This window comes from Apostichopus japonicus, chromosome 4, assembly GCF_037975245.1.
Source record: "Apostichopus japonicus isolate 1M-3 chromosome 4, ASM3797524v1, whole genome shotgun sequence".
Classification (NCBI taxonomy): domain Eukaryota; kingdom Metazoa; phylum Echinodermata; class Holothuroidea; order Aspidochirotida; family Stichopodidae; genus Apostichopus; species Apostichopus japonicus.
In genome coordinates, this window is record NC_092564.1 from 3,796,516 (window position 1) to 3,868,604 (window position 72,089).

At 38.5% G+C, this 72,089-nt stretch overlaps 2 protein-coding genes and 1 long non-coding RNA gene across 3 annotated transcripts in view; all 3 read left to right on the top strand.

The window, feature by feature from the left end:
- Positions 1–1,417: 1,417 nt before the first annotated feature.
- Positions 1,418–50,413, top strand: LOC139966181 (uncharacterized). The gene is made up of 24 exons (XM_071968959.1): positions 1,418–1,826; positions 3,199–3,318; positions 3,939–4,059; positions 5,075–5,146; positions 7,876–7,947; positions 11,397–11,468; positions 12,346–12,417; positions 12,963–13,034; positions 15,581–15,652; positions 19,332–19,403; positions 20,710–20,781; positions 21,549–21,620; positions 26,266–26,337; positions 27,121–27,189; positions 29,250–29,321; positions 30,233–30,382; positions 31,244–31,312; positions 33,081–33,149; positions 34,540–34,611; positions 37,053–37,109; positions 37,576–37,751; positions 38,271–39,934; positions 49,250–49,376; positions 50,057–50,413. The coding sequence occupies exons 1-24, from the start codon at positions 1,808–1,810 to the stop codon at positions 50,167–50,169; spliced, it is 3,618 nt and encodes a 1,205-aa protein (XP_071825060.1). The 5' UTR covers positions 1,418–1,807; the 3' UTR covers positions 50,170–50,413.
- Positions 50,414–59,008: 8,595 nt separating this feature from the next.
- Positions 59,009–70,718, top strand: LOC139967100 (chitinase domain-containing protein 1-like). Its single transcript, XM_071970820.1, has 13 exons — positions 59,009–59,195; positions 59,745–59,877; positions 61,400–61,552; positions 62,058–62,180; positions 63,516–63,567; positions 64,253–64,359; positions 65,045–65,106; positions 65,570–65,662; positions 66,748–66,842; positions 67,451–67,571; positions 67,826–67,978; positions 68,952–69,024; positions 69,668–70,718. Exons 1-12 carry the CDS (start codon positions 59,161–59,163, stop codon positions 68,977–68,979), a joined length of 1,155 nt encoding a protein of 384 aa, XP_071826921.1. The 5' UTR covers positions 59,009–59,160; the 3' UTR covers positions 68,980–69,024; positions 69,668–70,718.
- Positions 70,719–71,464: 746 nt separating this feature from the next.
- The window catches only part of LOC139966178 (uncharacterized), a 2,540-nt gene continuing 1,915 nt past the window's right edge, over positions 71,465–72,089 (top strand). Inside the window, exons 1-2 of the long non-coding RNA XR_011792499.1 lie at positions 71,465–71,815; positions 71,970–72,089. The exon at positions 71,970–72,089 is cut by the window's right edge and continues 1,915 nt beyond it. This is a non-coding gene — a long non-coding RNA (uncharacterized lncRNA). The remainder of the gene's footprint in view (positions 71,816–71,969) is intronic.

The window sequence follows — 72,089 nt, forward strand, 5'->3', positions numbered from 1 at the left end:
TCATAATGACAACGAGGTCGACATCTCTGCCTGAGAAGCTGTTGTTGTGATTAGTTTTAATTGGTCATGCATGTCAGTTAGGGGTTGAACATAACTATACAAACAAAATTAAGAACTCCAAGTCAACTCTTTGCCTTCATATTTCTTCTTGGGGGACGGGATCAATAGGTAACTGTGGGTTGCTTCGTTTGCATTCCTCGATTTTTCTTTTCTTCACTTACTATTGTTCTTCAGGGAATGTCATGCCAAACATGCCAAGGTTTTTCAGCGTACGTCCTCTTCATAACATTACAACTATTTTAATGTCTAAACTGCATGTTCTCTAATTTGTATTCCTGTTGCGAGAAAGCAATAACGAATGAATAAATGAAAATGCTGCATGAGTTAATACTTTGCATTATCTGTGTTTCAGGAGAAATCTTGGTTATAGCTATCCTCCATGTAAAGCTTGCTGGTCTGATCAAATATTGGTGCTGCTAGAAGATCAATGGATGGTGACGTATAAGACTGGAGACATCGGAAGAAATTGAGGACAATTAAAACTACTCCAACTTAATGTACCAAAGACGAAACGCTTTGAGATAACACAACATACTTTTTTATTGATGCCCATGTTCCAAAGGCTCTCTTGTATTTGTACAGTAGTACTAACAGGACTTGAAACCTTCTACATTGATCATCTTTTTTCTTTTCATATTTTCAAGGTGAAATGCTAACAGTGTTGAAACTGATACCCATGCCAACATTAAGTCAACAAGAGGGGCAATTAAAATTCTGAGTGGCTTTTCAACTCTGTAGAAGAAATAAACACAGCGTTTCCTGGTTTAAGATTATTGCAAAGTCTGTTATTGTAGACGCCCAATAATGTGCTGAACGGTGGTCAAGACACACGATGAAGTTCAGCGAAGGAAGATGAAAGAGCCGACTTGACTCTGCACACCTGAACAATTGTCGGAAATGGTAGGCGCACAAGTACCTCTATTTTGAAGGAAACAGATAAGGCTGAATTTCCAGAGCAGGAAGGTTTGACTTCCTTCCAACCAACTATAAAGTTATGATTACTCTCTAGGAACATATCAAAAATAACTGCCAATAATCTTATAACCGCATGTTGCTACCATTTCAGAGCCTTGAATAGATATTCACATTCTTCTGCTGAAGTCCAGTTAAGAATTGCAGATTTGAAAATTGTTGGTAAAAAATATCAAAATTAAACTTTCTTCACACAGCCAATTTAATTAAGTGCCAATCTTATTTCAAAATAATTCAGTTCAAAGATAATTGCCCGTATATATATAGTTCAAAACAATTACACGTTGTTCCAGCTCATAATCATCAGAAGTAACTTCCCTACAGCCATAGCTTTAACATTTCCCACTCAAGTTGAGGATTATAGTTCCTGTTTCCTGATCAAACAGTCGTTTTGAAATCGTCGTTTACAAAAATAATGCGTGCTATTTTTAAATATTCAGTTATCAATCTGACATTCGTTGGCTATATTAAAATTATTATTCATAGTTCAGACTTGGCCTTTTGACTTGGCGGAGGTCGATGTTCATAGCAGACTGCCGATCATTCCGTTATGATTGTATATTAAACCGTTAGACGATGTTTTTATATCAGACTTTCATATAGCTTCTACAGAAGCCTTGGAATTTTGTTTTTATCGTCACCTTCGATTAGAGAAAGACACATGCTATTTTGGAGCCGAAATTACACTGCGCCGTTGCAACAGATATAAAGTTAACGAATTATTTAAAATATTTACCGTTTACATCACAGCAACAGAGTTTCGAATACTGCAAATATGATGGTCCACTCACCTGGTATGTGCATAGTATTATTTTTTATTTAAGCTTAGGCCAAAATTTCTTCATTCTTGAGGCGGAGGAAGAGGGAAAGGTTGGGCTTGCGAGCAGGATCAGGAACAAGCCTCGAAGGGGCAGGATATTTCACTTCGATTTGAGAAAGCAAATCGCAAAATCACTCAAAGCTTCCCGATAACATGAGACCTCTGCGTTCTATATATCGTACCACAAGTTATAGTATTTTTAGTATTTTAACAACACGGTACCGTTCTTTTAGTTACCAGGCCTATATCGTTTAAATTTTTTTTACAGGCCACTTTCTAAATAGTATTGTTAATTTCCCCACAGACTTCTCTTTTAACTATACAAAGTGCACCGTTTCATTGTCAAATTGAAGAAGGGTACTTTTCAGTAACAAAGTGAGAAACAATTAATTTATTAAAAGGGCCACTTTTGAGGGTTTTTCCAAAACTGGAGGGCGGACTCGTTACAGAAACTGCCCCCCTCCACCCTGATAGTTTTATGCTATCCTCATATTTAATCATTTTGCCATCGGTAAATTGTATTATCACGTGCTGCAACGTTTTCTTCAATTCTCGATTTATATCAATATGTATTTTAAGGGATTAAATTAAACACACACTGACCGTAATCAATATATAAGGTAGCCACGAACGTGTATTATGTATGTGATCAACAGATGCTTGGTAGAAAAATGTCAAGAATTTTCAATATATTATCGTTGTCTGCGATGATTGTATAATAACTGTGCACGACGGTTGGTAAGCTTGAGAACAAACTTGCATTAGTTGAAATTATAAAGTTGACTTATTCCATCTCATCGTCATTTCTCTTTGGAATAAAGTTCTCCTAAATATGGGATCGAGTTAGGCTAACGGGCCCGGGGCACAATGCAAGTGCAAGTGAAGGCACTCGGTTTGTCCCTCAATATACTCACGATAAAATTCAAGTTACCTAGATCCTCAGTAGAGGCAAATTGATGAACATTATTGAAATAAAATGCAAAAGTGTCCCTTTCAGTATACATAATGAAGAAGAAACAGAAGTAAGAGGTTCCGTTTCTAAACTGTTGTCTATATCCATTAAAACAATATTGATATGAGATTCCGTCGATAGGCTTGATTAAAATACTCCTATGTGTGTGATCCATGTACTCCTATGTGTGATTCAAATACCTATGTGTGATTCATATACTCCTTGTGGATGCAACTGTCTACCAAATCAAAGATGAGTCGAGTTTACTTCGCTCCAATATCAACGGTCGTTTTTCGTAGTATTTCTTGTTTTCCTTCAATTGATTGTGCTTATATTGTTCTTGTTCTTTACTTTTGACAATAACCCCTGTTTTGCCCTTTTTGGCATTTTAAAGGTCGTTTGCTGGTCCGATCACTTAGAATGACGTTCTTGGCAGTCGTCATGGTTTCTGGTATTTGTGTGATATGTTCATCAACTAAGATCAGTCTTAATACTGATACGACTAATAGGAAAGGTAATTATCATAATACTAGGTTAGCTGTGTCTATGTAGATAAATGGATAAAATGACTGACCTGTCTTTTCGAAACAATGTATAGTAAATGTTCACCATATAATACAACAATACAAGATAACCTTTAAAAACACCCGAACAGCTCTTGTTCAGTGAAACCAACTAGCGAAATTCCTGGTCTTGTTATGCTTAGTGCCCTAATACCGTTAGAAATGAACGATTGGGAGACACGGGTGACTCTCTAAATGTTCCCTTACTCCCAGGCCTACCTCATCAGCTAATTTGTGTCATAAAGGTGCATTAGCAGTATACGTTTCAAGGTTTATCTTTATTCCTTGCAAAAATGTTAGTCCGAACGAGTATGGTTACCGATATCTTACCTCACAGAGAAACATTAGGCTACTTGTATAATTTTACCTATTTAAGAAGTAGTCCAAGGGAGGAAGAGACAGAATTACAGAGAAAACATGATCTGTGAAATAGCTAGACATTACCAGCAAGCCATTGCTGATCTTTCAGTAAGATCAACAGTGCTTGTTATGAGTGGGTCAGTGAGGAAAATGTTGATGTGTTAAAAAAGATTCAAATGTTACACTTTATCGCCATATATTTACAATACAGAGGCATGTGGACCGACTGGTGTTTGTGACTGCTCATTCGTGGACATCTTTACTGATGTCTTTTGCAAGGATATTCAGCCTCATGAAGTGCCACGGGACATTCCTTCGAATGCCACGTTCTTGTGAGTCACTCTTTGTTAGTAATTGGGTCACTGAAATCGGCAGAACTGAGAAAGGGGGAATGGCAAGAGATGCATGGTGTTGGGAGCCCACGGCGGTGTAACGATAGAAGTCAATTCAAATTAATAATCACAAAGAGGTCCACTTCACGATCCTAGTTCCTAATATCTTATAGAGGATCTCAATAGAAACAGTTTTATAGCGCACATAAAGAAGTTCAAAAAATTACAACATTCTACTATCGATATAGTCGATGGGAACAACATTGTTGTTCCTTCTCGATCGGATTTGTTGGCTCATAGCTCAGTTTCTTTCACCTGAGAGCAACATTGATGACCTTCAACTTCCCCGTCGGTTCTCACTTCCTACAAATTGTTCTATATATATATATATATATATATATATATATATATATATATATATATACACTATGGTATAACTGTGGCGTAAAAATGCAAACCTCATTTCAGTTTCATTTCCTCCTCACTATTTCACATGTCTTGCCCAAGCCAGGTTATTTTTTTTTTCAATCATGAAGTATGCCTGTTGTTTGATTTTTGTTGACAACATATTCTGTATGTATTTATTGTGGCAAAGACAATAATATATAAAAGTAAGTTGGCCTGGCGTTTCGATCCTAGCGCATGATGCGTTTGAACTTTCAAGCACGTGAACTGATTGACACATCTACTTTGAAAGACATGAGAGGGGTGAGGGGGGGGGGGTAGGAGTATCCCGTTCACGTCCAACGAAAGTGGGTGGCGTATCCCTATTAAAAATAAACTTCATTTTTGCAAGAACATAACCAAGATACGGCTATAGGTTTTTAGCCGCATTACATTATATTCTCCGTTCGTCCAAGCACTCCAAAACTGCACTGCTATGCTATTAATGCATAACGTAATATTCTGCCACACCTTGTTTGTATAATACAAAAATGTTATACAGGGTTGTGAAGCTCTGAAGTTAGGTAAAGTGTATATGATAAAACTGCTTAATTTAACTTTTCTTTTATAGATATATCATAATGAGTGAGATCACAAGAGTACCAGTTGATGCCTTTTGGAATTTAACCCACCTAGAAGAGCTGTAAGTAGATTTGATGGCATGGACTGCATATAGATAATAGTTTGGTAAATAAAAAAAGTACTGTCACCGAAGCCACATGTATCAAGAGGCAGAGACGCTTCTACGTATACTTCTGGGCTTACCCACCCCCACCCCCTCGAAGAAATCAGGGGAATCATCCCCTCCCACTTGCAGACAGTTTATCACCAACATCATAGTGTACAGTTCATAAACATATTTAGTGTATGGCATAAATATTTGCTTAGACATTTTGTATAATACAAGGGAAAATAGATTCAATATGTATAGTACAATTTCTCATGTTGGGTGTTAAAAGCATTATTCTCTTCATTGTTGTTGTTATTTTTGTTAGTATTATTGTTATTATTATCATTATTATTATCATCATCATCATCATTACTATTATGATTATTATGATTATGATTATTATGATTATTATGATTATGATTATGATTATGATTATGATTATGATTATGATTATGATTATGATTATGATTATTATTATTATTATTATTATTATTATTATTATTATTATTATTATCATGTATGCCAATATGAAAAAGCGAAACATGTGTAATTTCTATATGCATAACCAGGCGCGTATCCAGGATTTTCTAACCCGGGGGGCGCGAATTACTATCTAAGCGGAGCGCCACCATCGGTTGGCGCGGAGCGTACAAGAAAATTTCTGGTTTTGATACCCCCAGATCACCGGAAATGGCACTTCTCGGGCTTGAAAATGAGCAACCAGATGTACACTTTTGCCTGAGAACCAAGTATTTCCCCAAAGTTTTTTCCATCCATAACCTTTTTGAAGATTGTCACCAGTCACACATCATGTTCGACCTGATTGCATGTCCTATGGATCATTGCTTTTGTAGGTTATTCTACGTCACGGCCCACAATATCCGAAAGCCCCACTTTTGAAGGTTTTAAGCCCATTACTTGTTGAGAATTTGAAAATTCACTTTTCTCGTGAATAAAATCACTTGAAAACATACCCATAATGTTGCACTAAATTCAATCTATAGACAACCAATATAGAAAAACCTCCTTGAACCCCTAACAGACAGGTCAAAATTGAACGAGTAGAGGAAAGTATGATGAAGAATGTTGGTGAGGAAATTTTCTAAAATTCCGACACAGTTAATTTATTGGTGTAGAAATATTGCAACCTCTTATAATGGCTTTTACAAAACTTGGTTGAAGGAACAGAAAAATAGCAGATATTTCCGATATGAGGTATATCGAAACCGAACACTTCACTCATAGGCGTAGGTCCCGTAGGAGGCGGGGCTGCAGCCCCCCCCCCAATTGTTTTCCCATTTTTTGGGCACCTACTGAAAGAAAAATAAATAGCAATGAATAGCTTAAAATGATCTCCTTGGTAATTGAAATAAAGTTGTAAGCTTGGCCGACATTACTACTGTAAAAGAGAGTTTTGACATAAATGGATCTGTATGCTTTTTCTCCATCTACATAAGACATTTGGTTGTTTACATTAGCATCCGGCGGTATACTGTGCAACTTTGACGGACCGTGCGGTAAACGATGCGATACAATGTAATGACCGATCTTGTCTATATGATATTGGCATCGACATGTTGAATGCGCGCTGTGCGCGAGAAAAATTTTGGCTTTTTTTTCGGGCAAGTCATTACAGCCCCCAAATCCAATCTGGCTGCTACGCCTTTGACTACACACATTGACAGTTTTTGAGGCTGTACATCGTGGAACATGCATTTCAATGCTCATTGATATGATGTTATATCTGCTCTTTGCTTTACAAATTCGAACAGGCGTGTAGCGAGTAATTGCCAAGGGAGGGCGAAGCCTGTAAGCAAACTATCTAAGCGAAGCGCCACCATGAGTTGGCGCGAAGCGTACAAGAAAAATTTTGGCCGAAAATGCCTCCCAGATCGCTGGAAATGACACTTCCCAGGCCTTGTAAGTTGCATCTAAGCATTGTCTATTTTGAAATTACTAGCGATGTCATAAAGAAAATTTTCTTCGGGGGGGGGGCGGTCGCCCCCTTCCCGAAATGCGTTATGTTCCCCGACGACTCGGTCGAGTTCAAGTACATTAGTGAGAGAGGAAAAACGGAAACGTCAATAATTGTCGGGGTAAGGGGTAGGGTGAGGCGCACACCCCCTCCGTAATCCTTGATCTGTCACTGGCTACCCTGTGTATATAATAGGGATTTTTCTCTTCCCGAGGTCTTGGCTATCTTCTACTCCCTCCTTTTCTCCTTTTTCTCTCTTTTTTCTTTTTTCTTTTCCCTTCCTTCCTCTCCTCCTTTTCTTTTTTCCCCTCCTTTTCCCTTTTTTCTTCTCTTTTTTTTTCTCTCCTCTTTTCCTTACCCGGGGGGCGCGCGCCCCCAACGCCCCCCTGGATACGCACCTGATAACCGTATTAAATATAATCCCTTAATTAAACGTCCAACGAGGTTACTACATAGAAAACAATTTGTGAATTTTAGGTTTGCTTTATTTATTCCTTTTTCGACCATTATTGATTTGTTTCAATATTTTCTTTACAATATATTAACTTTTCCAACCTAATTTTGAAATGTGTTTTGTTTAAGCGATGTGCTTGTCTATATTATGCGAATTTCAGTATGTACTTTTCAAAATGTGTTCACATATACAAATCTAACTTTATGGCAGATATGTACTAGAGCTATATCATTGGTTATGATTAAAAAGGAGAACTTTTCTTTCCTTGTACAGAAATCTGAACCAAAACCAAATCCAAGAAATTCCAAACCTGGCATTTTACAATTTAACCATGTTGAAAGTACTGTAAGTGTAGTTTAGTTAATTAAAAAAGGAAGCACGCCAGTGGCGTAGCCAGCGGGGGGGGGAGCCCCCCAGTTGAAATGCTTGCTCCCCACTTGCCCCCCCCCCCCCAAATGGAATTATTGAATGAGAAAAAAAACTTGAATGCACACTAAATATGTTGCTGGGCGTATTACCATGGTTTTTATGCAATTTTTATTCTTTACCTTTTACCTTATTCTCTGTCTGCGAAATTGGGTGGCCAAAATAAAAATCACTTCCATGGGAACATTGCCTTGAAAAAGAATTTGACCCAAGCAGCAGCGCAAAGAAACGCCACTGTCTCTGTATTGTCAAATGTGGAAACGGGTTGGCAATTTAATTAAACGGTCTCCGCGGCACTCACAAGCGGAGGCTACGTTTATGGTAGGCCATACGGGAAATAATTGCTGATTTAATGTCCGTACGAATTAAAATTATTACCGGTATTAATTCTATTTAATACCGGCATTAATTTTCAGCCAATCACCATGCAGCTTCATATGCCGGTATTAAATATAAGTAATACGGGTATTAAATAGAATTAATACGGGCATTAAATAGAATTAATACGGGCATTAAATAGAATTAATACGGGTATTAAATAGACCAATCACATCAGCGAATTTTTCTACCACGTAAATAGAATTAATACGGGCATTAAATAGAATTAATACGCGCATTAAATAGAATTAATACGCGCATTAAATAGAATTAATACGGGTATTAAATAGACCAATCACATCAGCGAATTTTGTTACCATGCTCAGTCTGAGTTAGTGTTAATCCCCCAGCGTGAGAGCAGTGTAGTTGTAGCTAGCAATCAAGGTACAACATACAACGCATGGCACGCATGACAGACAAAGAACAATTTTTGCATGATTTTCGTCGAGAAGCGAACGATACTTGTAGGCAATTGACAAATGTTGACCCTCAATCCCCCTGTCCGATGTTTTATCAGTTCGCAATGCTTTGAACCGTCTTGTTATTCTTCGAAGAATGTAAGTTGTAGGTTGGCGCGGCGATCAGATCAGATGACCAAGTGAGAATCCTGCTGATGTGATTGGTCTATTTACTGCCCGTATTAATTCTATTTAATGCGCGTATTAATTCTATTTAATACCCGTATTAATTCTATTTAATGCGCGTATTAATTTTATTAATGCCCGTATTAATTCTATTTAATGCCCGTATTAATTCTATTTAATGCCCGTATTAATTATATTTAATACCCGTATTAATTCTATTTAATGCCCGTATTAATTCTATTTAATGTCAGTATTAATTATATTTAATACCGGCATATGAAGCTGCATGGTGATTGGCTGAGAATTATTTCGTACGGACATTAAATCAGCAATTATTTCCCGTATGGCCTACCATATACGTTCAGTTTATGTTCACATGGTTATCCCTGATCCCTGGATTGTGTTCCGAAATGATTGGCACCGACCAAGTCGGCAAAGGCAATTGCCAGCACAGCTATGTGACAGCGTGGTAATAGAGCGGTTAATGGCAGAGGAGGATACGTCAACTACGAAGGAGAGCATCAAGATAAACGTGTTCTATCCGATCGTCGATACCATCACCGCGGAAATGCAGTGGCGTAGGAAGGTACTTTGCGTGTGGGGGGGGGGGCTGAAGACTGATGGCCGGCCTGGGGTAGGGGTCTAAGGAGAGGGGGTGTCCCCCTCCCCTTTGGAATTTTTTGCATTTCCAGGTAGCCTCAGATGCAATTTGGTGCAATATAGCACACTTCAACACCTACTCCATTTTGTAAACTTAATTTTGTATTTTCACCAGGCCTTAGATGCAATTTGGTGCTCCAAATGAGATATTTTTCTCATTTGGAAATGAAAAAGGGGTTTTCTGACTTGCGAAGCGGGGGGGGGGGGGGGGGGCGGAATGATACTTCCGCCCCTCCACATTTTTCACTGGGGGAGCTGGCGCCCCCCCCCAGCCCCCCGGTTCCTACGCCCTTGCGGAAATGAACAAGCGCTTCTCCACAGAAAACTGCCAGATCATGAGAGGGATCCAATCACTGAATCCAGAGAGTATATAAGGATTTCCTCTCGATGGAAAGCGTCGAACAGTTTGGCCAAGTTTTCGATGCGAGCTGGAAGACCTCAACCACGAGGTTCCGCAAGCACAGAGACTCCTCCAGCGCAAGTTCGCTAACACGGGAGAGACGCCACCACCCAACCTTCTGTCGCTGACATCGTTTCTGGAGCCATATAATGATGTCTTTGCAGAGCTGTTACGCCTTTGTAAAATTGCCATTGCGATTCCGGTATTGAGTGCTGGATGCGAGCGCAGCTTCTCAACATTGAAGCTCGTCAAAACCTATCTGCGGAACACAATGTCAGACAGTCGCCTTAGTGATCTCGGAGTTTTACATATCGAAATGGAACTGTCCGAGGGGATCAATTTGGACGAATTCGTCGATAAGTTCGCAGACAGTCATCAGAATAGGCGAATTAACCTTCGCTAAACTGTTTGAATGAGCCCTAGACAGTGCAAAAGAAGGGCCCGAAGGGGGAATGATAACATCTTTTGTTGATTGGGGAGGGGGGGGGGTGGTTACACTCCCAGGCCAGTCAGATATCATGCTGATCATCTTTGAATACTGACAGAAAGAGCATAGTCTATTCAGATTTTTAAAGAGAACTATCGATGACTTTTTCAGTGATCTGTTTTATCGTTAATAATACCTATGTGGAAATAACATAAAACGTCAGCTAACTAGAGTGACCATCTGTGCCCTACATTGCTGACACAATACCCGATTTGCCACAGTTTGTCATGCAAACTGTTTGGTATGTCTGTTGTACTAGCTTAGTCTGCCCCACCAATCAGACCCTTCGCCCCCCTCCCTTTGCCCCCCCCCCCAGATGAAAAAGTCTGGCTACGCCACTGAAGCACGCACAGCGTAAGTTAATTAATGATTATGTTAATTCATGAAAATACGATAAATTTTTCAATAGTGCAATCGTTAACTTGTCTGTGCTTGTTGATTAGTCACTATGGCTTATATACATTCTCGTTAAAGTTTGAAATACAATGCAGATACGGTCATAAGCAATGTATTTCATATATTTTCCGAACACATTTGACAGTTCATGAAATGTCATTAAAAGTTGCACATCGTGCAATTTTTAAACATTGTTATAGTTTTATCAACCTTTTTACACTTTCCTTATTTATCCAAGTGAACCAAAAACGGATACTGGCTATTAAATTTATTTATATTATATTAATATCATTATAATTGCTTTTATGAAGAACACTGATTTGTGTACCATTCCGCTCTGAGGAAATACAGACAATTTTCAGATACATTTCTTTAGAGTAATCATTTGCATGTTTATGTGTTTATGTTAGAAAGCAAGGCACATCCTGTTGTGAATTCATCTCATAGTTTACCTTTCTTGCAGTGAACTACAAACTAATAAGCTGCGTGTTCTTTCCCCTGATGTGTTTGCACGTTTACCTAACCTGGAAACTTTGTAAGTAATACGTATGTTAACAAACTAAATATACAAAAATACTTATAGGAACAGTGGAGTTAAAGAGGCCTATACGGGTCCACAAAATATACAGAGTTTGACTTGTAAATCAATCAGGATCTTCCTTTAGAGGCAAAGTGGTCAATGCAATTGCAGAGCTACATCAAACCAGTAACAAACCTAGACATGTCCTTCTGGAGCTTCATCAGCGGCTATACTTAGTTGTTGTTGTTTTTTCTTCTGATATTTCGTTTCTGTATAATCCCTAAACTATCTCCCTTGAATTGTCAAATATTTGGCTGCATTCCTTTAAAGCCGGATACAGCTTTGCAATTCTCACATATCTATTTATTATTACATATCATATATAAGGAAGTATTACTCATTTCCGTGACGTGGTTCAATTCGCAATCCCGTTGCTAGAAGCTAATGTTATTTTACTCAGTCGCAGAACGGTCCAACATACCAAAGCATAAAGTTACCTCAAACAAATTAATTCATTTTGTGCGTTCACACTGCGAAATCCTGTATTTGAATGTTTGTCAACAAAAGGTCACTCATAGATTTAAACATTTTTTTTTAACAACAATAATATTTAATTTGTCAACAAATGGAGTCTTTTTTACAATAAGGGTGCACTTTTGAGGGTCACGTGCTCCTTGTGCACCCCCTCCCCTCCTCGCTTCTACCGCCTCTGTATGTGTAAATGTGTCTTAACAAAACCGGTGGGTGTGTTAAGAACAACTCCTAGATCATATATAGAATGCCAAATCAAAGGTGCACAGTCAATCGCTCAAATGGAGTAATAACATGTTCGAGGTCGCTTTACGTTTGCATTACAGATATAAATGATTTGCTTTCTCTTTCTTTGTTGCAGGCGATTGGAAGACAACCAACTCCAGTCACTTTCTTCCAACATCTTCGAAAACTTAACAAACTTGAAATCCTTGTAAGTACATTCCATCAGCATAATATGTAGTTGATGTTACCATAGCTCTTGCATGGGCACATAAGTCTCTTCCTCACATATTTGATACAAATCTATAACTTCCGAAATCGTGGAGACAGAATACAGTATCACAAATGTTGTTATCTATGAAGCCATCTACATAAACGGCAATTCCCCCTTCCAGTGTGTGTAAACCATGGTTTACATGCACGTGCTTCCCTTACCCAAATAAGCAGTTATACCAGTTACATTCAACATCGGTTCAATGATATGTGCATGTTGTACCTTGGAATTTTAAGAAAATATTACTATGTGCATTCCATGCCTATATATTGAACTTAACAAGGTGACCCTTGATACCTTGATATTGCAATGTATCATGTCACAATACAGTCATGCTAACATGGATAGTTACTACGAAAGGCAGAGTATATAAGCGTCTATATAAAGGTACTCTTAATAAAGATTTTTTTACATATTTTAAACATATTTACATGGATATTAAACTCAGCCTCATACAGTTTATTAATACATTTACGTTTCAGATATCTACAACAAAATATAATATCTACGCTACCTGGAGACATTTTTAGGAATCTGGGTAAACTGAGCGAACTGTGAGTAACTTTAAAAAATGAAGGAACTGTTTACGTAACATGAAAACGAATAGATAAAGTAGTTGTTACTCAGAGTTTCACGTGTTGAGCGATCATCAGAGAACTGGAACCAATATGTATGTATATATATATATATATATATATATATATATATATATATATATAAATACATATATTATATATATATAAATATATATATATACATTTATATATACATATATATATATATATATATATATATATATCACATATATATATATATGTGTGTGTGTATATATATATGTGTGTGTGTGAGCGTGTGTTTGTGTGTGTGATTATATGATTCGTAACCAGTTGCTAAACGTACCTAATATTTTATGAATGAAACGAGAAAGTGGAAATATTGTAGTTTTGAATCTTTTATTACTTTGAATGTTTTAAAAGAATGTTTACTTTTAAACATCGAAATAACTATTGACGAAGAGGCTTTGGAATTACAAAGTTTAATAGTATGTGTAGGCACTGGCGGATCCAGAGCCTTTGTTTGGGAGGGGCCAAAGTGGCATTAGAGTGATATGGGGGAGGGGTCTAAGGGGAGGGGGTGGAAAATTTTCTATTGCTGAATGCCCTCAGATGCAATTTGGTGCGACAAAAGTGTACAATGGCGATGTTAATTTATTTCTAAAACAAATGTTTCCCAGGTGTAATTTTCTAAAATACTTATTAAACAAAGTTGGGATCATCTTTCTCAAGAAATTTTATTTCTCATAGGTTATAAATTTCTTACAACCAGCCTGTAACTGCAAAATGGTGTTAAACCTCATGCTCATACATTTACATAGCTCCCAACTCTTGAGAAGGCAAATGCTGGTCCATGCCACGAATCGCCGTCCTGGGGGAGGGGTATAAGGGGAGGGGTGCCCCCCTCCCCTTTTTAATTTTTTTGGAATCCTGGTGATGCCTACATGTAAAATGGTGACACTTAGAAAGGTTTTTGTCACCCAAAATTTTCTGAGAAATATGCATTTTTGTGTGTGTAACATCAATAAATTGAATAGTAGGTGATAATTCATTCTTTCCCGTGGCATGAAAATGTTCGCTGCTCGCCCCAATTCAAAGAATTATAGGCTAATTTGAGGTTCAAATGATGCTGTAAAGGAGGTTTTATACTCTATTATGCTAAATGCTAAAGAAATGATGGTTGCTAAGTCAAAATTTGATGCAAATTTTTTATGTATACTTGACAATTACAATGCGGGTTTTTCGGACGCTTGTGCGGGTCAGCGGGTTTGGGTGTTAGAATGCGGGTCTAATTCCCGCGAATTGCATTTAATTTTAATCCAGAAAACGAAAAGGTTTAGACTAGTCTACCACTGCTATTCCTCTCGATTTTTTTAATTTCCAATCATATGATTTAGCGGATGTTCGGAAACACTTTTTGGCTCACCTTTGGGGGGGGCCATGGCCCCCTTGGATCCCCCCTTGGATCCGCCAGTGTGTGTAGGTTTAATTGCCAGTCTCTAAGAATGGCGGAAATGATACCTTAACTGAAGGTAAAAGGGAAATTCTCCGCGATAACATAATATGTCATAAAAGTGATGCTGTTTCCATATTTTTTCCCTCTTCTTTAAGATTTTCTCTCTCGAAATTTGACCAGAAACATAAGGCCTTATTTGGGGAGAGGTGGACGTTTCCAAAACAAGTTTTGAGTCAGGGAGTTCCAATGTATATTTCGCTCCTTGCATATTTTGACGATGTATCAAAATTAACACTAGTTCAAGGAAAATGTAACAATATAGTTAGTAGCATATTATGCCTCAATTAAATATACTTATTTTGCTTTTGTTTATTGCGTATTATTTCTTTGATCAGACGATCTGTACCTGGTTGATAATGTCGTCCTCAGTGGCGGCGCTAAGGGGGGGGGGGGGGGGGGGGGCTTGGGGGGGGGGGGCTTTAGCCCCCCACTGAAGTAGTCAGCCCCCCATTAGCCCCCCCCCCCCCAACTGAAATAGGCACAACAACAAAAAAACCTCATTGAAACAATATAGCCTACCCAAATTTTGTCAGCCATAACGCAGTGCTACAATGGTCAATGGAAATTTTGATGAATTTTGTTCTCATACGGCAATGTCGTGTGCGTTTCACAAACAGCGTGTATACAGACTAAAACAGGAGTTGTGTCAGAGAGCGCGATATAATAATTGAGCAAAGGAATTGGATCTTTCACAGCAGGTAATATTTTAGTGATACGAAAACTGTGAATTGGTATCTTCCATTCTAATTTGACTAAAGTTACTCACAAAAAATGGATATTTTTGGAGAAATTTTCAGGTGACAAAAGCCTCGCTAAATGCCACCATTTTGCATGTAGGCCTTTCCAGGACGGCGATCACTCAATCTTGTAAGCCACCCAAAAAATTGGCTCAGCCCCCCCTTAGCCTCCCCAACTAAAAATTCCTGGCGCCGCAACTGGTCGTCCTTTTATATGCTTCTTAATATCTGTGATACATGAAATCTCCGATCCTTGCACCTATAGGACTCTCTTTTTCCTTATTTCGTAACAGTCGTTTATTTGACACCATGTTGAAGACGTTGCCAAGTGAAATATTTCAAAACTCAACAAGCCTGGTTGATATGTGAGTACATCGGAAAACTTTATGCTTGTAACCTTTACAATAGGTACGGTATATATAGAGCTATCGTATGTCGATATGAGTGAAATGAGAGTAACCAACATTAAAATATGCGGATGCAGGGGTGTACACCCACAACATAGGATTTGACGTATATGGCGAACGCTGTTTATTTGGCAAAAAGCTATTAAATGTTGGATCTAGTTATGAAAACCATAGTTAAAGGTGATCAATAACGAGGAAGCTATATTGCAATAAGCTAGTTCGCAGATATAATCTGCACTTGCGTTGTTCATGTATGTGTCGTTTCTGTACAGATTAGTCGGTAACCATTCACTGTTATGTTACACATTGCACAATAGCCTACTACCAGTACCGTGAGTCACGGGGGGGGGGGGTATTTTTCTTACCAAAGTTGTTTCTAGTTGGACACAAAAACCTCTCGGTATGTAGGTTTTGGGACGATTGTTTATACGATCCTCCTGAACTAGGCTTAGTATTGGGCCTACTAACAATTGTGTAGTTCGAATAAATTGCTGTCGATTGCGTGTGGTACGTAAGGTATGCAAGTAAGCCTACTGTGTGTTACGGAACTTGTACATAAAGCTAGGCCATGATAGTTTAAAATATCTGAATCGCCAATCTTTCACAGTCGAATATCATATATTAATAGTGCTTCATAACTTTTCAGTGAGTGGTCTGAGTGATAGTACGTGAAGTATCAGCTGATAATTACTCTCGATGTATCCAGGCATTGATAAATTGACAGTGGTATGTGTTCCCTAACACGTTAGTTTACATATATCACTGCATAGCAAACTCTGACTGGCCAGTCTCTCATAGTCTAACATCATCTATTGATAGTTCTTCCTTCATTAGTTTCCAATTCTGAGTGATCCGAGTGATAGTATGTGAAGTATCAACTGATAAGTACTCTCGATGTATCAACGGTGATAGATTTTACGAACCACGAAAGTTTATACACTGGAAAAAATGTCTGAAACAAAATGTGGCACTCAGAGCCGTATACAGAGATACGGCTCAAGCTGTAGGTGGCACCAACGTAACATTGCCACACTACTCCCAAATAGTTATCAGCACAAACGTTCGTAAAGTGACACTAACGATGGTGTTTTCACTTATAGAATGTATTTATTAGTCAAGTACTTGTACGGAAAAGTACAGGAGTATTTTGGTACGACTGCTTACGTGTAATTTAGAGGATACACGTTAACAATTTCGCACATGGGTACTAAAATATTTAGAGACGGAGCGACCCGGCTCACCAACATACCAATACACAGGCTCGCAATGTTGAGTCGGATATATAGACCAAAGACAGACTAATACAAAATTATAAAGATTGACTTTCCTAGACGTCTATAGGGTCTATAGCAGGGTTTCCTTAACTTTATTCCCCATGAACCCCCTGTGGATGTTAGAGTTGCCCACGAACCCCCAACTTTTCGAGACACGATCTGAGTCATTATTATACTGTAATACTCATAACAGTGCTTCGTAAAAGATCAAGTACGTAGTGTAATATTGTAATGAAAACAAAAACAAAGAGATGAACAAATATTTATATGGAAACTTTAAGATCAGTCCAGCTCTTTATCTTCACGACGTATACCTGTTATGCGTACACCAACTTCACCAAAGTCATGCAGCCTGTGTCTGTTTCATAATTAGTTATTTATAACATGCACGGTACAGAAGTAGTACTATGGCAACATATGCGTATGTAATGCGACAAAAAAAATTGTCGATGGGTACGACTTTTTTACATTACTAAATTATATGATATATAAGATATTAGTTCAAAAAAAGTGCTCTAGTTTTGACTTTCAGAAACGTCTCACGATCCCCCTGGAATGGACTCACGCACCCCAGGGGTTCATGCACCCCAGTTAGGGAACCCCTGGTCTATAGCATGTTAGGAGTGTGCCTCTGCCGTCTTTGTATGCTTCTAGTTGGAGGCATTAATTTCGAAATAAAGATTATATATTTATTTTAGGCCAACTATAACCAAAAAAAAATAGAAAAAAATAGAAATGATCCGTCATATTGTTTTCTTAATTTTATATAAATATATTTGTCATACCATACTTTGCTCTTAAGTGAAATATAATATATGGGCACTGTTGAGAAGTTGCAAATGAATTACTAATATTAAATGAGGTCAATTAGTTCAGTGTCTTGATAGTATCCAGTGTATCTGTGGAACATTTTGGGCAGGGGAAAAGAATTTCTGAGGATAGAATATATCAATGTGTCGGGGTCTTCGTGCAATCGCGGCACATTTTTATATAAATTATTTGGGTGTGGGTGCATGGGGCTGGTAAGGCACTGGCTAGTTTGAAAAGGAGAGCTCTGCGCTAGAACTTACGTTACGTTAAAGCAGCTGTCCAATGTATTTTTTTTTTGGTATGGTTTGTTTAAGCTTCAAATACCCAAATATTAATCAGCTGCATATACACAGACGTAGCTTTAACAGGAGTATTTGTACACAATTCCTTTCTTTCCATAGGAACCTTCTTTAGCCCTTGTATTACCCCCTCCCCCCTAAGTGCTATATCAATGCAGAAATTAGTTTGTGTTCGTGAGGATAGATGGAGGGGTGAAGTGGTTTCATGTAATCTGAGGTTAGCTTAGCATATAAGTAAAACACAATAAAATTAATGACTCACAGAACCCTTTCAAGCCTTTCACAATCACTGCAAATAGTATGATGATGTATATTGCTATAATAGTTTACGACTGTACATATATGTTATAATATTCTCATTTTACATAGGACTATATTTCACTTAAATGTATCTGTGCTATGGTACTGAAATGAATCCTCACCCTAGTACGTAATCTTAACTTTCAGAATTAGTCTTGTTACTGACATTTCTCAGAATTATATAAAATGATGCCATTTCAGAGATGGGGAAGGGAAGGGGCTCCTCCCCATTAGTGGACCCCATCAAGGTATTGACCACTTCGCCACCTGAACCCTTGGTGTATACAGGACACCCTCCTTGACACCCCCCCCCCCCCATCCTCCTCTTCCACCTGCCAAGGCCGCATCAACAATAATTTTCCTCCGTCCCTCTCAGGTTATATTAAGTGACCTATTAGATTTAGCATTGAATTTGTGTGTCATGCGACAGTAAGTCTAATGATATTTAGATAACATGTTGTATTTAACATACACATGCTGACAATAAGGCTTGCACAGTTAATTTCTCTAGGCAACCAATCTATCATGTAACGTACCAATTGTAAATATATACTAACCGATTTGCCTCGGACTAGCCAAGAACGTTACTAACAGTTGGGCAAAATTGTAACCACAGATCACACGAATCGTTGTTTTCCTGTTATACAAACGTACATGTTATTTCAACACTGTTAGTCATGTTCTTATTTTCTTATCATATCACATATAAATAAATCATTTAACAGTCATAAATTGCGATCGAAAGAGGCACCGAAAAACAACACCAAAGCAACAACAACTGAGAAGCAACTGTTGTAGCGTATGTTCTACGAACAATGCTAATAAACAAATTAAAGTTAGACGAATTATAACGTGACAGATTATGCTAAAGTTTCTACAAAAAATGTGGAAAAAAGTTTGTTATGTGTCATCATATATTTTTCACATTTTTCCTCCTTATTCTTTTACCTTCAGAGACTTAAGTTTCAACAATATTACAAGTCTTCCTGCCACATTATTTTCAAATCTAATCCATTTGAAATATTTGTAAGTATACATAATATTTGCAACCTTCCCTCAATAACAGCATCAAATCAACCATCGGCAATAGCGCCATTACCGGCAGCGTCACCACCCCATCAAACTTGACAGTTTCGTAATCGTCCAAAGACACAACGTTACCGTTACTGCTACTAACAACACTGCTGCAAGTACTGCAATTCGTTGAAGATCACCAGGGATCACCAATGAACTAACATTTTAGCATTGCCTTTCACAGTGCTTTCGTAAACTGATCTAACATTCCAATCTATATCTATGAATTGAGGAGGGCTTAATTGTGCTATGACATCATATCTTGATTTAGGCCTTTTAACTTTATACACTCTTGTCGAAATGTCAAGAACGTTGTCTCTAAATGTTATACCTACTAGATTATTGAAGATTCATTGCAATGCACGTACAGTCTTTGTGTTGCAACTTGTCCGACATTCCTTTAATTATTATACATGCATGGAATGTATGGCGGGCCATCAGTCTCAAATCGTAGGGAATTGATTTATATTTTTATTTACATATATAAATATAAATATACATAAACAAATATATATCTATATTCATTTGCCTTTGTCGTTTACCTCCATTGCATTAACATAAAGTCAGTTTAAAGTATGTCTTTCGAGGTCCGGCTTTAGGAATCACAAATGATTTCGAGTTGGTTAGCATCATGTTTGATCTCTAGAGTAAGGCAAAATATGTCGCCAAAAACAGAACTAGTATTGTTCGATACAGGTGACAAACGCCTTCAGTGGAATTACGACCTTCCAAACCGGTTTCGAACCTCTGGACATACAATCAGCGCAATAGCCTAGTAGTTAGGGTGTCCGCGTACAGAGCGGAAGGCCCGTGGTTCGAATCCCGGTGGAGGCTGAAAGTTTTTTCACTGTTCTTGATTTTCCAACTCATTACGATTTTCATTTATATATTTATATATTCCTCAAATGTTAAAAATATCCTCTATTTGAAATAACTCAGAAAACGCGAAACCAAAACAATTACAGCGATATATTTTAACATCCTCACTTTTAGCTTAAGCGTTCACGTTCAATTTGCAAGTCATAAATACCAGTGTATGAATGAAGTGAAATATATGGATTATATTTCTTTATGTAAGGTGATACGAGCGAAATATTTGGTACTTTGCAGCCGCTCAAGATCTTAAATTCAATTTACACTTCACACACAGTAGGAAGTGCACTGTTGATGTTTTCGATGTGCGTAATTTCTTGTTTCATAAAAACCTAGTCATATTAGAAGTACATAATTTATCATGCCATGATCTGTTCACTTTCAGGGATTTACATAAGAACGAGATTGAGATACTCGCGGACGACATTTTTGCTGACTTGCACAACTTGGTTTCTGTGTAAGTATAGAGAAAATTTATATACATATATATATATATATATCTATATATATATATATACTCGTTATATATATATATATATATATATATATACTCGTTATATATATATATACTCGTTATATATATATATATATATATATATATATATATATATATACTCGTTATATATATATATATATATATATATATATATGTATATATATGTATATATATATATTTATTTATTTATTTATATTATATATATATATATAAGTATAGAGAAAATTTATATACATATATATATATATATATATATATATATATATATATATATACTCGTTATATATATATATGTACTCTATATATATATATATATATATATACTCGTTATATATATATACTCTTTATATATATATATATATATATACTCGTTATATATATATATATATATTTATTTATTTATATTATATATATATATATATGTATATATGTATATATATATCTATATCTATCTATCTGTCTCTCTCTCTCTCTCTATATATATATATATATATATATATATATACATATACATATATATATATATATATATATATATATATATATATCACTTACGGTGATCTAGCGTCATACCTTCAATTCCAATATATTTTCTAAAACAGTTCTCCTTATTTGTTAATTACTTACTTTTCATATTTTGTCCAATAATAGGTATATAGTTGTATGTACACTTATAAATATACTTAAGCAGGATATAAGTAAAGTTCGTATGGGATTTTATTTTTCAGGGATCTGTCAGGCAATCCTATCGACACCCTCCCGGATGAACTATTGTTTGGTTTGTTGTCCCTGGACTCTGTGTAAGTATAAGCCAATTTCCGATCATTTTAGAACAAACTTGTTCTTTCATTTTCGTATTTGTATTTTCCTTTTCTTAAAATTGGAAAGAACACTACACTCAGACACATTTTCAAGAACTGGGAAAAATGACTGTAACGCAGGTAACATTGGGGGTTAAATGTTTTAAATACAGATTCATATAAATTTGCAATCGTCCTTTGATAACCATTATACTTTAATACATCGCAAATATTTCTTAGTTGATTCTGTTTTCAGTTGTCTGTCGCAATACATGGATTGCTGTCAGCTGTATAAGTTTGATATTCTCTGCCTATATCTTCTTTAATTAGTGCCCACCATTATAATTAAACCAAATATACTTTGTGGTAGCAAGTTCATATGTGTCTTATCTATAAATGCCATGTATTTATTCCACGGAAGCCGTTACAAGTCCACAAGTGGTTATGTCACTTAATGGAAGCGCATAACACGTTATAGCAAGAAGAGATATTGAATTTTTTCGTACAGGAACATTGCATTATATTTACTTGAGTGAAGATATTGAAAAATGGAATAAGACCATGTAAAGAGTCAGCAGAGAGACCGTTGTTTTTATGAAGTCAAGAGAGCTAGCTGCCTTAAATAGTTGGCAACAGAACCAGCTGTCTTAAAGAGACAGCAGATTGTCAGCTGCCTTAAAGATTCCGAGGAGAGCGAGCTGTCGTTAAGAATCTGCAGTGTGCCAGCTGCCTCGCAGAGTCAAAAGAAAGCCCGCTGTTTAAAAGAGGTCAATATAGGACCAGTCAGAATAGGACTATCTGTCTTATAGATTCAGAAGAGAGCCAGTTGTCTTATAGAGTCAGAGGAGAGCCAACTGTCTTGAAGAATCAGAAGAGAGCCAGCTATCTTATCGAGTCCGAAGAGAGCCAGCTGTCGTATAGAGTCAGAAGAGAGCCAGCTATCGCAAAGAGTCAGAAGAGAGCCAGCTGTCTTAAAGGGTTGACAGTGAGTCAGTTGTCTTAAACATTCACAAGAGAGCCAGTTGTCTTATAAAGTCACATGAGAGCCAGGTGTCTTATAGATTCAGTAGAGAGCCAACTGTCTAAAAGAGTCAGAAGAGAGCCGGCTGTCTTAAACAGTCAGAATAGGACCATCTGTCCTAAACAGTCAGAATAGGACTATCTGTCTTATAGATTCAGAAGAGAGCCAGCTGTCTTATAGAGTCAGAAGAGAGCCAACTGTCGCAAAGAGTCATAAGAGAGCCAGCTGTCTAAAAGAGTCAGAAGAGAGCCAGCTATCTTATCGAGTCCGAAGAGAGCCAGCTGTCGTATAGAGTCAGAAGAGAGCCAACTATCGCAAAGAGTATGAAGAGAGCCAGCTGTCTTAAAGGGTCGACAGTGAGTCAGTTGTCTTATAGATTCACCAGAGAGCCAGCTGTCGTATAGAGTCAGAAGAGAGCCAGCTATCTTATCGAGCCGAAGAGAGCCAGCTGTCTTAAACAGTCAGAATAGGACCATCTGTCTTAAACAGTCAGAAAAGGACTATCTGTCTTATAGATTCAGAAGAGAGCCAGCTGTCTTATAGATTCAGAAGAGAGCCAACTGTCGCGAAGAGTCATAAGAGAGCCAGCTGTCTAAAAGAGTCAGAAGAGAGCCAGCTATCTTATCGAGCCGAAGAGAGCCAGCTGTCTTAAACAGTCAGAATAGGACCATCTGTCTTAAACAGTCAGAAAAGGACTATCTGTTTTATAGATTCAGAAGAGAGCCAGCTGTCTTATAGAGTCAGAAGAGAGCCAGCTATCTTATCGAGCCGAAGAGAGCCAGCTGTCTTAATCAGTCAGAATAGGACCATCAGTCTTCAACAGTCAGAATAGGACTATCTGTCTTATAGATTCAGACGAGAGCCAGCTGTCTTTTAGAGTCAGAAGAGAGCCAGCTATCTTATCGAGCCGAAGAGAGTCAGCTGTCTTAAACAGTCAGAATAGGACCATCAGTCTTAAACAGTCAGACAAGGACTATCTGTCTTATAGATTCAGAAGAGAGCCAGCTGTCTTATAGATTCAAAAGAGAGAAAACTGTCGCGAAGAGTCATAAGAGAGCCAACTGTCTAAAAGAGTCAGAAGAGAGCCAGCTATCTTATCGAGCCGAAGAGAGCCAGCTGTCTTAAATAGTCAGAATAGGACCATCTGTCTTAAACAGTCAGAATAGGACTATCTGTCGTATAGATTCAGTAGAGAGCCAGCTGTCTTATAGATTCAGAAGAGAGCCAACTGTCGCGAAGAGTCATAATAGAGCCAGCTGTCTTTTAGAGTCAGAAGAGAGCCAGCTATCTTATCGAGTCCGAAGAGAGCCAGCTGTCGTATAGAGTCAGAAGAGAGCCAACTATCGCAAAGAGTCAGAAGAGAGCCAGCTGTCTTAAAGGGTCGACAGTGAGTCAGTTGTCTTAAACATTCACAAGAGAGCCAGTTGTCTTATAAAGTCACATGAGAGCCAAGTGTCTTATAGATTCAGTAGAGAGCCAACTGTCTAAAAGAGTCAGAAGAGAGCCGGCAGTCTTAAACAGTCAGAATAGGACCATCTGTCCTAAACAGTCAGAATAGGACCATCTGTCTTATAGATTCAGAAGAGAGCCAGCTGTCTTATAGAGTCAGAAGAGAGCCAGCTATCTTATCGAGCCGAAGAGAGCCAGCTGTCTTAATCAGTCAGAATAGGACCATCAGTCTTCAACAGTCAGAATAGGACTATCTTTCTTATAGATTCAGACGAGAGCCAGCTGTCTTTTAGAGTCAGAAGAGGGCCAGCTATCTTATCGAGCCGAAGAGAGTCAGCTGTCTTAAACAGTCAGAATAGGACCATCAGTCTTAAACAGTCAGAAAAGGACTATCTGTCTTATAGATTCAGAAGAGAGCCAGTTGTCTTATAGATTCAAAAGAGAGCCAACTGTCGCGAAGAGTCATAAGAGAGCCAACTGTCTAAAAGAGTCAGAAGAGAGCCAGCTATCTTATCGAGCCGAAGAGAGCCAGCTGTCTTAATCAGTCAGAATAGGACCATCTGTCTTAAACAGTCAGAATAGGACTATCTGTCGTATAGATTCAGTAGAGAGCCAGCTGTCTTATAGAGTCAGAAGAGAGCCAACTGTCGCGAAGAGTCATAAGAGAGCCAGCTGTCTTTTAGAGTCAGAAGAGAGCCAGCTATCTTATCGAGTCCGAAGAGAGCCAGCTGTACAGAGTCAGAAGAGAGCCAACTATCGCAAAGAGTCAGAAGAGAGCCAGCTGTCTTAAAGGGTCGACAGTGAGTCAGTTGTCTTAAACATTCACAAGAGAGCCAGTTGTCTTATAAAGTCACATGAGAGCCAGGTGTCTTATAGATTCAGTAGAGAGCCAACTGTCTAAAAGAGTCAGAAGAGAGCCGGCTGTCTTAAACAGTCAGAATAGGACCATCTGTCCTAAACAGTCAGAAAAGGACTATCTGTCTTATAGATTCAGAAGAGAGCCAGCTGTCTTATAGAGTCAGAAGAGAGCCAACTGTCGCGAAGAGTCATAAGAGAGCCAGCTGTCTAAAAGAGTCAGAAGAGAGCCAGCTATCTTATCGAGCCGAAGAGAGCCAGCTGTCTTAAACAGTCAGAATAGGACCATCTGTCTTGAACAGTCAGAAAAGGACTATCTGTTTTATAGATTCAGAAGAGAGCCAGCTGTCTTATAGAGTCAGAAGAGAGCCAGCTATCTTATCGAGCCGAAGAGAGCCAGCTGTCTTAATCAGTCAGAATAGGACCATCAGTCTTCAACAGTCAGAATAGGACTATCTGTCTTATAGATTCAGACGAGAGCCAGCTGTCTTTTAGAGTCAGAAGAGAGCCAGCTATCTTATCGAGCCGAAGAGAGTCAGCTGTCTTAAACAGTCAGAATAGGACCATCAGTCTTAAACAGTCAGAAAAGGACTATCTGTCTTATAGATTCAGAAGAGAGCCAGCTGTCTTATAGATTCAAAAGAGAGCCAAATGTCGCGAAGAGTCATAAGAGAGCCAACTGTCTAAAAGAGTCAGAAGAGAGCCAGCTATCTTATCGAGCCGAAGAGAGCCAGCTGTCTTAAACAGTCAGAATAGGACCATCTGTCTTAAACAGTCAGAATAGGACCATCTGTCTTAAACAGTCAGAATAGGACTATCTGTCGTATAGATTCAGTAGAGAGCCAGCTGTCTTATAGAGTCAGAAGAGAGCCAACTGTCGCGAAGAGTCATAAGAGAGCCAGCTGTCTAAAAGAGTCAGAAGAGAGCCAGCTATCTTATCGAGTCCGAAGAGAGCCAGCTGTCGTATAGAGTCAGAAGAGAGCCAACTATCGCAAAGAGTCAGAAGAGAGCCAGCTGTCTTAAAGGGTCGACAGTGAGTCAGTTGTCTAAAAGATTCACCAGAGAGTCAGGTGTCTTATAAAGTCACCTGGGCGCCAGTTGTCTTATAGATAAGCAGATAGCCAGCTGTCGTATAGAGTCAGCATAGATTCATTTGTCTTAAAGAGTCAGCACACATGCCAGCTGCTTTAAAGAGAAATCAGGGAGACAGCTGCATTTGGTATGCATGCATAGTCAACTTTTAATTTTTACATTAAATCGACAAACTAGCATTTATGATCCTAAGAATCGTCTCTGAGGAAAGCATACTTCTCTTTTCAGAGCATTTAAAGGTGAAAAATTGGAGGTGATCCCTGAGAGCCTGTTCTACAACCAATCTAAATTAGCAGAGATGTAAGTGTTCAAATGACAAATGGAAGCCTTAAAGAAGTATACAAACACATCGTTAAAGCTTTAACCAGTGAAACTATAGCTTTGTATTTCCATAGTTTTAATAGTACGGATTTGAAAATCTACCTTTCACTTGTAGGTTTCTGCATTAACGAATTATCTACTTAGATTTGTTAGGAGTATACGTATTGCAAAGAAATATGAGTACGGCCGGATGATGATCCGTCCGAGAGAGGAAGTACTGGAGAATGTGTCGTGTCCCCAGAGAATAACTTTGCGATTTAAAAGGCTGCAAGTTGCGCAATACATTTTCGTCAAGAAAAATAAACAAATATAAAAATTACATTAATTAACGTGAAGTAAGATGGCCACCTCAATAACTCGAGATGTGCATAGGTGGTGATGTTCAAGGCATATTCCGGTCGAAGAGGTTGGTGGAAGAAGGTTGTGTGAGACTCTGCCTCTCGCTTCGCTTCGATGTAAAGACATCGAAAGCGTTGCATAGATAAATCTTTCGTACATTCTTTTGTATATTATTTTACTAAAGTAAGCAAGTTCTGACATGAATTGAATCTTTAGCCGTACCTCGAATCGGAAGATGTAGCGAATGTAATGTACCCATCAAGAAATCTTCCCATATCACGGCACGATCTCCTCTTTGTGTGTACACAGGTTATCTATATACATTACAAAATATACCACTCTCCAGCTCAACAATCGAAAGGACTTTTGTCATGTTACGTGTGTTATGTTTGTTTGTTTCTTACTGATTCTTTCCTCGAACAGATATTTCCGGCGAAACCAGATTATTTCAGTTCCTGAAAGATTATTTCGTGGAATGTCGATCGGAATATTGTGAGTAAAGGATCACTTTCAATTCGTAACGTATCCCTCTTAACCATGTAAAGCTATTTCCTCCTTCATTTATTATCAGGATCCACAATCTTTCATATCCATATTCATGTTCAGAGATAGGGACAAGACTTCTCAAATCTGACAGCAAAAAATAAAAAAATCGTGGCATAGTTGGCAGTGACGTGCACATGATATTAAAAGTTAAGGGGGCAGGGAGCAAGTTCTAAATCTCTGGCTGATCTAGTAACGGCAGGAAACTTTACGGAAGGGTGTCCTTGGCCCGGAGGAGTGGTGCTATTCTTCCTTGTCTTATTGCATAATATTTCTCTACTGAAAGTTTCCCCCCACCCAATATCGGGTGATTGTGGGGGCCCCGGCATACTCCCTCCCTAACGTTTTAGGCACGCCATTGGTAGTTGGTCCTTCCCCCGACAACCATTATTTTCGGGTTTTTTCTTACTCAAAGTGCCCTACTTATAGCTACAAAAATGGAGAATTTTTTCTCGAATAAAGAGTGGAACTTTAAGAGCAAAAGAGTGGTTGCATTCAATTTAAAATATAGTTCCTGATTTTTTCATCCTTCTGCTGTAAGTGATTTTGTTGCATTTTTGCAGTGTACTGCAATTTTGTACACTTAAGTCCCACACAAAATTGTAAAAAGTAATACAACCTGGCGTTTAGATCTGATAATGGACGTAATTTCTATTCTAAATATACCTAAGAATGCACCAATTGAGGCCTCGATTTTGCCGCCCACAACTCTCTCCTCATGCTATACGCCCCCCCAACACTCTCCTCATGCTATATAGGCCCCCAACACTCTCCTCATGCTACTGTATATGGGCCCCCCAACACTCTCCTCATGCTATATGCCCCCAACGCTCTCCTCATGCTATATGAGCCCCCCACCCCACCAACACTCTCCTCATGCTATATGCCCCCAACACTCTCCTCATGCTATATGGGCCCCCAACACTCTCCTCATGCTACTGTATATGGGCCCCCCAACACTCTCCTCATGCTATATGCCCCCAACGCTCTCCTCGTGCTATATGAGCCCCCCCCCCCAACACTCTCCTCATGCTATATGCCCCCCAACACTCTCCTCATGCTATATGCCCCCCCCCCACCACTCTCCTCATGCTATATGGGAGTCAATATCAGCGACTGGGCCCCTGAGCTACATGTCTCCTTTATAAAATGCTAAATCCTTCCTTGGTTTTTTGGTCGTTCAAAAGCCTTGACTGAAAACGTACAAGGCAGACAGACATTTCTCAACACTGCGCAATTCCGTATCATACACCTGTTATTGACTCCTATGAGTGTGTCACTAGACGAATAAAATAGTCTCCTACTCACCCCCACCCCTACCAAAAACAGTTCCTACTAAGAATGCGTAGGAACAAACTCATTCAAACAATGGCAACATTAAATAAGTCTAAACCAGGGGTGAGCAACCTTTTTGAATGAATGGGCCAGATATAAGGAGTGAAAAATTGACTGGGCTGTTGATTTTAAACCTTTGTTTCCGAGGACTTTCAAGCAATAGGTGTGTGTACTTAATCTGTGATCACAAAAACATAATGTCAATACAGCACATTTGATAATTGATGGGGATAATAGGCCTACCTGACAGCATCATTAGTGCCGTTAAATTCTAAGCAGCTAGCTCATTTTTTGTTATGATGTAAAATAGATTGATTTTTTTCTTAAGACATCTCACGCGCCGCAAAAAATCACTGGCGGGCCGCATGTGGCCCGCGGGCCGTAGGTTGCCCACCGACATACAAAAACAATTGAACTGTTTAAATGACTGGTTGGTTGTGGAGTATCGGATACTTTTAACATTGTTCATAGTCTACTGCATATCAACCGTATGCAAACAACTGTTAGCGTGTTCCTCGACTTGTCCACATCTAAACCCCACCCCTCCCTGCCACTGGAACCAAAAAGTCGTGAATGCCGCTATGAGTGAGAAAGGTAATCTCATACAACTTTTTAACTGCAATTCTCACTAATCACGTTTTAACGTTTTGTTTTTCTCTCTGTCTCCCTTCAAGGTCGTTATCTGGGAATCATATATCAAGCTTACCAGAAGACCTCTTTGAAAACACTACAATATACGAGGCATTGTAAGCTACTCAATTCATTTCGATTTCTTTTACCAATTTTTTCTCTACTGGAATTTTGATCACGCACTTTCCATTCCACAACTAGTGTGTCAATGGAGTAAAGCAATAATTGAATAAACCATCTTGAACCTGTGAAAGTGTGAAGCTTATACATGTATGTATTGTATTTATTTTAGATCCTCCTGCAAGCAGGAACTCGCGAAGAAGCCATCATTGGCTTATCAAAGCCGCAAGCTGACCGAAGTCAGTCTCTTAGATTCATTTTTAGTAGCACATAGTACTACATTTAGTAGTACATAGTACATACTATTTTGAGCTCAGATGCACAGTTCACAGTCGATTACTCAACTAGTGACTCCATGATACCTCACTGGACAAAATACCGTTATGATCATAAGTCTCAATATAAGGGGACTGGGCTTGACAGTGGACAGAGTTGGTTGGTTTTAATATGGGCTCTATCTTCCCTGGCGAGTGCCGTCACGAGCACGATCAGACCTCTTTAGTTTTTATGTCCATTTGAAAACTAGGCATTAAGTCCCGGGATTGACACCACATAAGCACGGACGTGATGATATTAGCCATGATTTCACTGGACGGTGTAGTTCTGTCAGTTTAATCATCAGATGTAGAACCTGTATCGCTTATTGGTACATATTGTTACACCAATGGTAGGTCTTACATGTAATCATTAATTCAGTCATTCGTTATAGACACATTGTATTATATAATAACATTGTATCGTTTTTACTGAACATTTACATCATTTACCAATCATTACTAAACTTATCAACTTAATTAACTATTCACCCCTTCACAGGAATTATATTTGTATTTGACAAGATCGGTTAAATATCACAATCTGTTATCAAGATGTTTATCAAGATGTTTATAATTACTTTACAATCCAGGGACTTGGCAGACAATCAACTTACAGAATTTCCAACCGCAATCATCAAGGCAAATGAAACCATGCAATTCATCATTCTCTTCCTGCAATCGAATCGTTTGATATCAATCAATAGTGGATCTTTTGATAATCTCATCAACTTACGCTCAGTGTGAGTATATCAGATCATCCAGTCTCAATGTACTCACGGCTGGATTCCAGAACCCTCACAGGTGTACCACAATTATTTGCTCCCTCGGCATACACGCCAAATTCGTCACTTTTCAAGGCCGCTAGAGTATAGATAGGAGTTTTCAACTGACATGTCCTATATCCACCATAAGATAGATGATGGTTTGGGCTATCACAACACATTTACTTTTTGCCTCCATGACCATTTTAAATTTTGAGCTAGAAGAGTTTGATGTTATAGCACAGTGCTCCCAACTCATCTAAATTGCCTTAAATCACCTTCAATCCTGCAGCTTTTCAACATCCAAGCATGAAAAAGAATGTTGATGACTCAAAGAATGCCAAAAAAGTCACTACATTATGTCAAGTTAGGCCTATTTCATGGTACCTACACATAAAAAGTCGGTTTAAACGAGCCAGAGCCACCCACGCCCATAGTTAAGTCTGGATCTACCCATTCTTACTTGCATCAATTTCCTTTTCATATACGCCTCAGTTACGAGGTTCATTGCATTTAGAGTGTTGTTAACTTATCAATGTATTTGTATCTTGTCCCAGAACTGAATTCGACAAATGCGATACGATAAACACAAAATAACAGTAGAATTTACAATGGGTCCTCCAACTCCCACCTCCCCCTCCCCTTACCCTCCCCTCCACCTTCCCCTCCCTGTACATATTGTAACGCCATCGATCAATGAATGACGGCTGGTAGAAGGTCCATTGCCCCCGTCGTCGCATTTATGATATTTTTACAAAATTATTTTATTAACCAAATCCACTCGATTAAAAGACAGTTAAAAATGGCTGCACTCTTCTGCGACTCTGCTTTCTTTTGCAGTTTTTTGTCGGACAACAGCATTCATACTGTACACGGAGGAGACTTTAATGGGCCAAAACTGGAATCGATGTAAGTCATTTCCCCCTTCATATATTTATCGTAGCCAAAGGTGGCAGAGCCTGGTTTCAAATCACCCCCTCATCTACCCCTCCTATACTCCCTCGATCAGTTTTGTAAGAAAATCAAAAGTACCCATTTTTTAAGTTAACGAAATGGTACAACTTTTTGGTAATGAAAATCGTACGAGCAATTGACCGTTTGAGGTTCTTAGCGCAACAGTAGGGGAAAAAGCACGAATGAAAAGTGTTGGTGTGTTGAAAAACATTCAGATACTGGAATTCGTGTTACACAATTATGCTCATAGGGTCCATTTGGTCGGGCATTTTTGAGGTAATTCTGCGGTTTGTACCCTCAGGTCAAAGTCACGTATCCCACTGTCCTTCTAATTTTGTGGCATCTGACCCGCCCGCGTGATTTTTTCCCCAGGATGGTTGTGGGTAATTACCATAAAGGAGGCGTGTCTCAATCAGTGCACATGTGCAGTAGGCCTACTTCAGGAAAGTTTGGTATGACCTATGCACTGTACTATTGTTACAAATACATTACTGCTATATAAATACTGTACTGCTGTTGTTACAAATACCGTACCATGCTTCGTACATCACATAAAACTTGGATATCACGGTGCATGCACTGTACTAGCCTGTCGTCTACTATTGGGACGGCGTTCCCCGGATGAAATTTGGAGTGAGTTAGTTGGTAGGTGTGGGGGATGTGTGGTCGTTACATAATGTAGGTTGGTTTTGTTTTTTCTCTTTGTGGTTGGCTTTTTGGGGCCTGTTTGTGGTGTTTTGCTTGTTTTGCTTCTGTTGGCCTTTGGGTCCGTGTCCTTTTCGCTTCGCGTTGGGCGCTGCGTTGGTGAGAGGTTGATGGGTTTCGGTTGTTTTGCAGACTGGGTTTGTTTTTGGTTTTGTTGGCCTTTGGTCCGTGTCCGTTTTTCTTGGCACGTAAAAAGCACTGTACTAGCCTAGCCTATATGACTTATTATAAGGCTAGTGCAAATCACACGTACGTCGACTGGATATGGGCATCGTATGGATATGGGCAGGAACAAAGACAGGAACAAAAACTGATGATTCTTTGGTACTTGCTTTAGAACGTAAGGAAAGTCCTTATGCAACAAATAACACCGGTCCTCAATCCTCAGGCTAAAAAGAATTCGAAATGCCCCAAAGCTAACAAAGGCCAACTTTACGGCCAAGTAGTTATTGTAACTAAGCAGATACTGCTAAGTATGTCAAAGATGTAATTTCAAACCAAAGATAAGGTTCCTGTTAGTCAGTTTATAGAAAACGTAAGAAATTCCATCACTGGTAACCCTAGCCTTTTGCGGTGAAATGATCTTGTATGGTCTTTTCACACGCGTACGTACACGGCCTAGATGTTTCCAGTGTTATATCAATTCACGTGCGAACACTATGGTAAATAACCTCTGTTGCCATAGGAGCACAATTAGAATGGCGCTATTTACCTTTCCTTTTTGACGATATCTGCCAGTATAGCGGCACGCCTACTTTATGTTAATTACCCACAACCATCCTGGGGAAAAAAATCACGCGGCCCGACCGCCGCTATGACAGTGGTTTTCACGTTTAATGGAATTCTCACAGAATACAATTGTTAACCGTGATTCATCAATACAATTTGACCGCCATATGAAAGGCTATACTTCTTGCTGCTTAGACTAATACGAAAAAACGGATAAAATGTATAATGATTCCCTTCAGCTGGTATGTGCAATAGATAAGTATCCTATGTGTCCTTCTCATTTATACAGATACTTGTTTGAAAACCAGCTTGTAGAAATAATTGACAATCCGTTCACTGGGGACATGATAAAAAAAGTGTAAGTTCGGGTTATTTGGGAAACATTCTATTTTGCCCATGATAAGTACTTCGGATATCAATTTGATTTAAACAACATTTCTCGTTATTCCCATCATGAGCTTTTACTTTATTTTCTTAAACAAGTGTTGCAATGTTGTTATTAGGTACAAGCAATGTTATGGTATTTGTATTGAAATATTGAGCAGAGCAGGTTTCACACAGTGGAAGGGCATGATCCTGGCAACTATCCATTGAGCAGCGCATTATTCACACAGTAGAAGGGCATGATCCTGCCAACTATCCATTGAGCAGCGCATTATTCACACAGTAGAAGGGCATGATCCTGGCAACTATCCAATGAGCAGCTCATTATTCACACAATGGAAGGGTATGACCCTTGCAACTATCTATTGAGCAGCGCATGATTCACACGTACAATGGAAATGCAAGAACCTGCCCACTATCCATTGAGCAGCGCATTATTCACAAAGTTGGAGGGCATGGTCCTGGCAACTATATCCATCTAATGATCGAATCATATATAGATGGAATTTCCGATAACGTTTGGTGATTGAGCATTTTTGTAGTTTTGGCATCATACAGATGGAAAGATGAATCTTTGCTTAACGAACATCAAAGGCCATCAACCATCTTGAGATCGTTCTTAAGATTTAGAAATGTTTGTAACGAACGCGAACCCTCGTCTATGAACGCGAACTGGAAGTTGGGTATTTGAACAACAGGTGTATGCAGCTTTCACTTGACTTTTTGTAAATAATACTGTACTGGGAAATATTTACTCATTACGGTAACGTCTTCAATAATATAAGAAGAAAGCAATTAAGATGTTGTAAGTTTCGGTGCTCTCAAACCGCTCGCTCTTATATAAGTTTGCCTTTAGTAAAGAGTATGAAAGTAGGACGTTTATATCACCGGTGATTTGCAAATTAACTTAAAATAAAAATTCAGGGTTACGGTAACTATTCCTCAATTTTTCGTGAAAAGGTTTCTTATTTCCAAATTAAATGTTAAATGATATGCACAAAATTACGCATATTAACTATATGAAACACTCTGTATACAGTGCGACAAAAAAATGCATGACAATACAAACGGCTAAAAAGCAGTCGCGTGCCCAGGATACCAAAGGTGTGGAGGAGTAATTTTTAAATCGCCCGGCGAGAAGCTTCCTAAAAGAGCGACCGACTGAATGTAAAACATCTCCCTGCTAGCCGTTTTACATCCGGCTGCCTTTCGTGGGCATGCCATTTTCGTAAAGTATGAACATCATTATTTGTACCTCAAAACTAGATACCTTTTGCAAAATAAAATATTACAGCAGTTTATAAAATTTTGCGGCAAACGAAGGTTGAAATTGTGTTCCTGAATAACGATATTCTCTTTTGTAGGCATCTCTATGGAAACAATATCAGGAATCTTTCCAACGAATTTGTCACAGGGGTTAGCAATGAATCTTTGATGTAAGTATAGTACAGAATGTAAATATATTTCATGTATGACGAGTAGTAGCAGGAACTTAAATTTTTTATAATGAAGGGTGTCGGCATGGCAGTGAAGTCAATGCGACTTTCGGTGCTCATGCACTGCAGAAGAGCTGGTTTTGCTCTAAACTCTGCAAAAAACAAACATTTGCTGTTTTACTTCCAATCACTTAATCTAATTTGTGATATATATATATATATATATATATATATATATATATATATTACTCTGGATCATACCTTAGGTAGACATTTACATTGACTTACACACTAAATTCAATCGACACTGAAATGTCGACCTAAGGTACACTGTCGACCTAAGGTACACGTTTTTACCATAAACTGTCGACCTAAGGTACATATAGTACGTATATATATATACATATATATATATATATATATATATATATATATATATATAGAGTAGGTTGGCGTCTATCTTGGCGCAGAGTGCTCTATGTCCATTGGACAGAGCGGAATATATGTTGGTAACTGGTCCAGTTGTCTGAAGATCGCTACAAAGCGTGAAACTCCGAGTTACAACTACTAGTGTTCCACTAGTCTCATCCAGTATCAACATATATATATATATATATATATATATATATATATATATATATAGTGTAACGGAAATGTATCCCTTTAAGTAAATTGTTATTATAATATTATCGTTGTAGAATGAGCGTTCCCTCGGTTCTACCCGTCGATGGCCTCTCTCTAAAAATATGTGTAGAGCTTTTGCGAGTTGCAAGTGGGGACAGCCAATGAAAATCGTACCCCTGTTTTGTTTGTAAACTTTGCTGAACCAGCACCCGAATTTTGAGATGTTTCCCATGTTAGTGATAGCGCAGATTGTTTTATTAGTTTGAGCTCACCACGCTCACGAGGTATTCCGAGATTGGCCTCTGACAGAGAGAGAACCGAGGGAACGCATATTTTCTGTAAGTTGCTACCACTTCACTGGTATATTTTTGTTCTATCACACGATTATGTGCTTGGCATGACTTCTAGGTTTAATTGTTTGTCTTAGGAAAGATTAAATCGGGTATCTTTGGGGTGACGGGGGTTATTTTTCGTACACCTAGGGAATTGTAAGAAAATTATCGTTGCGCTAAGTGCATTGAAGTAGCAAGAAACTAGGGTGTATTTTTAGGACGTCATATTTGTTGTCACATTCTATAGGGGGTTCGATAATTGTAATTTCGACTTCACTAGGAGGCTCACAAACGCTATACCGTGTGTTTCATGTGGGCGTTTGTTTTTTATATATCTTTTGTGTTTTCTTAAGCAAAGCAAGTAGTGAGAACGACTAGTGTCAACAAACGCTAGTATTATCCTTCATCTGTAAATACTTTTACCCACGTACTGGTTCGATTGTGATCTCGAAAAGAGATATTTTATTTAGTAATATAAACTGGTTAAGTCTTTAAGCCTGTTGGTGAGTACGTCCCAATAAAATATCTTGTATGCGTCCACGAGTTAGTGTAACTGCGTAAGTGCGCAACTGCGTAACTGCGTAAGTGCGTAAATGCGTAAGTGCGTAGTTGCGTAACTGTGTAACTACCTAACTGCGTAACTTCCTAAGTGCGTAACTGTGTTACTGCTTAAGTGTACAGACAGTTCCTTTTATCCTGTACCATTTCTATTAACTGCTTATCTGTAAAGTCTGTCAATGCCATAATCTGTGGTAAATTCATGTGCCAGTGAATCAAAGATCAACGTAATAAATCAATAAATAAGCGATCAACCAGTCATCAACCTCTTCTCCGATTTTTTTGTCTTGATATGTGTTGAAGATTTTTATTAGTTCAAGCAGCTGGACTTCGGGGACACTGGTCAACGTTACAATATATATATATATATATATATATATATATATATAAATATATATATATATATATATATATATATATATATATATATATATATATATATATATATATATATATACATATATATATATATATATGTTAATATATATATATACATTTATGTTTAAATATGGTCATTGATATATCCTTTAAATCTGATACGTTGGAATGTTTGCTCAGCTGTCAAGATTCTATGTATTGGAATTTTCATCAACATGCGGACTTTCTTCTTCCTTTTTTTTTAAATTTACCTCTGTGAAAAAGCCTGAGCTAGTAAAGTGAAAATATAAAGAAAAGCAAAATCTTGTTCAATTGAATTGAAATGATTCCCACTGTTGTTGCAATATATCATTAAATTTGAACACTTCAAATCTTCGCCATAGCAAAAGCTGCATCAGAAACTGGTTTTGCATGGACCAGATATGCAACTTCAGCCATGCACCGGAACACTATACTTTACATCGTCAAGCTCTGTATACAGTATGAACAACATTATTTGCGATAATTTATCCTGCCTTTGTTTTATCTACTTTGTATTCTTTTCATCAGCTTTCTAAGTTGTGCATCTTTGTCTGAATTACCACAAGCCATCAATGCAAAACGAATGTAAGTTTAATTGAGATAAACGCCTTTACACATTTACAACATATGCAACGTGATTGACCGGATTCCAATACATTTCTTATATCAGTTTTCGATCTCAAATAGGGAACGTGTCAATCCACAGTCTTTACCTAACATATGTCACATTAGTTAAGAGTGATCCAGGTTGGTTTTCGTATCTTTTCTTACAAACGTATAACGTGACAGGAAAAGCCGATACGAAAATGTTACTGACATTCGTTTTTGTGGATATCAGTTTTAAAATAACATCCTTTAAGGTATACACTTCTTTGTAAAAGCCATGTACCCCCTTTGTTAATCTTATATATCTCTCTCTCTCTTATTTATTTTTAATATAAACGGTACCACACGGAAAAATGAATCATATAATGCGCATATATAAAAAATTTGTAGGAGATTTTTGTTTTCGATCAATTATTACTTAAATACCATATAATTCTCTAAACAGGAAATGTGTCAATCCGCAGTCTTTACCTGAATTACCTGCTCCCCAATATCATTTGATGATTTTCGACTATTTCCAAAGAAGCGGATTTGATTGCAAACTAATTACGACATGTGTGGCCTGTCGGCCTGGTACATACGCTAATAGAGTAACAATCGGGTGTCTACCATGTCCCATTGGTAGGTATGGGTTCATAGAAGAAAACTTTCATCCAAACACACCCCAACCACCCGCACACCATATGGTGAAATCTCGGTTTGGTGGAACTAAATAGATAGCTGTTATGGCTTATAAGAAAATAAATCCTGATCTTGACTCCGTTTTCTGAGAGAAAGAGAGAGACTATAGATTATTAACATGCAAATGAAAAGACAAATGTACTCACTGATAGTTAATAATAATAATGATGATGACGATGATGTTGATGGTGGTTGAAGTGATGGCGGTGGATTTGTGATGGTGATGGTGGTGATTGTGATGATGATACTTTAGAGTAAGTCAAAACTTAAGAGCCATTACCAAGTTTTGAATCAATTACACTTTATGCTTCAGAAAATTGTGTTGTCGCCTCCTTGAACTCGGATTACATCTATACTTGGACTGAATGGAGAAAATAACAACTAACGAGATTTTAATATTTAACCTCACTTGAAATATTCCTTTTTCAATTTGTGTTCTTTCTTCTCGAATGATTACAGGTGGGTTTTACCAAGATGGCATCGGTCAGCTGTCGTCTGTTGATAATGGTGTGGCATGTAAGCAATGTAACAAGGGTACCTATGTAAAGTCTGGAGGGGGTTCTTCAACTAAAGACTGTGAAGTCTGTCCAGGAGGGACCAACCAATCGACATTTGCCGGATACAGAGCCTGCCCTTGTAAGGAGGATTATGCACGTACAGACCGTTACGGCCCCTGCACACTTTGCCAAGAAGATGGCGTTAATTGTTCCGCCGACTTCAAAACCCTTCTACCAGGTTATACGTGGAACTGGAACTTTCCAGATGCCAACTTGAGTAATTATGAACGATTTATTACTAATCTGAAGCAAGAGACGCATTTGCTGGACTCTTACACGAGTTATAATGAGACGTTTCCAGTGATATTTCAATGTCCTCGGAAAGACAGCTGTGCCAATGATGACGGAAACATCATAGAAGGATCATGCGCAGAGGGTTACAAGGGATGGCTTTGTTCCAACTGCCAACGTGGTTACTACTCGGTTTTGAATGTGTGTATGCGTTGCCCTAGCTTGGCAATATTAATAACGGAAACTTGCGCTTTCTTTCTAGTTTGCGTTGTGATATTATTACTGTTGTTATGGCAGAAGAAGGAGGAAAACAATGTTTTGCAAGAAAGAAGAACAATCTTAGATGTATTAATTTCTCGAATCAAAATTCTACTCGGTTTCTATCAAGTTGTCGGTGAAATATTCACTTCCTTTCATGACATTAACTGGACTGGACCTTTGGTCATCATTGGCAGTTTTATTTCATCTTTGGAGATGAATATCTTGAAATTATTCGTGAGACCTCGATGCTATGATGATCGTTTGGTAATTGACCCAAAGATTGAATTTTTCATTGGAATATCGCTTCCAATTGCAATAATTATCCTCCCATCTACTTATTATCTAGCTAAGAAAGTCGTTTTGTTATACAGGCAGCGATTTGCCTCTGCCAACTCTCAGTGGTCCATTGGGGACTTAAGATCCAGGTCATACACCTTTGTTATTGTCGTTTTGTTTATCATCTACCCAGGAGTTTGCTCATCTATCTTTCAACTTTATCCACGAGCTTGTAAAACCTTTTTCTTGGATGAGCAAAATCGATACTTCATAACACGGCTTAGGTCTAATCTTGATATTAGTTGCGACAATCTCGGCCCGTACCATTACCTTGCTTATTTCTTCACTGCTGTTTACGTCATCGCTTTTCCGGCAACTCTCCTGTATATCCTATGGAAGAGATGGCAGTCAGAGGGTGAAATAGATCAGGAACAACGAACTGACAGTGCTGATGATGGTGAAGGTCTTCATATTAATCGTAATGGTGATGATGACGATGATTCTTGCAATGATATGCCTGATGAAAATACTCCTTTACTGAGGATACCGACCAACCGTTGTGGGCTACAGGCAACGACATCTTCATGGTTAATTTTCCTCTGTGAAAATTACAAAGAACAATACTGGTTTTGGGAGGTTATTGAACTTACAAGAAAAGTTTCTCAAACTTTGCTGATAACATTGTTTGGATGGGAAGACAGATTGACTGTCCTTCTCACAACGTGTATATCAGTGGTGTTTTTGGTACTGCATGCTCGATACAGACCTATGAAGAGTTCATATGAACAGGGACTTCAAGTAAGTTTCCTTTACACCCTTCTTATTAGTGAAACGGAATTTTCCAACATAATGCTTTTCTTTCTGTCCCTGTTCCTTCTTCCTCCTTTGATATAAAATACCTGAAAAGCACTTAAAGGATATACATTTATCGAACGTTTTGTGATAAAGAACTCCTTCCATGATATATATATATATATATATGGTATATATAAATATATATATATATATGGTATATATATGTTACCCCGGGGATTCGGGTGACCTAGGTATGAGCCAATATATAGGCCACCTGAGGGGTAGAAAGGAACAAAACTCAGAGCAAAATGAATAGTACAGCAACACAATGTCATATGGTATATCAATGTTTATTTACAACCCTTTAATCTAGAACATAATTGTCCTTTACAGCTCTCTGTTATATCATATCAACCTCAGTGCAACATCATGAATTTATTGATAAACAGATAAACCTAATCAACCTACAGATAACACTCACGCATAGACCAACAAACATTTTCACCAAACTAACTGACATGACCCACACAGCTGCACACAGAAGTGCTAATATTTATTCTAACATCTTAATCCTCTGTGCACCCCTAGACTAGCAACATTTCCCTGCATGAACTAGGGAGCTAGCTTACGACTTATTATTAAAACAAAGGTTTCAATATAGTTGTACCCACACACTACCACTGCACAGGCAGTATACAGCTAATAAGAACAATATCTCTACCTGGTATAGGATTGCCATGGTAACCTAAACAGTTCCACCAATCCTGTGCACCCAGATCTCTGTAGGGGGTCTACCTTATGCAGCTTGCTGTGTAGCTACTTTAATCAACCCCTCTTCCAATAGAACAACCCATCTAACTAGTCTATGCAGCACAGGTTATTCCTGCTAAGTAATTTGACACCATGGAACCACCTCGTTCCTGGGCGTAGCTGCAGTGGCTTCACCATATCAAATAACAATGTACCATACAGGTAACATACAGCTTAAGGCTATATTAAGAACATATGAAACTACTAGCATTGATAAAAAGGTGCACTTCAATATCTTGACATTTCTATTGAATGTTACCATGAATACTAATAAGAATACATCAGTTAGATCCTTTAACTATTAAAGATAAGAGTAATAAGTACAATAAAGTAAAAAGAACATACCTGAGGGGTAGAAAGGAACAAAACTCAGAGCAAAATGAATAGTACAGCAACACAATGTCATATGGTATATCAATGTGCCACTGACGGGTCATTTTCCCCTAACCTCTGAATGGCTGTACCACTATCTGTGAAGGTAACTTAATAAAAATTTATAGGGGCCTCTGTTTTGTTCAAATCACATTCCTAACACTCTCCCCCTCTCAAAAGAAGTCGTCCCTGACTCGCTTTTCATACATAATGAATGTCATACGTCAACTATCATTTAAACAATACATTTAAACCTGCTTAACATATGAAATAGAACTCTACATGTGCTCTTACATTGTACTTTTAAGGCCAGAACCCCAAATGTTAGTTTAGTGGAACAATAACAAAGTACCAGAAAATCACTTAAGTTCAAGGTCATGCGCACTCCCAAGAACTGAGTTATTTAGACAGATCACTTGATCTAAAAGCACACGACGGTAACCCCTTTTGGTCTTATGGTCCTACTCAATAGTTACTTACTATACATGCAACTGACCACTACTTGCATAAATTGAGACTCATATCTCTTCTCTAGCTACTAACCATCATCAAGATGATACCAAAAAAACAAATAAAATATGATAATCTGTCATGACCTGTTATATAGTCTAGTCAATCACAACTATTACTACCCATTATCCACTTCTTTCAACATTCGTCGGTCTGTACAAAGTCCAGTCAGGAGTATGTTGTTGGAACTGTGGGTAAAACACTGGCGTTTGTAGTCGGTAGTCGTACATGGGAGGACATGGCTGGAACCAAGGTCTAGTTTGTGTCTGAGGGTAAGGTTGTCCAAGGTTAGGTGGGGGTAAATAGGACGGATATGGACACTGGGTAGACTGAACCCAAGTTGGGGCTCCGGGTTGTCCGTAATTCAGGAAATCTGGTGGCCGTCTATTTCGTGACGGGCGTCCCTGTTCCTCTGGTACTCGCTCCTGTGGTGCCTGTTCCTCTGGTATTTCCACGGGTGGTTCAACTGGACGTGTCGGCTGCTCTGGAATTTGGGGTGTCTGATTTACTGGACTCTGCGAAACATCTACAGCTGCTGGTGTCTGATTTACTGGACTCTGCGAAACATCCACAGCCGCTGGTGTCTGAGTCGGTACATTCTGTAGCTGGTCAGGAACACCATCACTAACACATTGCTCCGCTGGAGCTGAGGTCCGAGCAGATGAACGCTGTCGGTTGATATACGTGTGCCACTCGTCATCGCTCACATCTGACCCATCTACATCACCACCTGCCTGGGTTGCAGTTCGTCTTTTCTTTCGCTGGCGTGGGGGCTTCCCATGGATCATCTGTGTCTCATCTAGAGGCAGTGCATCGCATGCTAATAACAAGTTGCGATGTAGAACACGTTTTTGTTTCTTAGCATTATCTGTAATCACTTCAAACACGGGTATGTCAGGATTGATCTGCTTTACAACCCTATAGACGGTGTCTTCCCAGTAAGATCGAAGCTTATCAGGGCCTGCTTGTCGGACAAGGTTCTTCACAAGAACTCGGTCACCAGGGCTTAATTGGGTGTAGTGAGTCTTTCTGTCATACCTTTCCTTCGCAGCAGCTGAAGCCTTGTCGGTGTGCCTATTGGCAATACTATACGCTTCCTGCATTTGACAACGCCATTTATCCGAAAATGTTCTGTGATCAATGTCCTCGTTCTCACTTTCCAAATTAAACAAAATATCAACAGGGAGTCGTGGTGAACGCCCGAACATGAGGAAAAATGGCGAGAATCCAGTAGCATCATTCTTTGAACAGTTTCTGCTGGTTTGACAGCGTTCGCAACATGTTGAGTATAGTCCGGTTCATTCTCTCAACCTGACCATTCCCCTGGGGATGATATGGGGTTGTTCTGCAATGCTCAATACCACAGTATTCCTGGAGTTTTGTGAAGAGTTGGTTTTCAAACTCCCTCCCTTGGTCATGGTGAAGTCTCTTCGGAAAGCCAAATCTCATGTGCCGATTTGTTCTTGGTAGGGTAAGCTTGTACGAACCTAGTGAAATGGTCAACTACCACGAGGATATATTCGTACCCACCCTTACACTTTTCCAGGTGTAAGTAGTCTATTGATACCATCTCGAAAGGTTCTGTCGTGTGTATTGGTATTAAAGGTGCTCTAATATTTCGAGTAGGTTTCTTCTGAACTACACAATGACACTGCTTGGTGATGTACATTTCCACCTCTTTTGCCATGTATGCCCAATAGAACCGTTGTCGTATTAGGTCAAGGGTTCTTTCTACACCAATATGACCCATGTCGTTGTGGAGCCCCTTCAAAACCGTGTCCTTATACTTGGTCGGGAGGAGTAGCTGTTTTCTGTTGACGGTGCATCTACAAAGTAGTCCCTTATCATCAAACTCTAGTTTGTTCCACTGGTTTAGCAGAACCTGTACGTTCTTAGTCTCATTTTTCCGCTACTGTGGAGATGGTCTCTTTCCGGTTTTCTTCATTTGCATAACTCTACCAAGAACCAAGTCATTCTCTTGGGCTTCTTTAAGCTCCAGTGGGTCGATAGGCGAGATTGTAGATGTGGGTGATGTTCCTAGTATGTCGCAACTGTTGCTGTTCACTGTTGTCACATCGATGCATGCCACTTCTCCGCAACATGTGCCTTGGACGTATTCAGCTGTGGCTGTTATTGCAGTACTCGGGATCTTCTCTGTGAATTCGTTGATATAGTCTTCCAACTTGTCAGGTATCGGCATCCTTGATAACACATCTGCATCTACGTTTTCCTTACCCGGGCGGTATCTAATTTCAAATCGAAAACTAGCCAACTCTGATACCCACCTCTGGCCTGTGGCATTCAGACGGGCAGTAGTCATCACGTATGTCAGGGGATTGTTGTCAGTGAATACCACAAAATGATTTGCATACTGAAGGTAGTCACGGAAACGTTCTGTCACCGCCCATTTGAGAGCAAGGAATTCCAACTTACTGGAGTGATAATTCTGTTCTGGGGGCGTTAACGTGCGTGAAGCATATGCTATGACTCTCAATTTCCCCTCCAAATGTTGGTACAAGACTGCACCAAGACCGTCACCAGAAGCATCAGTGTGGAGAACATACGGTTGAGAAAAATCTGGATAGGCCATAACAGGGTGAACTGTCAGGCGATCAACAAGGTCACACAAAATCGCATGGTGTTCGGGGGTCCACACTATCTTTTCTTTAGAATCACGAGTATTCCCCTTACCAGATCTCGACTCCTGTTTACCCTTCGCCTTGAACTTTTTCTGTTGAGTTCCTAGCAACCCGTACAGCGGCTTCGCTATGATGGAGAAGTTCTGGATATAGTTCCTGTAATACCCAATGAAGCCCAAAATCTTTCGAAGTTCTCCAACGGTTGTTGGTGTCTTGTTCTTCAATAACAGAACTGGTTCTTTGTCAGCAGGGTCCATTCCGTACCCTTCGCCAGTTACCAACCTCCCTAGGTACCTTACCTTTCTCTTGAACAACTCACACTTCTTGGGTTTCAGCTTAATGCCATGCTTTTGTAATCTTTGTAAAACTCTCCGAAGGCGTTCCAAATGGTTGCTAAATGTAGAACCGTAAACAAGGATATCATCAAGGTAGACCACACATATCTCGTTGTTAAGATCGTGCAAGCATCCTTCCATGTACCGTTGAAACTCTGCTGGGGCATTTTTCAGCCCAAAGGGGATTCTTTGCCACTCATGTAATCCCCAGGGAGTAATAAACGAGGTGAGATGCTGACTTTCTGGAGACATATACCCTTGATGGTACGCTTTACCCTGATCTAGGGTACTGAACCATGTGTTCCCTTTCAGGCCATCTAGCAGATCTTGGATTTTGGGGATTGGTTGTCGATCATCCACTGTTTTCTCGTTGAGTGCTTTAAAATCAACGCACAGACGAAGTGAGCCATCACGCTTTCGCACGCACACTACCGGGGAGGAATAATTAGATTTAGACTTACTCACCCAACCACGTCTGATGAGATCCTCTAAGTATTCTTTGACTTCCTTGTACAGTGGTCGGGGAATGCTGATGTATCCCTTCTGAACAGGTGTTTTGTCCTTCAGCTGGATTTTCATCTGCAAATCTGGGCAGTCACCAGTATCCATATCATCCCTGGAGAATGCTGATGATTCTTCAATCAACATTTTAGTTGCAAGTTGTCTCTGGTCAGGAGTCAGGTCAGATAGGTCAACTGGAGGGCACCAGTCACGGTCCTGTCTTTCGTCAGGTGGTTTAGTTCTGTCAGTCTCTATATCACAATTTACATATGTAGAGTTTGCTGTTGCAGTTTGGTCTACACTAGTCTTGCAGAGTACTTGAGGTAAGGGAAGTACTGAAGTCACTTGTTCCAATGTCCCGAGGGAAGTCCGCTTTGAAAGAAGAAGATCATGGTTAGTGTTATTAAGCACTGGTACATTAACATGGACTACTGGCCCCCTGGTCATCCGCATAGTGGTTGCTTGTACATTCAACCCTTCTGGCAAGGACATTTGATTGGGCTCAAATAGACAGTCAATAGGTCCCTTGACCTCTCCCACATAAACTCTACATTCAATGAAATGAGTCTGGCCACTTCTTAATATCTGATTACGAGGGGGCGATCTGACACTGGCCAGGAGAACACTATCGTTCTCTTTTACAACCTTAACCATTGCTGTTAGGGTACTTTTCCCTTTCCCAGGGAATGCAGAGTGAAGATCATTTTCACTAAACCCTGAACCCCCTGTGCCATTCAGTATGTGGGCGATAACGTTGAAGCCCGCAAGTGGGTTATCCATATCCCCTGAGTAGACCAACATGGGTACCTCTATTTCACCTATTGTGCCCACTGTAAGACTTACTGCAACCCACCCATCATATGGTACCTCTATCCCGTTTGTGGCGGTAAGGTCCAGGTGAAGACCATCCAGGAGTTCTTCCACGGGTCTGACTATGACCCCTGGCATATTCTCCTGAATCCAATCCTTTTGGATTATTGACACCTGGGAACCCGTGTCCCACAACACATCCATTGGTAACCCATTGAGGGAGGCCCTCACAATACACCTCTTACCAACCAATCCTATGAGTTTCTTAAACTTTTTAAGGGACAGGTGGGGTGGTGCAGTGGGAGGTTGCTTGGGACTCTTTTGTCTATCACCAAATGACTTTTCTACTGTTGGGGTCCCCCCTCGTCCCTTAGAAGTGACCCTCTCTCGTTTCCCGGTGGCCTTTGTCGACACCCTCTAGCATAGTGCTCACCACTTCCACATCGGAAGCAGTGGTTACACCGATCACCCACATTTTCTGATCTACACTTAGGACAGCCCCTTTTCCCTTTATAACTAACTGGTCTGTCTCTGCTTAAGGATTCCTGAATTTGGGCTACCTGTAGTTTTAGCTCTTTCAGGCCCTCAATATCCACCCTTAAACCATTTAGGGATTCCTCAAGGGGGGTAGGCTGTGTTTCCCTTTTTGTTACCTTTTTTGAGGTTGCCTCAATAGCATGAGCTGCCTGGTAAGATCTTGTTTTCGTCTGTTTCTTCAACCGCTCCGTCTCACTACTGGCGCTCTTGTTAAGTTTCTCCAAGAGGAGCTCATCAGAGATGCATGTATTCTCTAGGGAAGGCTTCAGGTCGGCCCGAATCGACTCACTTGTCAGGCCAGTCGAGACTGCATGTAGAAACATGGCCTGCACTAGCGGCTCCTCGTATCGCTGGTTGGTCTCACTCTCTTTCGAGGCGAATAAAACCCGCTGCCGAATACTAAGGGCCCTTACAAGGAATTCCTGCGGCGTCTCTTTGGGTGCTTGTGTGAGGCTGCTCAGCTCGTGGTACAGCTCTGTGGCTCCCTTTTCTTGGTAATGTGACCGCAGGATCCGACGAAGCTTCGGTAAGGTTATATCCGTCTTGCTTTCCAGATATCCACGGAGATTCAGGCCTGGGTTGGTAGCTCTAATAACTGCCTCAACCACTTCTTCCTCTGGGTATCCCTTCCGGAGCCCAGCTTCTATCTGGTGGATAAGACTGGTGAAGCCCAGCCCATCCTTCTGCTGACTTCCAGCAATCTGCCCGGAGATCTTAAAGTCGCGGCGGATGTACTCCCTGTGGTGTTGTGACACTTTGGTACTTGTCGGGTCGGATGGGGACTCAGGTGTACCTACCTTTTGGCTAGACTTGTCATCAACTTTCTCTGGTATCTCCCCTAGCAAGACTTCTCTCAACTCCTTCAACTTTCCAAGGCCCTGGTCATCCGACTCCTCCAGCTCCTCACTGCTCATGTAACGGTTGATTAATCCCAGAAGACCGGTTCGACCCTTCGTCTTTGCCTTGATGCGGTCAGTCTCGGGAAGGGCGATTCCCAGACCCACACTCTCCAGCTGGTCTGCCGTGCACAGATGCAGCTTAGTCTGTATCTCGCAAAGAAGCTCGTCAACCGTCGCCATCTTTCTGGGTGAGCAACCTTAGTCCTGCTCCTCAGTGTGCCATGAGTTTTTATCCGGGTGGTGCCTCCAAATTGTTACCCCGGGGATTCGGGTGACCTAGGTATGAGCCAATATATAGGCCACCTGAGGGGTAGAAAGGAACAAAACTCAGAGCAAAATGAATAGTACAGCAACACAATGTCATATGGTATATCAATGTTTATTTACAACCCTTTAATCTAGAACATAATTGTCCTTTACAGCTCTCTGTTATATGATATCAACCTCATTGCAACATCATGAATTTATTGATAAACAGATAAACCTAATCAACCTACAGATAACACTCACGCATAGACCAACAAACATTTTCACCAAACTAACTGACATGACCCACACAGCTGCACACAGAAGTGCTAATATTTATTCTAACATCTTAATCCTCTGTGCACCCCTAGACTAGCAACATTTCCCTGCATGAACTAGGGAGCTAGCTTACGACTTATTATTAAAACAAAGGTTTCAATATAGTTGTACCCACACACTACCACTGCACAGGCAGTATACAGCTAATAAGAACAATATCTCTACCTGGTATAGGATTGCCATGGTAACCTAAACAGTTCCACCAATCCTGTGCACCCAGATCTCTGTAGGGGGTCTACCTTATGCAGCTTGCTGTGTAGCTACTTTAATCAACCCCTCTTCCAATAGAACAACCCATCTAACTAGTCTATGCAGCACAGGTTATACCTGCTAAGTAATTTGACACCATGGAACCACCTCGTTCCTGGGCGTAGCTGCAGTGGCTTCACCATATCAAATAACAATGTACCATACAGGTAACATACAGCTTAAGGCTATATTAAGAACATATGAAACTACTAGCATTGATAAAAAGGTGCACTTCAATATCTTGACATTTCTATTGAATGTTACCATGAATACTAATAAGAATACATCAGTTAGATCCTTTAACTATTAAAGATAAGAGTAATAAGTACAATAAAGTAAAAAGAACATACCTGAGGGGTAGAAAGGAACAAAACTCAGAGCAAAATGAATAGTACAGCAACACAATGTCATATGGTATATCAATGTGCCACTGACGGGTCATTTCCCACTAACCTCTGAATGGCTGTACCACTATCTGTGAAGGTAACTTATTAAAAATTTATAGGGGCCTCTGTTTTGTTCAAATCACATTCCTAACATATAAATATATATATATATATATATATACATATATTGAATGCGAACAGAGTTGATTCAGAAGCCACTGCAAACACTGGTTCATCCTGAAAAATATAAATTGGCCTATTTTAAATTTAACATTTGCAAAATCCATCCCTTTAACTATTTTATTACGAATTATAGTAAGGTTTATGTCATCATTATGGCACCCAATGTGTAGTCTGCTACAGATTGCTTAAGTTCTATTTGCAAAAGTACTTACATAGGGTTCTAGTAGTACCTTCCTGAATATTCCAATACCGTTGAGGAGATTTCAATTAGATTTGTTTCTAGTATTGATTGCTATTTTTATTTCAATGAAGAAATTTGTTCTGGAGTCGATCTGAGCGAGCTTGGAGTCACATCCTTGATCACGTTTGAGCACGAATTAAAAACAAATTGTTTACTCTTTAGCATATTATTTGAGAGTAATACCTATGATTTTTAAGAATAATATTTGGGCCATGCATAAGTCAGTTAGGGTTGATTGTTTACTTTTTAATATTCCTATAGATGCTGTCATTAGCAGTTATCTTCATCAACGTGCTCGTTGCGGCCAATGAAATCCCAGAAAACTACGAAGGTCCTGTCTCTACTATACTGATCTTTCTGAATATCCTCGTGATAGTGATAATAACAGGTGAGAATAACTTGAACGATGAATTATTTGATAGTAAAAGCTACGTGTGTGATCTTCAGGCATTCTAACGTAAAACATAATAGTTAAATAGCATTGACACATCAAACCCTGCAGTTGACGAATCAGTTTAAAAATATTGCACCAGGTACTCACTCCCAGAGTTGCTGTGAAATGACGAAGGCAACTTGAAAACTTAACGAATATAAAGGAATAATGCCAAGAAAAATTAAACAACTATGTTGCCGTCCCACATAAGTCACAATTCCTTTAAAGTTACGACAGAATCGAATTAAAATATTCCGACACGGATTAAAAATGATCCGATTTTCTAAATCTTCTGCTAATCCAGCAGAAATCAGCAAGTCGCATTGACTTCACTGCCATGCCAAAACTCTCCTCTACAAACATTTCAAATCCTGCTGCTCTTTGTCACTTTCGGTAATCATGCACTAAAGAAGAGCTGGAAGTTTTGCTCGAAAGCTCTCCAAAGACCTATGCAATTGCTAGAGGGACTCATTTACACTTTCCAAAATATTTGCATTCGTTTAGTGGTAAGTGGTAAACTTAGTTGCCGTTCGTTGTAGACGTGTGGACGATTTCTGCTCTCATCATCCCTTTCACCGGAAAAAGGAAAACATAACTGCCACCTAACATCTATCACACTGCTCTCTTTTTTGCAGGTGAAGTCATTTGCATCTTTCTTCTTCACATCAAACACATGGGACTGAGATCAATTCTGTCTTCTACAATGCACGTCTTTCGTAACTCAACCACAAGATGCCCACAAGATTGAAATGAGTTCATGAGCTGAAATATGTATACCTGAACATGATTTTGCCTTTCTTTATAATATTACCTAACTTTTTAACTTTTTCACAGAGTAAAATAATGTTTCCATAAAGAATGGCTGCATATTCATGAAAATTTTAATACATAGAATCTTGACCGCTGAGAAAACATTGCAAATGTCGGCGGGTTCTAAGGATATATCAATAAGAAGATTACAATAGGAATATATAAAAAAAAAATAAATAAATAAAAAATAAAAAAAAAATAAAAAAATATATATATATAGATATATATAGATATATATATATATATATATATATATATATATATATATATATATATATATATATATATATATAAATGAAAATCGTAATGAGTTGGAAAATCAAGAACAGTGACAAAACTTCCAGCCTCCACCGGGACTCGAACAAGGGCCTCCCGGTTTGTACGCGGACACCCTAACCAACTAGGCCATGGACGCTGAATGTAGGCTATGTCCAGAGGTTCTAAACCGGTAAGGAAGGTCGTAGTTCCACTGTAGGCGTTTGTCACCTGTATCGAACACTACTAGTTCTGTTTTTGGTGACATATTTTGCCTTACTCTAGAGATCAAACATGATGCTAACCAATTCGAAAATCATTTGTGATTCCTAAAGCCGGATCTCGAAAGAGATACTTTGAACAGAAAAGAAAAAAATACATAAAAGGAGCTACTTTGATATCTTGATTACCTTGGTGTGACTTGTTCGCACTCATTGGAATTGACATTGTTGAAGTCCATAGGTTGGACGTCACTTAACCCATTTCTATTCATATGTTTCTGGTTTTGTCGGCCGGGATGAGCAGTTTGGTAGATTGCTTAATCCTGCTGACGTCTTTTCTGAGTTTGTCTTGGAAATGGTTGTTGACTTTTTTGAATTTCACGGTCTCGATCATTCGGAGCAAGTCGTCCTCGAACGGCTTCAGTTCTTCGATCTGCGGTGGGCACTTCTTGCTTTTGGATCCGAAATTCTCCGAGAGGACTGGGTGGTGCTCGTCATCATCCTCATCTTCCTCCTCGTTGTCTTTGCATGTTTTTAGGAAGAAGGAAGCTTTCCATCTCATACGTTTGATGACGTTTTCGACTTTTTCGATGAGTTTCTTCTTGTACGTGTTGGCAGTTGGTATAGAGATGTTCTTCATGGAGTAGTTGAAGCTAACTTGGTTCGGCTGTTCCATTGTTCCATCTAATTGCAGATAGGCGAGAGTGCTCGACTGACTGGTCAGGAGCGTAGGGAAAGTTGGTTGGTTGGCGTCTATCTTGGCGCAGAGTGCTCAATGTCCGGTGGACAGAGCGAAATATATATTGAGACTATTGGAACTAGTAGTTGTAACTCGCAGTTTCACGCGTTGAGCGATCATCAGAAAACTGATAGCTTCAAGTTACGCTCCATGTATATATTGGCTCCTCGTCGGGATTACCGGGGATTATAGGGTTGTTGTTGTATATTGTTTCTCTGTCGGTGTATCCTGTCGGTGTGTGTGTATATATATATATATATATATATATATATATATATAATATATATATATATATATATACTGATTATTATTATTATTTGACAAAGGCAGAGAAATTATATTGAAAATCCACGTGTTCTCTAAAAGAAAATATTATTTGACAAAAGCAGGGAAATAAGATATGGCCGGAAATATGTCCTGTACGTTGTGACATGGTGCTGACACAAAATGGCGGCACATTAGTCTGCAATAGGGTATCCATCCCCCCCCCCCCTCCTTCTCCTCTGGGCCTCAACATGGCAATCGATAGGATCTCCCTCATGCCATCAACTGCTTCCTCACTACGCCAGAGAGGATTACATGGGATATCCTTTGCAGTTCATTGCTTGTTTATATATGCAGTAAGAGAATATTTTAAGCCCCCTGCTTCTACATGGCAGGAGGGGGGATGTTCTCTTCAAGATAAACTATGTAATTGGACCATCCTTGACTATAGAAATTGTTTTGGTATGAACAGAGCGACGTAATCTGCTAACAGTTTTGGCACGAGGACATCCATAACATAACCGCAACAGCTACTGATGCAAAATGTGCTGTTACCATCACGGGACAGTATCTATAACCGTGCCTAAATGGATGGGGAGGAGAGTGTGTTTCACTTGAAATATAAAGGGGTACATAAACATTTACTAGAGCAAGTGAGGAGGCACCTGGCGTATATTATAGGCAAGTTGTGAAATGAATGCATTCAAAAAATTTAGAGCCTGGAGGGAGAGGGAAGAGCTGGAAAACAAGGTCTCTTCGATGTATAGTTTGTCCGTCCCTGTAGCGACATCATTAGGTGTTCAATAAATATATCTGATCCTACGGTACTCATCTGGATGTCAACTAAGTGGGAAATAAACAGCACAGTAATAGGATATGAAATAGGGTTTCAAATGTATTCGATGACAACATTATGAGTGTTTTTTTTTCTTGATCCCATATAGAAACAAAGGCAAACAACAAAAAGGAAAGACTACTTGTATATATATATAGTTTGAAAAGAATGGAAGAGATAATGACCACATACAAAACAAATGAACATCACTCAGAATAAGACAAAATAAAAACACATCAGAAATCAAGTAAACCACCCTAGCGGGTATCTACAATATTGCGCTCAGCATATGCAGTTTCATCTACAACCGATCGTACAAAAACAGTCAAGGTGAAATTAAAGTATAGTGGAAGCAGGAATTGGAAACTCAAAGTTAATGTGCTCTACACGAAAACTAATGGCGTTTTTATTAAAACGGTGTATATACCGAAAGTTTCAAAGGCTGTAATATTTTAGACGACATGTGATGTAGCCTATCGACATGATGATACAAAAGTAAACTTAACATGTCACTTTTCCAGATTTTTGTTTGTGCTACGTTATCTCATGCTTGTAAAATATGAAAATGTGATATGACGAGTAACAAACCGCTGCAGTGTGTTTCTGTCATGATACTTTATCTCGTGCTGTCATTGTGTTGTATTATGATTTGTGGTGCTGACCACTGTGCTGCTATCACACTATCTCTATGTGTTACTTTGTGCTAGCCTATACATCTTATTTTACACGTAAAAGTATCCATGTTATATATCACATAGACTGATATTTGTTTCTGTTTATGATACTCTCGCCAGTGCGAGCTTCCCTTCTTATGGTATGAAATGCCATGTTCTATTCTATTGGTGTTTTGTGTTATGCTTTATTGTGTTAGGCGTTTTGTTCTGCTGTTATATTTATGCTATGCGTTGTAATGTTATGTCGTGTTATGCTTATGTTTATGCTTATGCTTGTAAAAATTGCAAAGTTATATGTAATATAGATTGCTTGATGTAATTTTTTCACGATACTCTCACCAGTAAGAACGTCTGTATGTTATTATATATGTTGGTATGATTTCTTATATTCTACGGTTGTGATTTGTGATATTTGAGGTAGTAGACTGTGGTGGTAACTTGAAAAATATGAGTTTACATTGTACATCGAACCCCTGTTGTCATTTGTTGAGTTTTATTTGCAGTTTCTTTAACCACACATCGAACCCTGAAACACTTCTGTCAGCAGTCGGAACTATTCAACTAGGTAAAATATACGTAAGTATAATGTAAGTAACTTACTACAACCTTAAACCAAGACAGCATAAATTTAGATTTTTTCATGACACATAAACAATTCATCAATAATATGAAGTGACCGAGATGCCACCTCACAAAGGTTAAATATAGGCAATAGCATTAAACATGAATGTATATATGATATAATTCCACAAACCTACAATAAAATATCAGTACTTTTATCATGCAATTAATTATATCATGTAACAATGAAATTCAAATCTGCAAATTTACAATTAATCTTTCTATTTGTTGGCAAACATGAACAGCAAGTGGCAAATTATGGCTAACATCTACCATCAACTAGTTTCAAAGGCACATCACTGGAAGAAAAAAGATATAAATAAACACATCAGGCTCTACATGTGAAACAAAAAATTAAGATCTATTTCAGACGAAAACTTCAAAATATCTTTAAAAAGGTGCATGAAAATGACAAAGAGCACCAGCATATGGCATTACAATATCTTCTGTTAAGTTATAAATATATGCAAAGTGCAAAATACATGTTTCATAGCATTTTACAGTCTATGTGGAAACTGGAATACACAACCCTTCTGATTGAATGACATGTCATTATGAATATTGAGTTCTTGAACACTAATTTATACATAAATTAATTTTAACGTACATGTTTTGTATAATGGCCTGGTTTTTAATTAAAGTCAACTGTAATCACTCATAAGGAAAACTGTATAATCAGTGACATTTACATATTTCAATGCAGCATACAGAATCTAACTAATGAAACTGCCTCCTTATACCAAATAATTGAATATTCAAGTTTACTACTTCTTTAGTACTTACTCTTAATTTTATGTAATATAAAAGGCTAAAACAGCTTCATAGCCTGCCTCTTCTCTAATGGAAGGAAATCATTCTTCTTAATTAAGATTATAAGGCACAACAATAAATCCCCAAACCCAACTTGAAAATATACAAGTGCCTCTGGATTAAACTAGTAAGTATACTACTACATTCTCAATGGCTTTATATGGCTCAAAGTCTTCTGACAAAAATCAGACGTTTCACCCACACATATCTTATGACAAATTTCGATTTACGTTTATGTGCTGTGATCGAAACACTTCAACACTGAGATGATCATAGCAAACCATACTGAAAACTGAAAGCCCCTTACTCTTTACAGCAGACTATTAGTGTGTCACAAAAAATATTAATAATAATTATAGTAATTAAATTACAGAATGCCCTTGATGGGTGAGATGACTTATTGCACAAACCATTGCTTGTGCATACCGATAGAAACTTGAGGCATCTATCACACAAGCAGGGACAGAACCATGTATATACAGTATCTGGGGCAGGGAATTAAGTCCCCATAATAAAATCAAGGCAAACAACCCCACCCCCACCCCTACCCCCCCCCCCCCACACACACACTTGGCAGAAGTAACGTTACCAAAATTCCTAGAGTACAGTACGTAAATGTATAACATATATATGCAGTACAACCTCAACAGTAAAAAATTCTACTTTTTTTTCCTTCAAATATAGCACCATTTTGCATCTTAGCGGATAGCACCCTTTTCCATTTTCTCAAAATTTCTCAAGTGGTGGGCCACTCCTTCCCTGGTTATCACTTCATAGGACCAGTTTCATCTAGATATTCTTGTGGGTATAGAAAGTTGATTTACTCTCCGCTACTTTACATTATCTCAGAAAAGTTTGCCTGGATGGTGTAATAATGTATCTTATGGAGTAGTAAAAATCATATAACAATTACTGGAAATATTGAGAATTTTGATCACTTCTTTGGTATTTATATGAAACTTCAATAGTTCCTAACAGTATTCAATAGCACTAAATCTATATTGTAGCATTACAATGGATACTACATGTAGTTTAAACTGAAAGCCTGCTTTGGTACAAACACAAGTGATGATACAGTAGTAGTTACATAAGGTTTACAAAGCATCTTCCAATAATTTTTACCAAGAGGAAAAGCTGTTACTCTTTATAGGCCATAAATATTACCCCAGAGTATGCTTGAAAGTGTAACATGTTCAAACTTCAAAAAAGAGTTTACCACCCCACCTTCAAAGCATTTCTCTCTCCCTCATAAGCCTTTTTGTTGTCTATTAAAGTTAATATTTCCTATATGTCAGGGAGTAATCTAGAGGTGTTCAGAGGTTTAAGAAATTACTTTTAAGAATGTTTTATTAAATTGTTGGCCAGCTATGTCAAACCGTGTCTTTACAATTGATTCCAGTCAAATTTATCAACTTATTTAATGGTTGAAGAAAGATATTATGGTTGAAATCCCTACGCAATATATCCTGATTCCCCAATTGTCTTGCTCAAGCGTGGGATGTAATTTTCACAGGGTTTAACAAGAAACAAACCCTTGGATTTTTATTTTAGAATTTTTGAATGTATGAATGGAATTTTGATTTGTTCCAATGGTTGTGAGGTTGCTGTGTTTTAAAATTGCCATCTGATTCATTATGCCATCCTGCTGAATAATAGTTGGAACATAAATTTACAATTTTAAACCATTGAGAGCCTGTCAGTAAATAATGGATAGTTTTAGCAGAACTTTACATAAAGTAAGACTGCCCATTGTCTTGTATAATCAACACGTCATTAAATGGAAGCCTTGTAGTACTTTGAATACAACCCACTATCTTGCTTCTTTACTTTAAAAATGCTGAGGGGAAGGTTGAAGACTTGTGTTTTCTTTGGTAGTTTCAACGTTATCAAATTCATCAGTTTGCATGATGACAGTCTCATACGGGCAGCATTGTTGTAGACCGATCTTCAGACAAAGTTTGGCATACGCACCTCTTTCCAAGTCACAGACATCATACTTCCAGCGGTAGATATCCCACGATATATGTTTCACGGCTGTATAAACAGATATCACAAGCACTGCCAGAAGTAAAGCAGGTGGGAAAATGAATATCAATAGAGGGCAGAGAGTCACACGATGGAGGAAAGTTTTCTCATCGTAAAAGTGAAGGAAGATGTTGTACCAAGTAAGTACTCCAAGGTAAACATTATAAAAAAACTGCACATGTAAATACCAGAGGAGAACAGCATATTGAGAGCAGAACAATATGAGGCCCTGAGCTACCAGTGAATGCCCATCTGGATGAAAGGTTTTGGATATTACTTGTCTCAGCATCAGTGTTTTCCATAGTCGACATTGAGAGTATTGTCGGATGTTGCTTCAGACAGACGATACATTTGAGAAGGATAGCTGAGACTTCATCTGTAATGTTGTAGGGCCTCGTTAAATTCTCAACGGTGAATTTTCCTAAAGGAAAAAGAAAGAAACTTAGTCATCAAAAACAGTATGTCTGTGCATGGACAAAGACTGACTGTAATATTTAATGACAAAACAGTGTTGTTGACTCTTAGTATTATTTTAAAAATTCCATGCTAAGGATATCCCACGAATGACCAAAGGATGTCATGCAGGTCATATCAGCCTATACAACATATAGGTCAACCCATCCCCCCCCCCACCACCCCTTAATCAAAATGCTGCATTGCAATGTTGTTAAGTGGAGTCTTCCATTGATTTTGTATGTCTGGTTGCATATTGGGGACTCGGGTTTGGTTCTGTTTCAATGATTTGGATATAACTTCATTGATCATACTTTACTGCTGAGGTGAACTCTTGTCCTTCAGATGGGGACATCAGAGTAAGTTAAAGTGCCGGTGTCAGCAGCAGGAAAGGGTGTGACAATTGAATGCATGACTTCTGTGTCTCGAAACATTCATCAAAGAGAGAAGAATTGGTATAAGCCAATGTTTATCCACGATCATTATACATGGGTTACAAATGATCTATGATTGGCTTCCTAATCCTTGGGATTCACTATTAAACCAACGATGGACAAATTCAAGTTTCATGTATGTTTGAATGCAATGCACATTTAGATTGGAACAATAACTATGGCACTCTTACTTATTACCTAATCATCAACTGAATATTTGCAATTCATTGGTGCTTATGTACCCGATCGTCGGTTACATAAGGGTGCTTATTTACAAGAACTTGTCAGTTTAATACGCGAAGGATTGGTGCCTATTTACCCAACGGTCCTGACTGTCTGGTAAATAATGGGTGTTTATTTATTATCGGCTTAATATGCTTGATGTAATACAAGGCCCACAGTTGCAAGATAAAGATCTAAGGGGTGGGGTGTGCACACCTCTCCTCTTGTCAACCTCCCTCCCATACCACATGAAAAACTTAAAGTATATAGTTATTAGTCCAACATTGCATTTGATGAAGTGAATAAACAAGCATGTCATGATTATTCACCCAAGGATAAGGTAAGTACAGCAGCCACAGCTATTATTTTCTTGCTGCAGTTGGAGTCGTGACAGGAAAATCATTATTCTTCAACTTTCAAGAAGAATGATTTTTTAGACTGGAAACGAAATTGCAGTGGAGAGAATAAATAACTTGACTGTGACTACATCCGAAATAGAGAACTTTAAAAAGGCAGAGTATTCTACAACTGTATCCCAATCTTTACCGCTGCTTTCATATGAAGGTAGGAAGCAAATAAATTGCATGTAATAAACATAACTTATGCAGTGATATTAGGAGGAAATTGGGTGGGCATTTTATAAGGTTATTTTTAACCTCCCCAAGAGCCCGACAAGACAGGTGATAACTACAATGGGGATCAACATGCAGTAACCGTAGCCTCTAGACCCACTGTGGCCTAACGTAAGGCTTACTCCTGCCAACAACAGGGTAACGAATCATAGTGTATGCCATCTGGTAATACTAATAGTGGTAAACACAACCTTAAAACTGTACCGAAATTTGTTTGGCCTTCCGAATTTGCTTCTGAATTAGGATTCAACTTGATATTAGTCACCGAGAGAAAAACAAGTCACCGAGAGAAAAACAACGAGTTTTATGTTTTCAGTTTCCGGAAGAGAGTAAAACCCAAACGCTACAGACTACTGTACTGTCCAACGTTAGGCTAAGACTCGACTAAGATTGTGTTGCAATAAACTTTGTAAACATATCCAACCGGAAGTTAGACCTAGGTTTGAGGCTTAGCGACTGGCGTTGGACTTCTGGCTACTTTAATGCTGACTGCACTGGTAGGTCTAGACGTATTTCCATTGACTTTTGGTCGAGCCAAGTTTGTTGCTTGATAACGAAGCCGAGCACCTTATATTCATTTTGTGTTTTTGGTCATCGTAGTGAATGGCCAATATTGGTATTTTGAAATTTGATATCAGATCCAGGGTACTTGCTTAACATTGGTGCCTTTCTAGTTGTGTACCAGTACTAGTTCCACGACAATTCCCGTTGGTTGGTTGTTGTGGCTACTGTGTGCATATTATTATGATTTATTTATTGATTAAACTTGTGACAGAAGGGTATGCATAATATTACTACATGGTTGTTTCACATTGCTATGTTACAGCAGGCTTAACATTATGACATAATGTGAAAGTCTCCCAAATAGAAACCTGGTCCAGTAACCCGTAAGATTGCCCAATTCTGCAGTTACACTTACAGTACAGGTTAGTCTCCCTGAAATAGCGGAATTAACTGGCTCACTTTGCTAAAGGTGTTGCATTCCACTCATTGTTGATTTATCTTTGCACAGCCATTCACACATGTGGTTATCCATAGTCAATATGATAAACAATGATGTAGTAGTTCCAAGACCGATACATGTGTATGCAATGGATACCACTCAACCAAGATTGAGTGGGATATAAAGTTACAGTCTTGTGGTTAAATTTGCTCCATTAGTTACAAAAGCATTATCTTAATGGAGGAAAAATTTGGCTCGGGCTAATGGCTATGTTAAATCAAGCAGACATCTACATATAATATATTGGACAGGAAATCTTTTGGATAAATATAACTCTTAAAACTAGTTACGTATCTGACTCTAATGTTCTTTTCTTCACGTTTAGAGCGTTATCAACCATGAAAGCAGGAGGCAGTGTTAAATTGGCTTTAGTTTTATTTCTAATCTTTGTTTCCATGGTTGATGCTGGATCGCCACCGAAGTCAAAAGATAAGAAAGCCCAAAAAGACAATGAAAAGGTACAGATAGACAAATGCAAGTAGGCTACAGTACGTCTATGATTCTTCAGAACAGTTCTATTACCTTGCTCATATTCATGAGTGCTTTTCCCCTTTCTTTCTACTGGTTCTTGGAATTACTTAGCTAATTTTAGAATCCAGTCCAAACTTAGATGACTGGATTTAATGCCAACCTCCCTCCACCACCCAATCCTCAGCACTTTCCATTATGGAAAATTTCATTGGGAAAAGTTGCATATGTGTATCAGACTATAAATCAAAATGCCCCACAATGGTTGTGTTGGTGAAAGGTCATTTGAGGTCAACAGACATACTTGTAGGAACATCACGTGATATCCCTGCAAATGTCATTAAATGGTACAATTCACATATGTGGACCTGTAGATGTGCTACTGTATAATTGATTTCCAGAGGCCCATCATAATGATGGAGGTAAAAACGTCTTTTTTGCGGAATAAATAATGCTTTAAAAGACGTGATTATGTAGATGCTCACACCATTGAATACTATAAGCCCCTATTTTGGAAGGGGGGGGGGGTGAGATGGGGAGGAGCTCTATTATGGGGGATGGGGAGGGAGCAGGCAATGGTAAAGTAAGGTCAGCAGAGATAGAATATGCAAACCTCTAGAAATATAGAAATGTCTCGAATCACAATTCCGTTGGTTGAAAGCATATTGCCGATATTGATTACAAGAGGCGTATTGCTCTACAGTAGGTAGAAGTAAATTGTTGTTATGTTTCAAAATCTATGTCTCAAGATTGCCAGCATGGACAGTTCATATATCTAGCCATGCACTGTAGTTGTGTACCATTAATTTTCAGGTGGTTGAGTTTAAACTACTGTACAGGTACAGTAATCTGGGTTTCGATCATGAATAGTGGGCATGAAATCGGAGGAAATGAAACAAATTTACTTGAGATTTTACAGTGCTCCATACATTTACCATAAAAAGCTTTGCTTTTTTCATGGAGATGATGAGATATTTAACACACACTGCTCCTTTCTATCAAAGCAGGGTGTTTTTGAGAGGCTCTGGTACATAATGTACAGTATGTTAGTTTACCATTTGTCATTTCGCTTCTGACCGAGGACCTTTGTCAAGTTTATTCTTCAATAACAAATTTGTACTGCAATGAAACAAGAAGTTATTTGCCCTTCCACTGGAGAAGACCATACATATTGCCCACATAATAGGTCTAACTTTTACATGATCCATCCATCAAATTATATCCGATTTGAAATGCATTCTGGTTGTCCGATCAGGTATTTTGTGGACTTGCTGAAATGTTTCAAATACATTCGCATTCTTTTATAATGATGTGGGGAAACAAACCTATGCCTGTGGGTTTGACAGTACAAAGAAGATTGTAACCAATAGAGCTGCATTCATAATTGTACAAATGTTTAATCTATATGGATGTTAATAAGTGTGCAGTAACATACCTCTCATGTAAATTGCATACTGTAGAATTCCACGAACGATGTTATACCTCAACTTCTTCTTCTTATTCATCCTACAGGAAGTGAAGCTATCCAAAAAGAGTGTCATTGAGCGAGGCCTGGTGACCGAGACTCCAAAAGCTAAGGAGGTGATTGGTGAACACGCAAACTACTGTTCTATAAACTTGGAGAAGAAACTGTTCCCCGGGAATGTCTTGGGATACGTTACTCCGGTACGTAACTTACAAACGAATAAAATAGACAACAGACTGACTAGTTCAAGATTCTGTAGTATTAAAAGTGTATGAAGTATTGGCTGGAAAGCCAGAAGAATCATTTTCTTTAAATTAGTTTATCAATGATAACAATGACACTTACTGGGAAAAATAAGAACTATTTATAGCTCACAACTGCAGTGCACCAGTGGTACAACTGCATCGACTGCAACCAGTGAGCCGACAATTTTTGATAATTTGGTTTAATAACATATTTTTGGGGATTGCATGTTTCAATTGTTCGAAGAAGCTTTACTCCTATATTGCAAGAACGTGAGGTAAGAGAAAAGGAAATTGATGAGCTAGCTTACTTGACATAATTAATATTCTCATGCATGTTATGGACAACGTGACAATTTATCCTAACAACATAACTAAGGTATTAATTGACCTGCATGTTACTAGTTTGCCCTAATTTCACATTGTCTATAATGTCTACATATATATGTTCATGCACTTTCAGTGGAATGGACACGGTTATGACGTTGCCAAAATATTTGGAGGAAAGTTCAGCGCTATATCTCCTGTCTGGCTACAAATAATTAGGAAAGCTCCAAGGGTATTTGCCGTCATGATATCGATAACGGTTAGTTTCATGTTTGTATCAGAGCTATGGTTCATTTGAAGTGGCTTGCTGCAAGAATTACTGACATTTGTATAACAAGAGTCACATTTACATAACAAGAGCCTTGGTTTCTTTCTAAAATGGGCCAGGCAAAGAAGGCTATGGTCTACAGCTCAACAAATTTTGGGGTAAATTTCCTTTGCAAAGTAACATGAGGCTTCCTGTATTGGGCAGACAGATTCACCCAAATGTCAAGTATATGTATTAATGAATAGTACATTCCCCAACCACATTTTCACGCCAAACTAAAATCCAGAAATACTGTAGGTTAGTTTGGTGGATATATCCCCACCACCACCAACCCCTCCCCCAACAAATAAAAGAAAGAAATTGTGGCCTGTTGCCTCGCACTGTCTTCTTCGGGCCAGAATGTGTATTGATAAATCTTTACTATCTACATAACCATACCAAAGATAAGCTCATTAAGTTAAGTTTATAAAATCTGTTTGCATGTAACATACATGTGACTAATAATGTAATAATAGTATGAAAATTATTGGAGCAACAAAAAACAAGGCTAGAATCCAATGCACATACTACTCATTAACTTTCATTTGGTAGAGAGAAAAAACTCCAAAACTCCCCCACCAACCTAATTTTCCCCAGACCGGTGAGTAATTAGATTGACAATACTGACAACTCTACGATACTTTAATCTTATTCATAATGTCATTACACAGGCTAGAGAAGATCGACCAAATGTGACAATTCTTATTTAATTCCATGTGGTACTTTTCATTTCGCTTAATGAATATGGTAACACTTTCATGCAGATGGCATGATTACATTTCAAATACACAACTAGTACTGGGAAATAACCTATAAATATTGCACAAGATTACATATAGGAACTTTACAAAATCCAAACCCTCCCCTTAGACCCCTCTCCCAGGTTTGCCCCTCCCCCCACTTTCACACATCAAATCCTGGCCCCATTTAGCATACATTCTAAGCCAAACATGAATATGTATTTTTTAGGATACATTTATGCTAAGCCAAACATGAACATGTATAGCTCAGGATACATGTACACCTTATTATCACAGTTAGGCTTAATTGTAAGGTTACATCCCTTTACTAAGTGCATTTCAATTAAATCTATTTATTCCATATTTCTGTCACAAACAAGAACATTTCCTAGGGATATTTCCTAAATTCCTAACGAGGTTGTGGTTTATTTGGATGACATGTATGCTAGGGGGCCTCTTCATACTGTATGTTTTGCTGTGATAATAAGACAGATTGTGCAAAACCTCGTAATTTTTTTTATTTCAAACCTTGTTTTGTGAACTTTGATCAGGTTGGCTCAAGGACGTTAAGAAGAGTGGAAAAGGGAAGGTGGAAGTAGGTAAGTGTTGACATATGTTCTGACAGGTAAGAGCATCAGGTAATTGCATACTATGATAAGCAGTAATAGCTGTCAGGTAATAGAAGCATGTAAATTATATAGGCATCCCTGTATTTGAATGCTTGATATTACTTAAGATCATACTACTGTGCTAATCTGCCATTGCTTAGAAACAACAATGAGAAGAACACCCAATGACTGATGATTTCTTTAGTACATTTCCCATGCAATGAATACAATGTCGTCAAAACAGGGACAAAGCAGGCCCTCTGCTAATTTAGTCAAATTTTAGGCAGCGTAATACATAATAAGGTTTATGTACAATGTTGATTATTCACTCAAGTAGATCAAGAGGAATGGTGTTAACAACCAGTTGGTCTGTTCAAATGATGTGAGATGCATTGTCTGGTAGTGCTGTGTTAACAAGTAATTCAGTCAAAACAAATGAAAGCTTCTGAAATTTAATGATATTCAACCTTTATCGTTAGCCAGATGTTTTTTATTTAGTGGAGGCACTGTCCTACGCGACTCCTCCTCCTCTCCCCCCCCCCCCCTCCAACCACTTCCATTGCCAGGTCTCCTTACAATTGGATTTTGTGTAGCTTCTTGATGATTAAATAATATAAATAATGAATCTTTCTGTCTCATAAACCTATCCATTTTGCCACTTTTTGTTTTGCAACAGCTCCAAGGTTATTATTTGATGGATGGACTGGTAGAGATTATGTTGAAGTCTTTGAATCAGAGAAAGAAATTCAAGCATTGTCAATTGCAGCAGTGAACTTTTACAAAGTGAGTTTATAGGAAATTCTATATGTAGATATTTCAATTGCATATTTCAGAAAATCATCCTACCTTGTATGGTATTCATTTGAAGTCTGGTGAACATGCTTAGTAAAACATTGGGTGTGTCATGTTTGTCTTTTTTCTTGTGATCTTCATACTTTAATGTCTATTAATTAAAATTTATAAAACAAATGTGTACAACAAGTCCTGGTTGCCACCTTCGAGTTGCCCCATACAGTCTGTATGTGCACATCATAGATGGGATTATATGGTCACATTGATTCTTTGGCTATTGGACAGGATTCAGGAAGAGGCCCTGGTAATCTTTTCTATAGCCCAGACACAGTAAATCTGTGACATCACAATGTGTTGGTGTGACAAGAGATGTATGGAACTTCATCATTTCAACTGATCAATATTCATCAAAACGATGGGGCTATTCCATTTACAACAAATCTGTGGTTTCATACTTCATCTCTGTCAGTTGATACCAGTACAAATCTGTGTTTGGATTATTTTCAAATAAATAAATATATAACAAAATATCTATTTACTTGCTACTATTACATCAGGTGAGGGTGTTCTGTCGATGTATTGAGTTTAGTATTGGTTAAAGTGGTCCGAAGACTGAAACATTCTTTTAATAGAAAGCTGTTTTCACTGATGTTTCCCTTGTTGTAATTTATGCCAGAAAAATAATTTTGATGGTGTTGTGGTGGAGATATGGAACCATCTGGGAGGCCAAAGAAAACTGTAAGTTTATCAACATTTAGGAAATTACTGTCGTGAGTTATCAATGCATGAAGCATCTACAGACAGCAAAGTCTGAATTAATTTTGATTAAAGTAGCTTGTAAAGATGATTACTATTGATTAAGACTATCAAAGAATGTGTGCCCATTACTTGAGCATTTACAGGTTGGTTAAATCTCTGTAGGTATTCATGACAGATGGCAGATCGTAATAGGATTTGTCAACTAACTATCTTTAACATATTTGAGTGAGATAAAAAAATGTGATACTTAAATTGAAAGTCAAATCCTTATCTTCCTACATGCATGTCACGGAGCTTAAAGTACACTAGCAATCATGTTAAGAACTTAATTTGGTTAATTTCTTCGTTAGGTTTTAGTTTGAATTCAGTGAACATTTTAACTTGTTTTCAATCAAGAGTTGATTCAATATATCCCACTTTAATTTTGATTCTCTTTTAACAGTGATCTCATTCACCTTTTGATTGATATGTCAGAAGAATTCCACAAGGAGACCTTGACATTTTACGTAGTAATACCGCCTCCCCTCCAGCCTGGGTATGTTTGCACACACATTCACATAGTGATTATTCTGTAATGCTCTAATAATAATAATAATAAACAGTTCTTATATAGCACAACTTACAATAAAGTCTCGCCGGGCTGTACAAAAGAAAGTGAAAGATATGTACACATTATACAATAAGAGTAAACATAACAATTTTGAACATCTCCACAGACACAACATTCTTGATGTTGAGTGGGATTTTATTCCAAAGGAGGGTTGAGGAATACTGGAAAGATCGCTCGCCATAAGATTTAATGGACACAGGGTGCATAGAGAGCAATGATTGGGTGCTAGAGCGCAGATGGCGAGTTGGGGTATAACTTTGAACAAGTTCACCCAAGTAGTGTGGCGCAATACCATGAATACATTTAAAGGTTAACAGGAGTATCTTGTAATCAATACGCAGTTTGACAGGTAGCCAATGAAGGTCACGAAGTATGTGTCTCTCAGAGTCGTAACTAGTCACATATTTTTACTTTCGTGTCGAGTCATTACCGGTGGGTTTCCTGACACACATCTGTGAGTCATGTGACTGTTGAAAGTTAGTTTTACTCAAGTCATGACTCATTGCAAACATTGATATCTATCAACTTCACAACATGATTTCTTGTAAATGTCGTAAAAGACTTAAAAATTTGGATATTTGCAACTACATTTACAAGTTACCTGGCAGGTCCCTATTTATACACCAGGTAGAAGAGAGGCAATCAACATAACATGCTTAGTGCAAACACAACGTATTGATGCCTTGCGCAAGCACACAACGTAATGGTGCCTTGCGCAAGCACACAACGTAATGATGCCTTGCGCAAGCACACAGCGTAATAATGCCTTGCGCAAGCACACAATGTAATGATTTGGCCAGGACTCCATACCTGTACTTTAATCCAATTGCCCATTGCCTTACCCATTTAACCATAATGCCCCCTCCTCTCCCCCTTCCCCCACCCAATTGTTTAGGCAACTGGCATCTATTGGATGAGATGGTAAAATGATGTCTATTAATATATCAGTTTATTCCTAATGTAAAGATGGGTTAAAGTGGGACCGAGGCTTTCTCTGTTTGCTTTTAAAGGTCAAGTGCTACAGGTGTTTTCACTGCTAATGACTTTGAGATGCTCTCAGCCGTGGTGGACGGATTTAGTCTGATGACTACTCCAGTAGCCAAAGGTACATACATACATACATGCACGCATACATACATATATATGCCTCAATCATGTTTTAATTCACTATCCAGAAGATGGCAAATGTATATAATTATATATTTGTGGTACTTAGCTAGTTTTCTGTAAGTAATAAAACATTTTGGAATCTGTTTGCTCTCTTTCACTCCAATTCCATTCTCTTAGCAGTTTCCAAATTCACTCTCCTTCCGATCTCTATGTTAGAGATGTCCATGATATGTATATTCCAGTTATAGTGGAAAGATTTTGCCTATGAGATATCACAGCAGCCCTTTGGCCCAGGAAAACTCCAGTACCTTTTCAGCTTTGCCTTCAGCATACAGTAGCTACCTTGAGACATGTTATGTACTGTGTGTCCCATGGACTACTGTACATACTGTACTCAGGCCATTTTTGGAGGCTTTTCCTTCCCTTTTTGTTTCCCGAACAGGAACAAAATGTTGCAAAATAACCAAGAATGATTAACATGTACACTGTAGGAGAGATGTGTAGGTTTGGTAAATAAAATACCAGCCTTTGGCCTCTAAAACTCCTCTTCGGGTGGATCATAGGCCTACGACTATTTTTTGTTTTATTTCCATATCTCCAAAGTGACAGAGGGCAATACCAATTATATCATTTTTTACCTGTCTGAGAGTATGACAGTAACAATACAATCTGATATTGATGGTAATAACAAGTGGTCCACTGGACGACAACCAAAGCTGATTTTGTTTGTCCGAACAGAAATTTGGTCACCTGAGACAATTAGACTACTGTTTGATAAAATTTGCCTTTGTACTTCAGACACACTTTAATAATATGTGTCCACAGGATGTTAAGTTTGTGTGTATTTATGAGCAAGTGAAGTGTAGTCATAAGTGCAAACAATTTTGAAGTTTGGACAAGATAGAAAATGTTGTCAATGAGAAGATTTGAAATCATTGTATATTTAATTTCATTCATTTATTGCTTGCCTTAACTCAGACCTGGACCTAACTCTCCAATTTACTGGGTCAAACAATGCGTTGAAACCAATGCCCCTGAAGCGGGCCCAAGGAGGAGTAAAATTTTACTTGGATTAAACTTTTATGGATATGACTTTAGCAGTCATTCAGGAGAAGCTGTTATAGGACCAAAGTAAGTGCTCTCTTGAATTGTCACTTGCAATTAAGTTATGAATAAATTACCATGACTATGTTAATGGATAAATGTCATGCTGTTAATAGCTTAATACTAAGGTTGTACTTCAGTTCTAAACTTTGCTCAATTCAAATCCACTCCAGTTCCATCTAAACTTTATTTTCTCACTCGTATCCAGGGTTTGCCGAAAGGAGGTTTATTTATTTATTTAGGTTTACAGTCTTGTTAAAAGCCAAGGCCCTCTCACACGACTTTACAACCCTGGTCATTGGTAACTTGACACATCTACACACCAAAGTGTGCACAATTCAATCAATCTCTTCTGGGGTACCACAGTGCATCACAACCACGTGTCCCCCGGGGGACTTCCCATAGGGTGCAGCCACAAACCGTCGCACGCAACTATATTTACAAATTACCTCGCAAGTCCCCATTTATACACCTGGGTGAAGAGAAGCAATGGAGATAAAGCGCCTTGCCCAAGGACACAACGCAATGATCTGGCCAGGGCTCGTATCTGTAATCCTTAGATCACAAGTCCACTGCCTTTACCACTTGACCACAACGCCCTCAGCGTGAACAGCTTCACTAACATTGTTTATCATAGAAAGAGAAGAAGGAAAGACAGAAACAAGATGATCATTTCAAATGTTAATTCACAAGAAAGTTGTTTCACAAGCTTCATCGATGAAAGAACATTCATAAGCAGAGAAAAGCATTCATAATGTTGTTATGCAGGCAAGCTTTACGTTTCCAGGGTGAGGTTAGTCATTCTACAGACATCCAGTTATTATTATAACATTGTTTAGTGTGAAGCAAAAGTTTGGAGTCATTTCAATTTGCTCAATTGAAGTTGTGTCACAACAGAATTGGAAAATGTTGAGATGGCTTTGTATAAACCAACTCTAACAAATGTTACTGAAGAAGTATTGCCTCAAAGTGTTTTACAAATCCCTTTGTTTGTTTTCAGATATTTAGAATTACTGAAAAAAACATAAACTTAAATGGGACTCAGAAGCAAAGGAACACTATTTTGAATACAAGTAAGTATAAACAGTTAGTTTCTCATATGAGTAAGTGCGGTTCTAAAGGAAATAATAAAATATCTGGTGCTGAAATTCAACAACACATGGGTTATGAAGTTTGCAAAAAAATCTTTATCTCTATTTATGGAAAGTTTCTGTTAAATATGTGGCAAAGCATAACCAAAAAGACCGACCATCAATTTGCAATTTGTTTTGACTAAACCAGGATTTAACCCTGTGACCTCTAGTACAAGCTGACCTGACAAGATTACAAGGACAGAACAGGAGAGGATTGAGAGGTGAGGGGGGGGGGGGGTTACAACCCTGGCACCCATGGTAAATTGATGGGCCTTGTGGAAAAGATAAATGTATTCTCCATTTAATAATATACAAGCAAAAATGGAACATCAAAATGGGATCTGGTGACTTAAGTGCCCTCTGGCCAAACCCACTCAATCTACTATTAAAGCTATCATTCTCAAGTTTAGGCCAACAGTTATTTGCTGGGGCTGCCTGCCAGAGATTAGCCTTGTATAGTTCACAGATAATCACTCATAATTTTATGTGATATGTGGGTAAATTTGAAAAACAAATGGATTTGGTAAAAATACTTTCAACAATATTTTGTTTTAATTGGTGATTTTTTTTTTTTTTGCGCAAGATCCCACTGAAGGCGTGTCGACTTACATGAAAACAAATTAGAAACATGTGAAAATAAACTCCTCAATGCAACCATGACTCGAGGATCCTTAGCAAACTGGCGCCAAAAAAAGCAACGGAGAAGACTTTACAGAATTCAAATCGACGACAAATCAACAGAAAACTATGTAGAAACTCGGATAGGGGTCTTCAGCGGATTTGAGTGCATTTTAAACTGGAATACACTAGAACGTAGCATTCGCTGGAATGTTTCTTGGTACTTCATCGATATCGATACCTTTACAATAGATATCGTTAAAGTCCGTGTAAAGTGTGCAGTCGCAAGCACCATGTGGACCACATTCATCTGGAGCTGAGAATATAAACATATTGTCATATTTTTTATTTATTAATTTCTTACTCTGTGAAAACCGAAAAAAAATATAATATACACTGGACCGTGGTCTCTACGTGTCATTTCCAGCCTTGCCGCTGTACGACCTCGCCACCTACGGAAAATATTGTGAGGTAAATTGGTTTACTCTAGAGACCAATGATGATGATAGATGTAATTGTAGTTCAAAATGTCTACTCTTTATACAAAAACTTCGACGACACTCTTAAAATTTCGACTTCTTGTATAGAAATGTGGAAATTTCCCTAGAAACGTCGACCTTTCATATCACATTGTTGACTTTTTCATGCGCATAAATATTTTCATCATTTTTTTCAAAATATCGATCTCTTGTAGAATTTATTAAGTTTACACGAAATTTAGTCCCTTTATGTCAAAACATGACGTTTTATATCAAAATTTTTAGATATGTCTATTCTCAAAATTTCAACTGTTTATCCTCAAATAACGAGTCGAAATTTTTAGTTTGGCTTTTTATCGAAATTGTGCTCTTTTATGAATAAATATAAACTGGACACAGTTCGACCAGAGGCAATTGCAACTTTCTGCCCCCGCGAGAAGGCTATGTCAAAGTCGTGTTAATGTGTACTGAAAAAACTTAGACCATTATTTGGGCGCTTTAAAGTGTTCTTGTGGTTATTAACAATTAAACATTAAAGCTACCAAGAGAGAGAGGGAGTGGAAGGGGGGGGGGACGTTCCTTCTTGTTCCTCTATTAATAATTCCAACATAAAGTTAGTGATGGGAGAGACACGAAATGCATCGTCGCCCTTGCACACAAATAGAACAGAGCAACGCTTAGGACAAGCACAAGCAGATCGCGTATATATAGTAAAGACTCATTATGTTGGGAGGTACACTGCATGTAGATGCTGCGATGCGAAGTACGTTGAAGTAATCAATTTCTATGGTTGAAGTACGTTGCACACACATGAAACAGCAACGGGGCATGACGTCTAAAGCAGAAATAGCTCAAGGTGTACTAAAGGAGAAGTTAAAGGTTAAGGGTCATGAGAAGGGTCATGATATGTTTACAGAATACAACCAATGAGTTTTATGAACAATATCTATATAGCTTTTGCTATAAACACATTTATCCAGACAATTCCATAACAAGTCTGTCTCTCGTTTTAAAGAAAAATTAAAATTTATAATATTTACCTTGAACATTAGTTCCATGGGAAGTTAGTTTTGATATCAGTCAAAGCATGTCCTTCGACGAATAAACCAGCGGTCAAAATAAGTATTAACAGCAGCATTCTGGATGGAAACTATTGCAAACAAGACCTTACACACGAATTAAAACATTTAGACATAAGATAGTACACGGTAGTGATTCGAAAACGTAAGCAGACTTTGCCTAGGTATCGGGTCTGGATTATATATATAAATATATATATATATCCCTGGTAGAAATTCCAGTAGAACCCAGTTAAAAAATCAACTAGGTTCTACTAGGGCCTACTATGTTTAACTGGTTTTTAACTGTGTTTAACTGGTTTTTAACTGTGTTTAACTGGTTTTTAACTGTGTTTAACTGGGTCTTACTGGGTTCCAACTGGGCTATGCTGAACATGAGCTAGGTTCAACTGGGTTTACACAATGTTCAACTGGGTTTGTTCAGGCCCAACTGAGTTTGAACTATGTTTGAACTGATCCAGTTGGGTTTCAACTGGGTTTCACTGGTTTTTGCACTAGCCCAACTGGGTTTGAACTATGTTGACTGGTGAACTTGCCCTGTTGGGGTTGAACTAGGTTTCAACTGGTTTTGCACTGGCCCAACTGGGTTTGGACTATTGGCTGGTGAACTGACCCAACTGGGGTTTAACTAGGTTTCACTGGTTTGCACAAGCCCAACTGGGTTTGAACTATGTTTACTGGTGAACTTGCCCTGTTGGGGTTGAACTAGGTTTCACACTGGCCTAACTGGGTTTGGACTATGTTGACTGCTTTTATTTTAGGCGTAATTATCAAGAATATTATAATGTAAGTTCGAAAGCAGTAACCGTATCGTAATATATTGAAAATG

Bases quoted from the DNA above. Each gene is read 5' to 3' on its own strand.
- LOC139966181 (XM_071968959.1), top strand. The intron at 7,948-11,396 runs GTAAGTGTAGTT...CCTTTCTTGCAG, and splicing joins TTAACCATGTTGAAAGTACT to TGAACTACAAACTAATAAGC. The intron at 12,418-12,962 runs GTAAGTACATTC...TTTACGTTTCAG, and splicing joins TTAACAAACTTGAAATCCTT to ATATCTACAACAAAATATAA.
- LOC139967100 (XM_071970820.1), top strand. From the start codon at position 59,161: ATGATTTATTTATTGATTAAACTTGTGACAGAAGG. The intron at 65,107-65,569 runs GTAAGTTTATCA...CTCTTTTAACAG, and splicing joins CTGGGAGGCCAAAGAAAACT to TGATCTCATTCACCTTTTGA. The intron at 67,572-67,825 runs GTTTGTCCGAAC...GCCTTAACTCAG, and splicing joins CGACAACCAAAGCTGATTTT to ACCTGGACCTAACTCTCCAA.